This window comes from Oncorhynchus kisutch, linkage group LG17 (assembly GCF_002021735.2).
Source record: "Oncorhynchus kisutch isolate 150728-3 linkage group LG17, Okis_V2, whole genome shotgun sequence".
Lineage (NCBI taxonomy): Eukaryota > Metazoa > Chordata > Actinopteri > Salmoniformes > Salmonidae > Oncorhynchus > Oncorhynchus kisutch.
The window spans coordinates 21,667,256-21,738,929 of record NC_034190.2 but is presented as its reverse complement, the minus strand read 5'-3'; the positions used below and the strand labels follow the sequence as shown (position 1 = coordinate 21,738,929).

At 45.7% G+C, this 71,674-nt stretch overlaps 3 protein-coding genes and 1 long non-coding RNA gene across 10 annotated transcripts in view; 1 reads left to right on the top strand and 3 right to left on the bottom strand.

Annotated features, from left to right (window-relative positions):
• Positions 1-2,144, bottom strand: part of fabp3 (fatty acid binding protein 3, muscle and heart) — a 4,469-nt gene extending 2,325 nt beyond the window's left edge. Inside the window, exon 1 of the mRNA XM_020505235.2 lies at positions 1,640-2,144. Within this exon, the coding sequence (XP_020360824.2) occupies positions 1,640-1,712 (73 nt within the window). The 5' untranslated portion in view covers positions 1,713-2,144. The remainder of the gene's footprint in view (positions 1-1,639) is intronic.
• Positions 2,145-23,775: 21,631 nt separating this feature from the next.
• Positions 23,776-31,692, top strand: dclk3 (doublecortin-like kinase 3). Its single transcript, XM_031793248.1, has 7 exons — positions 23,776-24,296; positions 25,375-25,586; positions 25,814-25,945; positions 26,039-27,376; positions 27,533-27,665; positions 29,797-29,964; positions 30,154-31,692. The coding sequence occupies exons 1-7, from the start codon at positions 24,215-24,217 to the stop codon at positions 31,389-31,391; spliced, it is 3,303 nt and encodes a 1,100-aa protein (XP_031649108.1). The 5' UTR covers positions 23,776-24,214; the 3' UTR covers positions 31,392-31,692.
• Positions 31,693-31,738: 46 nt separating this feature from the next.
• Positions 31,739-67,942, bottom strand: arhgap4b (Rho GTPase activating protein 4b). Of its 7 annotated transcripts, none has more exons than XM_031793254.1 (23): positions 67,533-67,942; positions 66,130-66,263; positions 44,956-45,127; positions 44,410-44,572; positions 44,163-44,225; positions 43,815-43,988; positions 43,221-43,349; positions 42,815-43,036; positions 42,509-42,610; positions 42,224-42,409; positions 41,935-42,019; positions 38,703-38,730; positions 38,359-38,455; positions 37,627-37,765; positions 37,321-37,449; positions 36,673-36,778; positions 36,315-36,542; positions 35,707-35,762; positions 34,919-35,090; positions 33,459-33,545; positions 33,233-33,346; positions 32,707-32,797; positions 31,739-32,506 (listed from the first exon to the last, which is right to left on the bottom strand). In XM_031793254.1, exons 2-23 carry the CDS (start codon positions 66,197-66,199, stop codon positions 32,504-32,506), a joined length of 2,616 nt encoding a protein of 871 aa, XP_031649114.1. In that variant the 5' UTR covers positions 66,200-66,263; positions 67,533-67,942; the 3' UTR covers positions 31,739-32,503. The 7 variants fall into 7 exon arrangements, with proteins under 7 accessions (XP_031649114.1, XP_031649112.1, XP_031649115.1 ...); XM_031793252.1 differs by lacking the exon at positions 38,359-38,455 and adding an exon at positions 37,885-37,912 and having other exon boundaries at positions 31,739-32,514; XM_031793255.1 differs by lacking the exon at positions 38,359-38,455 and adding an exon at positions 37,885-37,912.
• Positions 53,528-56,113, bottom strand: LOC116354345 (uncharacterized). Its single transcript, XR_004203562.1, has 3 exons — positions 55,892-56,113; positions 54,147-54,287; positions 53,528-53,766 (listed from the first exon to the last, which is right to left on the bottom strand). It is a non-coding gene; the product is annotated as an uncharacterized LOC116354345 (long non-coding RNA).
• Positions 67,943-71,674: the final 3,732 nt, after the last annotated feature.

Here is a 71,674-nt window from a genome sequence, read left to right as displayed (position 1 = left end):
AACGAGTTTCTCACAGTAGGGGCATTTCCCCCCCTCCCCCATTCAAACGGAGAGAGCGAGAGAGACGGCAGCAAGGTTTGTGACCTGTTACCACAAGAAAAGGGCAACCAGTGAAGAACAAACACCATTGTAAATACATATACCTATATTTATGTTTATTTATTTTCCCTTTTGATTGAACTATTTGCACAGCGTTACAACACTGTATATATACATAATATGACATTTGAAATATTTATTCCTTTGGAACTTTTTTGAATGTTAGGCGGCAGGGTAGCCTAGTGGTTAGAGCGTTGGACTAGTAACCGAAAGGTTGCAAGTTCAAATCCCCGAGCTGACAAGGTACAAATCTGTCGTTCTTCCCCTGAACAGGCAGTTAACCCACTGTTCTTAGGCTGTCATTGAAAATAAGAATTTGTTCTTAACTGACTTGCCTAGTTAAATAAAGTTTTTTTTTTAAATGTAGTCTTTACTGTTTCATTTTTAGTTTATTTAACTTTTGTTTATTATCTATTTCACTTGCTTTGGCAATGTAAACATGTTTCCAATGTCCATAAAGCCCTTTGAATTAAATTGAATTAAATCTCTCCCTCACTCTCTCCCTCCTGATATCCCTCTCTCTCCCTCCTGATATCCCTCTCTCTCCCTCCTGATATCCCTCTCCCTCACTCTCTCCCTCCTGATATCCCTCTCTCTCCCTCACTCTCTCCCTCCTGATATCCCTCTCTCTCCCTCACTCTCTCCCTCCTGATATCCCTCTCTCTCCCTCACTCTCTCCCTCCTGATATCCCTCTCTCTCCCTCACTCTCTCCCTCCTGATATCCCTCTCTCTCCCTCACTCTCTCCCTCCTGATATCCCTCTCTCTCCCTCACTCTCTCCCTCCTGATATCCCTCTCTCTCCCTCCTGATATCCCTCTCTCCTTCTGTCCCTTTCCCTCTTCGTTCTCTATTTGTGTGTGTCCAACACACACCCTGTTCTCCCATGCTTAGCATTAACGGCTGCATTATCCATTTAAACACGCATGCTCTGCTACTTACACACACACACACACACACACACACACACACACACACACACACACACACACACACACACACACACACACACACACACACACATACACATACACATACACATACACATACACACACACACACATACACACACACACACACACACATACACACACACACACACACACACACATGCAGCGCTCACACACCAGTGGAGGCTGCTGAGGGGAGGACTGTTCATAATAATGGCTGTAATGGAATGGAATCAACCCATGTGGAAACCATGTGTTTGATTCCACACCATTCCGGCAATTATTATGAGCCATCCTCCCCTTAGCAGCCTCCACTGCCACACACATATATGAGGGCGCACACAGATACACACACCTGTATGTGTGTGTAGTTTTGGGCGTATATGTGTATTTGTGAGCTCATGTGTGTCACACACTCATGTTCACAAACACACATCAGTACAAAACACACACATGTGGGTGCACACAAGCACACACCTTTAAGTACTCATGAACACTCACACCCTTCTCACAAGTGCACACATGCACCCACAGGGAGGCACACCCCATCCTTTACCATTACCGTTACACTACAAACGCACACGCTGCTCACCCAGAGCCTTCATGTATTCGTCAAAGTTCTTGCTGTCCTTCAGGTTCCATGTGCCTGTGAATGCCTCAGCCATGTTGTTAGCAGTGGTGTGGAGGAATGAGAGAGGGAGTGAGAGAGCAGAAACAGAATGAGAGAGTGAGTGAGTGAGAGAGAGGGACAGAGAGACTGCTATGCTGCAATCCTACTGGTCGGTTTTATACCGGCTGTTCGTGATGTCATCACTCTGAGCGGGGAGAGGAGGGAAGGGGGAGGGAGGGGAGGTGAGAGGAGACAAAGACACAGACAGACAGACGGACGGACGGACGGACGGACGGAAAATGAAGGTGTCCAGCAGGAAGAATAAAAGACAGTCAAAGGGGAAAGAGGGAGGAAGCCAGAGAGTCAGGGGGAAAGAGAGAGGAAGCCAGAGAGGGAGGGGGAAAGAGGGAGGAAGCCAGAGAGGGAGGTGGAAAGAGGGAGGAAGCCAGAGAGGGAGGTGGAAAGAGGGAGGAAGCCAGAGAGGGAGGGGGAAAGAGGGAGGAAGCCAGAGAGGGAGGTGGAAAGAGGGAGGAAGCCAGAGAGGGAGGTGAAAAGAGGGAGGAAGCCAGAGAGGGAGGGGGAAAGAGGGAGGAAGCCAGAGAGGGAGGTGGAAAGAGGGAGGAAGCCAGAGAGGGAGGGGGAAAGAGGGAGGAAGCCAGAGAGGGAGGTGGAAAGAGGGAGGAAGCCAGAGAGGGAGGTGGAAAGAGGGAGGAAGCCAGAGAGGGAGGGGGAAAGAGGGAGGAAGCCAGAGAGGGAGGTGGAAAGAGGGAGGAAGCCAGAGAGGGAGGGGGAAAGAGGGAGGAAGCCAGAGAGGGAGGGGGAAAGAGGGAGGAGGACAGAGAGGCAGGGGGGAAAGAGGGAGGAAGCCAGAGAGGGAGGGGGGAAAGAGGGAGGAGGACAGAGAGGGAGGGGGGAAAGAGGGAGGAAGCGAGAGAGGGAGGTGGAAAGAGGGAGGAAGCGAGAGAGGGAGGGGGAAAGAGGGAGGAAGCCAGAGAGGGAGGGGGAAAGAGGGAGGAAGCTAGAGAGGGAGGGGTTGATGATTGATTTGGTGTGAAGGTCAGGGGGAACGACATGGACATTTTCTCTCTTTCTATTTCTCTCCTGTTTTCTACCTCTTTCTCTCTCCCCCATCTGACCAACGACCTCACTCTAATTATTCACTCAACAGATAAAGAGACAACGATAGAGAAAGAGTGTGTATGTGTGCGTGCACACGGGTGTATGTGTGTGGTTACCAGCAACAGAGTGACACACTGACCAGGAGTCAGGACTTACCTGCCTAACTCTGTAATGTTAATGACTCTGTAAGGATATACAGTGGATTACAGTTGATAGACAGTGGATGTACAAATGTACAGTATCAGTTTAAATATATCTAAATGCAGAGAGGTGGGGGTTCCTGGGATGGCAGAGGGGTAGAGGATATAGCAGCCTGGAGAGGAATGGGGAGGGGTGGGAGGTAGATGGCTGAGAGTGGATGTGGCAAGGGGGGTAGATCCTGGTGATTTATGGGCCTTTGTGAGTCAAACTGGTTTAGTTTATTCAGCAGTGAGGGGTTGTCTGCTACCCAGGAGGCTTTTGGTTTGAGTGGAGTCACTTCCTTTTTTTCTTTTTTCTTAATACAAAGTGTCTTGTTACTTTTTGGCTCTGTGATGCGAGCTAACTATTCAATTATATGAATTTGTTTATTGTGCAAAAAAGTGATTCCGATTGTGTTTATATTGTGTTTGGGAAATCTAAAAAGGTATTATCCCATTCAGTACAGACATATGTAGCGGCTTTACTTACCACAACATCAACATCCCACTGGTCACACACTGGCTGATTCAACATTGGTTCCACTTCATTTCAATGTGAAATAGACTTTGAATTTTGTGCTAAGTGGGATGTTTTAGAAACTGTGATGTTTACAGGAATTTTGATTATTTCCAGGGATACACAACATACTGAAATATATGTAGATACAGTATATTTGTTAGACATAATACTATATTTCCCTTGACGGAGTGATGCTGATTGTAAAAATGTCGCAACTTGCCCCCCTCTCCCCTACTGCTGGTGTTGGGCCAGTAACAGAATAAGTTGCTGGTTTTAACCATGAATAGGTGAAAAATCTGTTGATGTGCCCTTGACCAAGGCACTTAACCCTAATTGCTCCTATAAGTCACTCTTGAAAACAGTGTCTGGTAAATGTAAAATGCTGCCTTAATCCTGAGTGTAGCTTTTTCTTGGCCTCGCTATAGAGGTCCCTGTTCTTGCTCTTGTAGAACCATGGCTTGTCGTTTCTCTCTTTCTTACACACGCACGCGCACGCACACACAAGTCTCTCAGACTGTCTATGTGTCTTGTGAAATATTGTCTTTAGCCAATAATGAGACAACCAACTCCACTGGTTCTGTAAGGGACAGACAAATGGACAGACGAACACACTCACAGAGGCTCGCTCTGAAAAACCAAAAAGTTCATACCAATCCAGTCAGTTCCATTTCAATTCAGGAGATTCCTTTTTTTATTTTTTTTATTGAAGAACTGAATTTAAATTCCAATTCTAAAATTGAAAAAATCTATACAGTTCCTTCGGAAACTATTCAGACCCCTTGACTTTTTTCACATTTTGTTACGTTACAGCCTTATTCTAAAATTGATTAAATAATTTCCTCATCAATCTACACATAATACCCAATGAATACAAAGCAAAAACTGTTTTTTTGAAATGCCTTGTTGGGGCCTCCTGATTGGCGCAGCGGTCTAAGGCACTACACTGCAATGCTTGAGGAGTCATTAGAGACCCGGGTTCGATCCCAGGCTGTGTCACAACCAGTTGTGACCGGGAGTCCCATAGGACGGCACACAATTGGCCCAGACCATGAGAAACTAGATTCTCTGGTCTGATGAAACCAAGACTGATCGAACATCTCTGGAGAGACTGAAAATAGCTGTGCAGCGACACTTCCCATCCAACCTCACAAAGCTTGAGAGGATCTGCAGAGAAGAATGGGAGAAACTCCCCAAATACAGGTTTTGCCAAGCTTGTAGCATCATACCCAAGAAGACTTGTGGCTGTAATTGCTGCCAAAGGTGTTTCAACGAAGTACTGAGTAAAGGGTCTTAATACTTATATAAATGTGATATTTCAGTTGTTGTTTTTTAAATAAATTCTAAAAACCTGTTTTTGCTTTGTCATTATGGGGTACTGTGTGTGGATTGATGACGGGAAAAAACGATTTAATCAATTTTAGAATACGGCTGTAATGTAAGAAAATGTGCAAAAAAGGGAAGGGGTCTGAATACTTTCTGAATGCGCTGTGTGTTTTTGATGAGGATGCCTTGAACTAACTAAATTGAAATGGAATTGACCCTTACCCTGGTAAGAATGTTAAATCATTCTCACCCGGTCTCCCCCTCCCCTCCCCCTCTCTCACCACTCCCCACTCTCCCCCCTCTCACCCTTCACCCCTCCCTCACCCTATTCATCTCTCCCCCTCTCTCACTCCCTCACTCACAACTCCCCCTCACCAAATTATCTCTGTGCCTAAACTGACACGTGTGTGGCGAAATCGGTATGCTGTGTGCATATGTTCGACATTTGACACAAACAGGTGGCCAGAGAGTACAGAGAGGGAGGGTTAGAGAGGGAGGCTGAGAGAGAGAGAGAGAAATTAGGTGAAAGGTCAAACTTATCCAACTCTTTCCTTGGCAAACATCTATAGGTGTGTGTGATTGTTATATGATATACAGTATGATATGTGAGAGAGTACAATGGTTAGCACACGTAGTCATAAATAATTCAAACTGAATACCAAAAGGACTTGTTCAGGCAACTGCCAACAGGCGTACCCACCCCTGCTCAGAAAACACACAAGTGACACACACACACAACCATATGCCACATGTAGTCTAGAAACGAAAGTGATATGTTGACCAAATCAACAGACACGACCCTGTGAGGATAAGTGCAGTAATCCATATGTACTGATAACGAGTGTTGTCTTGCAGGAGTGTGTTTTGCTACTGTGTGGGTTCATAGGGGTCAGGATATATTGTATCTTGGGCGGCAGTAGCCTCAAGGTTAAATATTTAGAGAAGCAGGCCAGAGAAAAGAACTTAACCTTGAGCAGGAAACTTAAAAAACGCTCATAGGGCCCTGCACTGTTGGTGCAGCAGACAGATTTTCATCCCATATTGACTTACTTCTAAAGTATACAGTATTTTCTCTTATATTTTCATATATCTTGGTTCAGACCCAGGCCAGGGTCTGGGTCTGATTATATTGATTATATTGATTATATTGATCACCATGACTTGGTGAAAACAGTTCCTTACAGACTGGAGAATATATTCTGGGTCCTCTTTAAAATGGATATTTAACAAAACCAAAGGACCAAATGGCAAATCTGAGGTCTTGTTGATTAACATTGAATAGAATAGTATAGATCTATTACACAAAGAATCAGACATGGATTAATATTTGATTCTGATGGATTGAAGATTATCGGACAGTTACTAAACTTAAAGCAACCATTTGTATAGTTCTCGAGGGAACGGCCCCCACCGCTTCATGTGGCGTTGTTCATTGCTTACTTATACAACAGAAACAGTCTTTGTTGACACAGTAGTACCCAAACCCGGACACAGGATTAGTATCACCTGTAGGTCAGCAGAGCCTCTGGAGCACAGCAGTACTAGGACACATCTGAGATATTGATTCTTAGTCCTGCTATTAGATTTTTCCATTAGACCTGGATTTGAACCGGCAACCCTTCAGTTCAACCCTTCAATGTATATATCATTATTTTGGATGCACTGTCCCACTAAGGGTTATGAGTGGGACTTGAGTGCTTTCAAGGGATCAATTCTAGTGTGCTCTGTATACTCAGGTGCAGAAAGATTATGTCACACACACCCCATACTCTGAGGACACACCCTTAAAGTTAGCAGTTGTACTGTTAACGCTGTTTACATTTACACACACCACACACACATGCATGCACACACACACGCACGCAAGCACGCACACACACACACACACACACACCCACACCCACACATACCCACACCCACACGCACACACACACACACACACACACACTTCTGCTAAGCTCACCTGTATGCAGTGTTTGAGTGAGTGACTTGAGAGACAGGTACTCCTGGTTTTCTAATCTACAATTCAAATGTTCAGAAAGCAGCCCATTGGCTAAAGCACAAACCTAACCTGCTCCCATTGGCTAAAGATATTACCTAACCTGCTTCTATTGGCTAAATCAGTAGTTCTCAAACTTGTTAAGTATGCTGTCTAATCAAGCTCCTACTTGTTGCACTTTAATGCAACTGAACTGAACTAGATCAACACCACTCTACTTTACATTACTGTACTCTACTGTACTGTACTGTACTGTACTCTACTGGACTCTACCCGACTCTAATATATTCTACTCTACTGTACTCTACTGTACCGGACTCTACCGGACTCTACTCTACTCTACTGGACTCCACTCTACGGTACTCTACTATACTCTGCTATACTCAGCTGTATATCCCAGCCCTCTGTGTCTCAGGCTACTCTGTGTAAAGGAGAAAAACATCTGAACATTGACTCAATGATGACCGGACCCTGATTGCAGTGTTTCTACATCCATTCCTCTCACTTCGTCCCTTTTTATCCTCGCTCTTCCTCCCCCTTTCTCTCTGTCTCCAATCCCTCTTGTATTCATCATCCCACTCTTTCCCCATAGCCTCCCTTCCCTTCTCTTTCTCTCTCCCTCTTCCTCTAGTCTAGTTTTAGTTATAGATGACATAACACCTGTGATCTACATTACCTGAGTGCAAATAAAGTAGCTATCAGCAAAGTCAGTTCTAGTAATAAAAAATAAATGCGAGTATTAGAGCAACAAAGAGTGTTCGTTTTTAACATTTTTATTTATTTTTATTTTTTACATATTCACATTCCACCCATATCTTGATGTCCTAATCCTCTGAAGACTATCTCACACACACACACACACACACACACACACACACACACACACACACACACACACACACACACACACACACACACACACAAACAAACCATACTAACACACCATAGTTAGAGTTGAAACAATGTCCGCAGTGGAGAAGGTCAAAAGCTTCAAGTTCCTCGGCATGCACATCACTGACAAACTGAAATGGTCCACTCACAAAGACAGTGTGGTGAAGAAGGCGTAACAGTGCCTTTTCAACCTCAGGAGGTTGACCCTCACAAACTTCTACAGATGCACTATTGAGAGCATCCTATTGGGCTGTATAACCGCCTGGTACAACAATTGCTCTGTCCGCAACAGCAGGGCTCTCCAGAAGGTTGTGCGGTCAGCTCAATGCATCATTGGGAGCACACTGCCTGCCCTACAGGACATCTAGAGCACCTGGTGTCACAGGAAGGCCAAGAAGATCATCAAAGACCTCAGCCACCCGAGCCACGGCCTGTTCACCCAGCTACCATCTAGAGCAAGGAGACAGTACAGCTGCATCAAAGCTGGGACAGAGAGACAGCTTCTATCTCCAGGCCATCAGACTGTTAAATAGTCACAACTAGCCGGCCTCTGTCAAGTACCCTGCCCTGAACTTAGTCACTGTTACTAGCCGACTACCACCTGGTACTCTACCCATTAGAGACTTCTGCCCTGTGAACATAGTCATTGAACACGGGTCACTTTAATAATGTTTACATAACTGTTTTACCCACTTCATATGTATATACTGTATTCTAGTCAAGGCTCATCCTATGTAACTACTGCTGTACACACTTTTCTATTCATATACTGTCCATACTGTCTACACACCATTAAATACATTTACAGTTGAAGTCGGAAGTTACACCTTAGCTAAATACATTTAAACTCAGTTTCACAATTCCTGACATTCAATCCTAGTAAAAATTCCCTGTCTTAGGTCAGTTAGGATCACCACTTTATTAAGAATGTGAAATGTCTTAATAATAGTCACATTCCCAGTGGGTCAGAAGTTTACATACACTTAATTAGTATTTGGTAGTATTGCCTTTCAATTGTTTAACTCGTGTCAAACATTTCGGGTAGCCTTCCACAAGCTTCTCACAATAAGTTGGGTCAATTTTGGCCCATTCCACCTGACAGAGCTGGTGTAACTGAGTCAGGTTTGTAGGCCTCCTTGCTCGCACACACTTTTTCAGTTCTGCCCACAAATGTCTATAGCATTGAGGTCAGGGCTTTGTGATGGCCACTCCAATACCTTGACTTTGTTGTCCTTAAGCCATTATGACACAACTTTGGAAGTATGCTTGGGGTCATTGTCCATTTGGAAAACCCATTTGCGACCAAGCTTTAACATTAACTGATGTCTTGAGATGTTGCTTCAATATATCCACATATTTATCCTGCCCCATGATGCCATCTATTTTGTGAAGGGCACCAGTCCCTCCTGCAGCAAAGCACCCCACAGCATGATGCTACCACCCCCATGATGCACGGTTGGGATGGTGTTCTTCGCCTTGCAAGCGTCCGCATTTTTCCTCCAAACATAATGATGGTCATCATGGCCAAACGGTTCTATTTTTGTTTCATCAGACCAGAGGACATTTCTCCAAAAAGTACGATCTTTCTCCCCATGTACAGTAGTTGGAGTAGTGGCTTCTTCCTTGCTGAGCAGCCTTTCAGGTTATGTCGATATAGGACTTATTTTACTGTGGATATAGATACGTTGGTACCTGTTTCCTACAGCATCTTCACAAGGTCCTTTGTTGTTGTTCTGGGATTGATTTGCACTTTTCGCACCAAAGTACGTTCATCTCTAGGAGACAGAATGCATCTCCTTCCTGAGTGGTATGACGGCTGCGTGGTCCCATGGTGTTTATACTTGCATACTATTGTTTGTACAGATGAACATGGTAACTTCAGGCATTTGGAAATTGCTCCCAAGGATGAACCAGACTTGTGGAGGTCTACACTTTTTTTCTGAGGTCTTGGCTGATTTCTTTTGATTTTCCCATGATGCCAAGCAAAGAGGCACTGAGTTTGAAGGTAGGCCTTGAAATACATCCACAGGTACGCCTCCAATTGACTCAAATTATGTCAATTAGCCTATCAGAAGCTTCTAAAGCCATGACATCATTTTCTGGAATTTTCCAACCTGTTTAAAGGCACAGTCAACTTAGTGTATGTAAACTTCTGACCAACTGGAATTGTGATTATCAGTGAAATAATCTGTCTGTGAACAATTGTTGGTAAAATGACTTACTTGTGGAGTGGTTGAAAAACAAGTTTTATTGACTCCAACCTAAATGTATGTAAACTTCCGACTGTATATTTCGGACTCTGACATTGCTCGTTCTGATATTTCTTAATATTTCTTAATTTCTTATATTCCTAGCACTGTTGGTGCTAGGAATATAAGTATTACTGCACTGTTGGATCTAGGAATATAAGTATTACTGCACTGTTGGAGCTAGGAATATAAGTATTACTGCACTGTTGGAGCTAGGAATATAAATATTACTGCACTGTTTGAGCTAGGAATATAAGTATTACTGCACTGTTGGAGCTAGGAATATAAGTATTACTGCACTGTTGGAGCTAGGAATATAAGTATTACTGCACTGTTGGAGCTAGGAATATAAGTATTACTGCACTGTTGGAGCTAGGAATATAAGTATTACTGCACTGTTGGAGCTAGGAATATAAGTATTACTGCACTGTTGGAGCTAGGAATATAAGTATTACTGCACTGTTGGTGCTAGGAATACAAGTATTACTGCACTGTTGGAGCTAGGAATATAAATATTACTGCACTGTTGGAGCTAGGAATATAAGTATTACTGCACTGTTGGAGCTAGGAATATAAGTATTACTGCACTGTTGGAGCTAAGAATATAAGTATTACTGCACTGTTGGAGCTAGGAATATAAGTATTACTGCACTGTTGGAGCTAGGAATATAAGTATTACTGCACTGTTGGAGCTAGGAATATAAGTATTACTGCACTGTTGGTGCTAGGAATATAAGTATTACTGCACTGTTGGTGCTAGGAATATAAGTATTACTGCACTGTTGGTGCTAGGAATATAAGTATTACTGCACTGTTGGTGCTAGGAATATAAGTATTACTGCACTGTTGGTGCTAGGAATATAAGTATTTTGCTGCACCTGTGATGCCATCTGCAAAATATGTGTATGTGGCCAATAACATTTGATTTGATGTGCCTTTAGCCTCCACATTGGAGGAATCCTGGTTCTCTATCTGCTCAAAGCTACTACAGTGGTATGCTACAACAGTGGTATGCTACTACAGTGGTACTACAGTGGTATGCTACTACAGTGGTACTACAGTGGTATGCTACTACAGTGGTACTACAGTGGTATGCTACTACAGTGGTACTACAGTGGTATGCTACTACAGTGGTATGCTACTACAGTGGTATGCTACTACAGTGGTACTACAGTGGTATGCTACTACAGTGGTACTACAGTGGTATGCTGCTACAGTGATACTACAGTGGTATGCTATTACAGTGATACTACAGTTGTATGCTACTACAGTGATACTGCAGTGGTATGCTACTACAGTGGTACTACAGTGGTATGCTACTACAGTGGTACTACAGTGGTATGCTACTACAGTGGAATGCTGCTACAGTGGAATGCTACTACAGTGGAATGCTAGTGCAGTAGTATGTAGTAGCACTTCTACAGTGGTATGCTACTACAGTGGTACTACATTGGTATGCTACTACAGTGCTACTACAGTGGTATGCTTCTACAGTGCTACTACAGTGGTATGCTACTACAGTGCTACTACATTGGAATGCTACTACAGTGCTACTACAGTGGTATGCTACTACAGTGCTACTACATTGGTATGCTACTACAGTGCTACTACATTGGTATGCTACTACAGTGCTACTACAGTGGTATGCTACTACAGTGCTACTACATTGGTATGCTACTACAGTGCTACTACAGTGGCATGCTATTACAGTGCTACTACAGTGGTATGCTACTACAGTGCTACTACATTGGAATGCTACTACAGTGCTACTACAGTGGTATGCTTCTACAGTGCTTCTACAGTGGTACTAAAGTGGTATGCTACTACAGTGAGTGTCTTCTGCTCTCTGGTGGTGAGATAGACAATGTTTCATTCCTCTGATAGTTAACATGGACTCAGCATTATGACATCATCATACAGAACAGGTCAACTTCCTGCTTAGAGAAATCAACAACAGAATTCACATCTGGTCAGACTGCCCCTATTGGTGATTTCCAATGTAGGCAAGCTCCAAGACCCTCATATGCCCATACCCCTCCTGCAGCATGCACTACCTCGGTATTGACAAACACTAAAGGCATCCGGTGGCACCTTAATTGGGGAGGACAGGCTCATAGTAATGGCTGTAACGGAATTGATGGTATGGTATCGAACACATCAAATACATGGTTTCCACGTGTTTGATACCATTCCATTCCCTACATTTCAGACATTATTATGAGCCATCCTCCCCTCAGCAGCCTCCTGTGACACACACACACTAACACAAACCCACCTACCCACACATACATCCTGTTACCTGATGAGTAGATCCAGGATGAGTATCCGGAATGAGTCTCATCGCCGGGTACCCGGTGTTAGCAGTAACCGTGGTAACTGACCTGGTGTTAACAGTAACCATGGTGACAGACCCTTGGGGAGAGCAGGACAAAGAGACGGGCCAGACAGAGGTGGGATTCCACCTCAGCTATGCCTGAAACTAGAGAGACCACCATTCTCTCTTTCTCTTTTTCACCTCCCCCTCTCTCTCCTCTTGTCCATCTGTCTGTCCGTCTGTCTGTCTGTCTGTCTGTCTGTCTGTCTGTCTGTCTGTTTGTCTGTCCATCTGTCTGTCTGTCTGTCTGTCTGTCTGTCTGTCTGTCTGTTTCTTTCTCTGTTTTTGTTTCTTAATTTGTTTGTCAGTTTATTTTTCTTCCTCTCTCTGTTTCTCTCCCTCTCCCTCTCGCGCTCTCTCCATCTCTCTCTCCCTCCCTCTCCCTCTCGCGCTCTCTCCATCTCTCTCTCCCTCCCTCTCCCTCTCGCGCTCTCTCCATCTCTCTCTCCCTCCCTCTCCCTCTCGCGCTCTCTCCATCTCTCTCTCCCTCCCTCTCCCTCTCGCGCTCTCTCCATCTCTCTCTCCCTCCCTCTCCCTCTCCCTCTCCCTCTCGCGCTCTCTCCATCTCTCTCTCCCTCCCTCTCTCTCTCCGCTCAGCGAATCTCCACCATACACCTGAGGGACAGAAACACACACTTAACTCCAAAAGGCTGTGAAACTGGTGACAAACATAAATAGTGCTTTTAACACAATGTTTTCAACTTACATATTTGGCAAACAGTACATGATTACATTGTGCATGTTAATTTATACAGTAGTTATTATTCAACATGTCCTCACCTGGGATTTAAACTCACAATCTCTTGGTTCATGGCATTCTGATCTTCTTGATATGCCACCATGTCTGGCTCAATGATCTGTTTATCTGACTATTCTCTCATCACTGCTTTTAAATGTTTGTTTTGTTTGCTGTATAGCTGTCGAAGGTAGGTGGTGCAAACTACCTTGTTTAAATGGTACTCCATCATCACTAGGATAAATACACTTGTTTTCCTTGAATGTACTTTTAACAGAGCTGAGATTTACTTTGAAGTGCAAAGTGTAGCAATACAGGTGAAATCATTTATTGACACAGGCATGGTAGCTTAGCAGGAAGATTGGAATGCTGTGAACTAAGAGGTTGTGATTTCAAATCCCAGGTGAGGAAATGTTGAACATTAATTACTGTATAAATAAACATGTACAATATAATAAAGTATGTCAAATATGTAGAGTACCAGTCAAAAGTTTGGACACACCTACACATTCAAGGGTTTTTCTTATTTTTTACTATTTTCGACATTGTAGAATAATAGTGAAGACATCAACACTATAAAATAATACATATGGAATCATGTAGTAACCAAAAAAGTGTTAAACAAATCCAAATATATTTGATATTTTACAGCTTTGCACACTCTTGGCATTCTCTCAACCAGCTTCACCTGGAATGCTTTTCCAACAGTCTTGAAGGGGTTCCCATATATGCTGAGCATTTGTTGGCTGCTTTTCCTTCACTAAGTGGTCCAACTCATCCCAAACAATCTCAATTGGTTTGAGGTTGGGTGATTGTTGAGGTCAGGTCATCTGATGCAACACTCCATCACTCTCCTTCTTGGTCAAATAGCCCTTACACAGCCTGGAGGTGGGTTGGGTCATTGTCCTGTTGAAAAACAAATGATAGTCCCACTAAGCTCAAACCAGATGGAATGGCGTATCGCTGCAGAATGCTGTAGTAGCCATGCTGGTTAAGTGTGCCTTGAACTCTAAATAGATCACTGACAGTGTCACCAGCAAAGCACTGCCACACCATCATGCGTCGTCCTTCATGCTTCACGGTGGGAACCACAGTAATGTCCATTGCTCGTGGTTCTTGGCCCAAGCAAGTCTCTTCTTATTATTGGTGTCCTTTAGTAGTGGTTTCTTTGCAGCAATTCAACCATGAAGGCCTGACTCACAAAGTCTCCTCTGAACAGTTGATGTTGAGATGTGTCTGTTACTTGAACTCTGTGAGGCATTTATTTGTGCTGCAATTTCTGGGTCTTTCTGAACTCTGGGTCTTCCTTTCCCATGGTGGTCCTAATGAGAGCCAGTTTAATCATAGTGATTTTTTGCGACCGCACTTGAAGAAACTTTCAAAGTTTTTGAAATATAGAGGCACAAATTCATCCACCTGACAGGTGTGGCATATCAAAAAGCTGAATAAACAGCATGATCATTACACAGGTGCACCTTGTGTTGGGGACAATAAAAGACCACTCTAAATTGTAAAGTTTTGTCACACAACACAATGCCACAGATGTCTCAAGTGTTGAGGAAGCATGCAATTGGCATGCTGACGGCAGAAATGTCCACCAGAGCTGTTGCCAGAAAATTAAATGTTAATTTCTCTACCATAAGCCACCTCCAACATCCTGTTTAGAGAATTCAGCAGTACGTCCAACTGGCCTCACAAAACAAATGTATTTATAAAGCACTTTTTACATCAGCAGATGTCACAAATGGCTTATATAGAAACACAGACTAAAACCCCTAACAGAAAAAAATACAGATGTAGAAGCACGGACCAACTGCAGACCAGTGCAGGACCTCCACATCCGGCTTCTTCACCTATGGGATCGTCTCAGACCAGCCACCCGGACAGCTGATGAAACTGTGGGTTTGCACAACCAAAGAATTTCTGCACAAACTGTCAGAAACCGTCTCAGGGAAGCTCATCTGCGTGCTTGTCGTCCTCACCAGGGTCTTGACCTGACTGCAGTTCTGACTTCAGTGGACAAATGCTCACCTTCGATGGCCACTGGCACGCTGGAGAAGTGTGATCTTCACGGATGAATCCCGGTTTCAACTGTACCGGGCAGATGGCAAATGTTGGCGTTGTGTGGGTGAGCAGTTTGCTGATGTCAACATTGTGAACAGAGTGCCCCACGGTGGCAGTGGGGTCATGGTATGGGTAGGCATAAGCTACGGACAATGAACACATTTGCGTTTTATCGATGGCAATTTTAATGCAGAGATACTGTGATGAGATCCTGAGGCCCATTGTCATGCCATTCATCCACTGCCATCATCCACGCCCCTTTTTAAATGCTATTTTGTGACCAGCGGATGCATGTATGTATTCCCAGTCATGGTAAATCCATAGATTAGGGCCTAATGATTGTATTTCTATTGACTGATTTCTTTATATGGACTGTAACTCAGTAAAATCTTTTAAATTGTTGCCTTCTGCATTTATAGCTCCACAGCCTTTTTTTAGGTAAGATGCCCAAATAATCATTTCTAGTTGAAAGAGCATGAGACAATTTGAGCAAACACATCGTTTTAAATTGAGTAAATATTTGCCTACGTTTTGGCATCCAGTAAGGACATCTGGTCATGTGGTCATAAACCTTCCACCTCCACGCAGAGAAACACTCCTCTATGGGGTTTAGGAAGGGGGAGTATGGAGGCAGGAACAGTACTGACATCCTGGGATGGGCAGCAAACCAGTCTGTGACTGCAGCAGAGTGGTGGAATGCCACATTATCCCACACAACAACGAAGGTAGTGCAGCAGAGTGGTGGAATGCCACATTATCCCACACAACAACAAAGGTAGGGGAGTTTCTTGCCCCTCTCTCCTCTGCTGGTACAAGTTGATTATTCAGGTCATCCAGAAAATAAATGAGACTCTCTGTATTGTAGGGGCCAATGAGTGGTTTGTGTAACAGCAAACCATCATTGGACAGTGCTGCACACATTGTGATGTTAGCTCCTCTCTGGCCTGGGACATCCACAGTTGTTCTCTGTCCAATCACATTTCTTCCCCTGCTGAGTTTTTTTGCCAGGTTGAATCCAGTTTCATCCACAAAGATGAATATCTGTGCAGTTTGCCTTGCTTCCATCTCTATTACTCTCTAAAATACAGAAAATTCACAGTTTTACAGTACTTTACATTATGCATAGTTGTGTATGTGTGTTTGGTTATTGAACAGTGCCATCCGTTTTGTTACTAAAGCACCTTATACCACCCACCACTGCGACCTGTATGCTCTAGTCGGCTGGCCCTCGCTACATGTTCGTCGCCAGACCCACTGGCTCCAGGTCATCGACAAGTCTATGCTAGGTAAAGCTCCGCCTTTACTTTACTGGTCACGATGGCAACACCCACCAGTAGCACGCGCTCCAGCAGGTGTTTGGCCGCCTTTCCTTCCAGTTCTCTGCTGCCTGCGACTGGAACGAATTGCAAAAATCTCTGAAGTTAGAGACTTTTACCTCCCTCACCAACTTTAAACATCTGCTATCTGAGCAGCTAACCGATCACTGCAGCTGTACATAGTCCATCGGTATATAGCCCACCCAATTTACCTACCTCATCCCCATACTGTTTTTATTTTATTTACTTTTCTGCTCTTTTGCACACCAGTATCTCTACCTGCACATGTTCATCTGATCATTTATCACTCCAGTGTTAATCTGCCAAATTGTAATTATTCGCTCCTATGGCCTATTTATTGCCTACCTCCTCATGCCTTTTGCACACAATGTATATAGATTATTTTTTTCTACTATGTTATTGACTTGTTTATTGTTTATTGTTTACTCCATGTGTAACTCTGTGTTGTTGTCTGTTCACACTGCTATGCTTTATCTTGGCCAGGTCGCAGTTGTAAATGAGAACTTGTTTTCAACTAGCCTACCTGGTTAAATAAAGGTGAAATAAAAAATAAAAGAGACCTCTTACCTAGACATATTGATACCGGAGTTCTTCACACGTTCACCGTTTCTCTCAAAGGGTACAGTGTACAACTGCTTCATCCTTATTTAATGTTTCTCTAAGACTCTGGCAATTGTTGTTGTGCTGACCGTATTCACATTCCCTAAAGTGATATTGTCTGCCAGCACTCTGTCCCGTATCTCCCGCAGTTATAATGCATTGTTGCCAATTACCATGTCAACAATGGCAATTTCCTGCACATCTGATAATATTCTGCCTCTCCCTCCTGTGGGAGGCAACCTTTGGATCCTACTGAAAAACACAAAACAATCAATACATTCCAAAATGTCAGTACATGTAAAAATGTGACCATACTGTATTGTACTGTAATATGAAGTTCAACTATCATTGAAGGATGCACATCTCACCGGTTGTTTTGCCAGAAAATTCGTACTATTGATGCAACTGTTGAACGCTGCAGATTTGGTTGCACCCTTAAACCGGCCTCTCTCAAAGAGAGACCATGGTTTACAATGGTCAGTAATTGTGTCCCTTATCTCATCAGAGACCACTGCTCTTCGTCTTCGTCTCCTTTGTCCTCCACGCATTCTCCCTCTCCCTGCCACTCTTCTTCCCCCACCAACCTGTCTTCCTTGATCCATGTTTCCAAAATAAATCATTCCCGAAGCCGTCCTCTTTTGTCTGTTTGGTAAGGAGACTAAAAACAGGACACTTGGGTAGGCTTTCAGCTGTGTTTGGAATGATTTGTTTTTTAAAATCGCTAGGACCCATTTTGTAATACGTAATTCACTTTTCAAAACTCTTCACACAGTTCTCCTAACCAACTTTCAGCTTGGCACAGCAGTTCATTTCACATCCAAAATGCACTAAAACTACCAAAACTCTTCACACAGTTCTCCTAATCAACTTTCAGCTTGGCACAGCAGTTCATTTCACATCCAAAATGCACTAAAACTACCAAAACACTTCATACATGTCTCAAATCAACTCATTCTTCCATAACACTAGCAAAGGTTGTCACCCAACAAGCACACTTTGTCACTCATAAAACAATGACCTAAAAAACACTAACAACAGGTAGCATTACACAATGTTTTATTTTATCAAATGTTTTTACAGAACAAGAATGACACCTCTCTACTGTTTAGAATTCACTGCAGTATATGTTACAGGAATGAATCAGACATGATGCAATATGCTTCAATATGTTTTATGTCATTTTTGGCATTGAGTGATTCCAAAATACAAGACTTTGTATATACACCATCTACCAATACAGATACAGTAGCAATGCTAGTCAACCCTGTCTTCTGCATTTGGCCACAGGTTCTCATCCACATCACATCTTATGTCATCTTGGGCAATACACCTAGGAACTAATCTATTGGTCTGGTCCGTCCCTGGCAATCTTCTGCAGACATGTCCATGCATACAGCATTCATTACGTCCAGGAGGGACATTTGATCATGTGGATGGTGGTCATAAACCTTACACCTCCATGAGGAAAATACTTCCTCTATGGGGTCGAGGAATGGAGAGTAAGGTGGGAGGAAAATACTTCCTCTATGGGGTCGAGGAATGGAGAGTAAGGTGGGAGGAAAATAATTCCTCTATGGGGTCGAGGAATGGAGAGTAAGGTGGGAGGAACATAATTCCTCTATGGGGTCGAGGAATGGAGAGTAAGGTGGGAGGAACATAATTCCTCTATGGGGTCGAGGAATGGAGAGTAAGGTGGGAGGAACATAATTCCTCTATGGGGTCGAGGAATGGAGAGTAAGGTGGGAGGAACATAATTCCTCTATGGGGTCGAGGAATGGAGAGTAAGGTGGGAGGAACATAATTCCTCTATGGGGTCGAGGAATGGAGAGTAAGGTGGGAGGAACATAATTCCTCTATGGGGTCGAGGAATGGAGAGTAAGGTGGGAGGAACATAATTCCTGTTTTTATTTTGATTTATTTTACCTTTATTTTACTAGTCAGTTAAGAACACATTCTTATTTTCAATGACGGCCTGGGAACAGTGGGTTAACTGCCTGTTCACGGGCAGAACGACAGATTTGTACCTTGTCAGCTCAGGGGTTTGAACTCACAACCTTCCGGTTACTAGTCCAACGCTCTAACCACTAGGCTACCCTGCCACCTCTATGGGGTTGAGGAATGGAGAGTAAGGTGGGAGGAAAATAATTCCTCTATGGGGTTGAGGAATGGAGAGTAAGGTGGGAGGAAAAGTGACACCATCCTGGGATGGGCTGCAAACCACTGTGACTGCACAGGAGTGGTGAAATGCCACATTGTTCCATACAGTTACAAACATTGGCTGATTTCGCCTCACTGCAACCCTTTCCACACCTGGCACAACCCTTCCATAGAGGTCATCCAGGAATGAAATGAGACGCTCGGTGTTGTATGGCCCAATTAGCGGTTTGTGTAACAACAATCCATCAGAGAATATTACTGCACACATTGTGATGTTGTCACCCCTCTGGCCCGGGACATCCACTGTGGCTCTTTTCCCAGTCACATTCCTTCCTCTCCGCCGTGTTTTGGCCAAGTTAAAACCAGTGTCATCCACAAAGATGAATATGTGGGGTGTTTGCCTGGCTTCAATCTCCATGATTCTCTCAAATAAATCCACAAGGCAACATAAGAGTTAGGCTATTACGGTAGTTTACATTATACCTAAAAACATGCCATTGTGTGACTCTGCCCTGTTTGGTTTTGTTCAAAACCAGTATTTTATAGTCATCTTACCTGGACATATTGGTTCCTGATTTGCTTAACCCGTTCAGAGTTCCTCTCAAAGGGGACAGTGTACAGCTGCTTCATCCTGACTTGATGTTGTTTCAGGACTCTAGCAATAGTTGTTATGCTTACATTGTGAATATTTCCATATGCAATATTGTCTGTCACCACTCTGTCCCGAATCTCTGTGAGTTTTATGCCATTGTTTCTGATGACCATATCAACGATTGCAGTTTCCTGTACAGCAGTGAAAATCCTACCTCTCCCGCCTGTGGGAGGTAACCGTTGGGTCCTAAGCAGAAATACAAAAACAATTACACACAAGTGGGTTTGGAGGCTTTGCTCAATTAACTTCTGTAATGTGCAGTTCAGTCAGATGCAGAATGCACATCTCACCTGTTGTTTTGACGGACATTTCTCACAATAGATGCCACTGTTGAGCGTTGCAGATTTGGCTGCAATCTCAGACCAGCCTCTCTCATTGACAGATCATTAATTATTACATGATCAATTATAGTAGCCCTAATCTCATCTGAGACTACAGCTCTTGATCTTCCTCTCGGTCTTCTTCCACCATGCATACGTACTCCTCTTCCTCTCCCAGCCACTCTTCTTCCTCTGTCAGCCACTTCTCTATCTCTTTCTGGGTCCATGTTTACATTACAGTACCACATTATTCCTAAGATGTCCCCTTTGGTATAGATGGTAATGAAATTGAAAGACTAACACCTGGGTAGGTGTTCAGCTACAATGGGAATCAGCTGTGGTTGGTCTAATTGTTTTGATAGTATTTCATTTTTTAGATGTGGTATATATTTTAATACAGTATTACTGTAGAAATGTAGCAAATTGCTGTCTTATTCAATTTTGTGTTATTTTAGGTTTTGAACTGACGTTTAACAGTTTTGAAAAGAGTATGTAAACATGTGCAAATTGGCCTGTAGGTACATAGAGTTTTGGTGGTGGTTGTGTCTGAGTGAGAAAATAATTCATGAAATTTGAAAGATGTTGTCATTGAATGCATTTTGTGCCAAAGCAATGAAAAATGATTCACAGTTTAGCCCAGATAGACTGCTGTTGTGCTCACTGTGTGAAGAGTTTTGAAAAAGTGACATAAGTATTGAGAAATTAGTGCTATCGATTTCATTCTGTTTTGAATGTGTTTTTAAACAGTGTGTTGCATCTGAAAACATGCTGGAAATATATAGTTTTGCAGGTGCAGGAGTATGAATGGGAAAAGAGTTCATGGATTTCGTAGAATGTGGTTATTGAATGCATTTTCTGTGAAAGCAATGAAAAATGATTCACAGTTTGTTCCACATACACTTCTGTTTCGCTGACTGTGTGAAGTGTTTTGACAATGTGACTTCAGTTTTGACCAATGCATGTTAGCAATGTGACTTCAGTTTTGACCAATGCATGTTAGCAATGTGACTTCAGTTTTGACCAATGCATGTTAGCAATGTGACGTCAGTTTTGACCAATGCATGTTAGCAATGTGACTTCAGTTTTGACCAATGCATGTTAGCAATGTGACTTCAGTTTTGACCAATGCATGTTAGCAATGTGACTTCAGTTTTGACCAATGCATGTTAGCAATGTGACTTCAGTTTTGACCAATGCATGTTAGCAATGTGACTTCAGTTTTGACCAATGCATGTTAGCAATGTGACTTCAGTTTTGACCAATGCATGTTAGCAATGTGACTTCAGTTTTGACCAATGCATGTTAGCAATGTGACTTCAGTTTTGACCAATGCATGTTAGCAATGTGACTTCAGTTTTGACCAATGCATGTTAGCAATGTGACTTCAGTTTTGACCAATGCATGTTAGCAATGTGACGTCAGTTTTGACCAATGCATGTTAGCAATGTGACGTCAGTTTTGACCAATGCATGTTAGCAATGTGACTTCAGTTTTGACCAATGCATGTTAGCAATGTGACGTCAGTTTTGACCAATGCATGTTAGCAATGTGACGTCAGTTTTGACCAATGCATGTTAGCAATGTGACTTCAGTTTTGACCAATGCATGTTAGCAATGTGACGTCAGTTTTGACCAATGCATGTTAGCAATGTGACGTCAGTTTTGACCAATGCATGTTAGCAATGTGACGTCAGTTTTGACCAATGCATGTTAGCAATGTGACTTCAGTTTTGACCAATGCATGTTAGCAATGTGACGTCAGTTTTGACCAATGCATGTTAGCAATGTGACGTCAGTTTTGACCAATGCATGTTAGCAATGTGACGTCAGTTTTGACCAATGCATGTTAGCAATGTGACTTCAGTTTTGACCAATGCATGTTAGCAATGTGACGTCAGTTTTGACCAATGCATGTTAGCAATGTGACGTCAGTTTTGACCAATGCATGTTAGCAATGTGACGTCAGTTTTGACCAATGCATGTTAGCAATGTGACTTCAGTTTTGACCAATGCATGTTAGCAATGTGACGTCAGTTTTGACCAATGCATGTTAGCAATGTGACGTCAGTTTTGACCAATGCATGTTAGCAATGTGACGTCAGTTTTGACCAATGCATGTTAGCAATGTGACTTCAGTTTTGACCAATGCATGTTAGCAATGTGACTTCAGTTTTGACCAATGCATGTTAGCAATGTGACTTCAGTTTTGACCAATGCATGTTAGCAATGTGACTTCAGTTTTGACCAATGCATGTTAGCAATGTGACTTCAGTTTTGACCAATGCATGTTAGCAATGTGACTTCAGTTTTGACCAATGCATGTTAGCAATGTGACTTCAGTTTTGACCAATGCATGTTAGCAATGTGACTTCAGTTTTGACCAATGCATGTTAGCAATGTGACTTCAGTTTTGACCAATGCATGTTAGCAATGTGACGTCAGTTTTGACCAATGCATGTTAGCAATGTGACTTCAGTTTTGACCAATGCATGTTAGCAATGTGACTTCAGTTTTGACCAATGCATGTTAGCAATGTGACGTCAGTTTTGACCAATGCATGTTAGCAATGTGACGTCAGTTTTGACCAATGCATGTTAGCAATGTGACTTCAGTTTTGACCAATGCATGTTAGCAATGTGACTTCAGTTTTGACCAATGCATGTTAGCAATGTGACTTCAGTTTTGACCAATGCATGTTAGCAATGTGACGTCAGTTTTGACCAATGCATGTTAGCAATGTGACTTCAGTTTTGACCAATGCATGTTAGCAATGTGACGTCAGTTTTGACCAATGCATGTTAGCAATGTGACTTCAGTTTTGACCAATGCATGTTAGCAATGTGACGTCAGTTTTGACCAATGCATGTTAGCAATGTGACGTCAGTTTTGACCAATGCATGTTAGCAATGTGACTTCAGTTTTGACCAATGCATGTTAGCAATGTGACTTCAGTTTTGACCAATGCATGTTAGCAATGTGACGTCAGTTTTGACCAATGCATGTTAGCAATGTGACGTCAGTTTTGACCAATGCATGTTAGCAATGTGACTTCAGTTTTGACCAATGCATGTTAGCAATGTGACTTCAGTTTTGACCAATGCATGTTAGCAATTGAAAAAAAACGAATACATTTTTTTTTTTTTAAAGCTGCTGAAAATCCAGTGTTTCTATTTCAAACGGTTTTGTTATATTTCAGTCTTCTGTGATGTATATAAACTGTAATATTGGGATGCAAACTCAAAATATAATACATATCTGACATGGTATAGTTGTCTTCTTTTGTTTAACCCCATAACCATGTGTGTGAAGTGTATACTGTTGTTTCAAAGTAGATTTGTTTAAGACTACCAAGAAACACTCAGTGTGACCCTGATTTAGCCCACTGCAGGAAAAGGGATATATTAAAAAGTGTAGTAGATTGGTAATGAAGTACTGAAGTTGCCCTGCACAAAGCCAAGGGGAAAAGTTGTTTTTGTTGTCAATCGCATAGCCTACTGTGATTGTGTGTGTGTGTGTGTCTGTGATTGTGTGCGTGTGTGTGATTGTGTGTGTGTGTCGTGTGTGCGTGTGTGTGGGGGGGAGGCACCCGGGCTGTTTGGAAACGGGCTCGAGCTGTGCCAGAGCGGTGACGCATCTCTCCCGTTATTCCGGCAATGATCACCTGGACTCCCCTTGTTATTGTTACCGTCCCGGTTTGGCGGCAGTGTTGCTGTTATGTACGCTAACATCCCATTCGACGCACAGGTTTCGGTTGTCCCTGCCCGCCTTCCCTTTCTTATAACTTTCGAGAGAGCGTTTTAAATTGCACAACTGGACTCCTCCCACGCGCACCCGTAGCAACCCTGGTGTTCCTCCTATGTTCTGGTCAAAGCGGCTCAACGCGCGAATCCAGTCAACTACTGTAGCCCTATCCCTCATCTCTCTTCCAAAAACGGAAAAGGAAGACGATATTACATTGAAATAATGACCACCGCTGCCGGTAAAGAAATGTCCAACTGAAACTCCGAATGATTGTGCTAGAAGTGAACAGGTAGGCTATGACGCCCGTGTGGAAACAACGGTTCGGATGCGGTTACGCCGCGCCAGGCACGAGATGGAGAGCGGCATGTCAGTCAAGAGGTGAAAAAAATCTTCATGCTTTAAAAGTAAAAAGTATAATTTCTCTCAAATATATATATATTGCTTAGTCTTTATTTCAAATTTTTAGTCTTTAATTCTTATTTCTTATTTTAGAAAAAGATCTAGATTATTTTTATGTAAAAAAAAAGTAGCAATTTGTGAGGAATGAAGAATGAGCAAAATACAGATACAACTGTATCTTGTATTCTGGTCGCCGTTGTGGCTCCATCTGTGCATAAACCTCAGCGCTTTGGCCTTGTTCTTATTGTTGTGTTAGAGTTATTTTTATCAGGTGTTTGTTAATAGGAGGTTAGGATCTGCCTCAGTGAAAAGCTGACAGAACAAGTGTTTTGTAGCTTGGTGGGAGATGGTGAATTTTTGGGATAGCCTTGTTAAAGGGGTAAAATAGGTTCATGGCACATACTGGATGGGGTGTGTGTCAGGGAGGGATCCCATACCTCCTCTCCAACTCCATGGACAACACAGGTGTGTGTCTGAAAGTGAAACATCTTCAACTTTGACACTGTGTCTAATGCTTAATTAATCATGCAGCTTCAGGAAAGAACTAGGCCACGCTTTTGTTGTTATGGCTTGTGTGTGTGTGTGTGTGTGTGTGTGTGTGTGTGTGTGTGTGTGTGTGTGTGTGTGTGTGTGTGTGTGTGTAAACAAATCCGGCTGATCAGATTTGAGTCTTTTCCATGGACTGCATGAGATTCTTTGAGCGCCCCCGCTCTCCTGCCTAAATTATTAACGCTTCCTTAAGACACACACACACACACACACACACACACACACACATACACAATGAGGACCACGCATCATGTTACCTCCTTGTTTATCTAAGGAAAAGCAATAACCCAGTTAACCTATACAGACAGTTGATGATGACAAATTTAGAAAGTGGAAAGAAATCGTCTCAACTAACTTATCTAACTAACCCGTTGATTCTTTCATCTCTCTCTCTCTCAACCCTCTACCCCCTTTTCCGGCACCCTCTCTTTCTCACCCCTTTCCCCACATCTTTCATTTCTCTCTCTCCCTGCCTCCCCACCATCCTCTCTTCCCCCATCTCTCTCAGATTCCTCCCTCTCTAAACGTATGGGGGGTATTCCTCACCCTCAGGCCTGGCCCTCTCTCCCCCTCCCCCACCTTGAACCCCTCCCTCCAGCCACTAGGACACATCTCCCTAGTCCTTTTCCAGTCTTCCACACTCGTCATGCTGAGCAGAGTGCCGAGCGACCACGCTTGGTTACTGTGGTCCGACCATGCGGTCACAGCACCCTCAGGAAGGTAACGGTCCAGAATGAAATGATTAATGATTACAAAGAAGTAACCAACCCTCTTTCTGGAGAGCTACTGGATCTGCAGGATTTTGTTCCATTCCTGCACTGACACACATGATTCATAATGGAAGAAGTTGGCTTCAATTACATTTTATTCAATTATAATGATATGGTTGGCTTGGCTCCCACAGTTCTTTCTGGTTTCTTGATGACATCATCTTTATGCCTGGTCAGGTGACATTGCTGTTGAATCGTAGGAGCGTGGTCTCGTACGAGCAGCTTCTATTGGACGTCTCCGAGGCGCTGGGGTTCCCTCGCTGGCACAGGGCCAGAGTCACACGCCTCTACACACCACACGCACGAGAGGTAACCACACACACACACACACACACACACACACAACAACAACAACAACAACAACACACCTCTAATTCCAGGTGTTTGTGTCTAACCCTCCAGGTGCGAGGTGTGTGTGATTTCTTCCGTGGCGAAGCAGCGTTCCTGGCATTGGGAAAGTCTCGTCCAGAGCTCCAGAGTGTCGAGGAGGCCCTGGAGGAGCTGTTTCCACAACATACCTGCTACCGCAACGACGCACTCCGGGCCTGGGAGAGGAGGTTACAACCTTCACCTGATAAAGCTGCCAAGGCCGACAGCGGATATAGCGAGGGGACAGACATACACACACACCCTGACAAGGATACACACACAAGCCTCGACACGAACACACAGACATACAGTGTTACATACACACAGGGATGCAACCTGGACACACACACACATACGCACCAAGACACACTGACACAACCAAATACACACCGCATAACACTGACACACCACAATACATACCCAAAGAGGCACTCCACACACAAAAACAAACACCCAACTAGACAGCCCATACACCCTATTCACACACACCTCGACACGGATGCGCACACACATAGACACCCTAACACGCATTCTAACCAACACACCACACACCCCTCTCACCCCCCCAATCACCTTCAGAGGGTCAAAGTGAAAGTTGCAGCCAAAGAGATTCTCTCCTCACCGATAGGTCCCCCCACCCAGGAGGAGGAGCTAGGAGAGGAGCTAGACACGCCCCCTACTCCACTCTGCAGGAACTGTAAGCCTTCTGAAGGACCCAATCCGAGAGCAGGGAGGGCTCCACTTCCTCCCGTAACCAGGAAGCAAACAGGAAACGGACCAAACGACCAGGAAGTAGAGAAACCTCACGTCGGTCCCACCCCACTCCACACTGGACCAATCTGCAGGCTTGATGAGGAGTCCCTCAGCCAATCAGAACCTTCATCCTCAGAGTCTAAACAGGAAGAGGCGAGGACTAAACAGGAAGTGATATTTGACCTCCCATCTGATGGTAGTGATGTCACCCTGTCAGACATTGAGCGTTGCTATGACATTGGCCGCATGGTCGGAGACGGGAACTTTGCTGTTGTGCACGAGTGTCATCGGCGTGACAATGGGGAAGCCTTCGCTGTGAAGATTGTGGAGCACTCAAAGCTCATTGGCCGAGAGCACATGATGCAGAATGAGCTGAGCCTTCTGGGTAGCCTGTCACACCCCCGCGTGGTTCGCCTCTTCACACACCACCACACACACACACACTCCTATCTCGTCATGGAAATGGTTGCCGGGGGCGACCTGTTTGAGGCAATCGCGGTCTGTGGGAAGTTTCCAGAAGAGGAGGCAGGGCTGATGGTGTGTGATGTCAGCGAGGCTCTGAGATACATCCACAGCAAGACCATAGTACATAGAGATCTGAAACCTGAAAACCTACTGGTGAGGGAGAGGGTATGTGTGTGTGTCTGTGTGTCTATGCAGGTGCGTGTGTGTGTGTGAATACAAGCATTCCAAGCATCTCTCTCTGTAACCCACTCTCTCCCTGCTGCTCTCTCCCCCCCCCTCTCTCTCCCTGCCCCTCCCTCTCTCTTCTAGGTGGAATGCAGTAGTGATGGAGTCAGTAGGTTGAAGCTGGGTGATTTTGGTCTGGCCATGGTTGTAACAGAACCCATCTTCACTGTGTGTGGAACTCCCACCTATGTCGCCCCGGAGATCCTCTCAGAGACAGGTGACCATGTCCATCACTTTATTTCTACCTTCATCTATCACTCTACAGTAGCTGTGCCTGTGTTGTGACAATTGCGATGTTTGCTCTATAACCTATTAATTCATATGCCTTGCCACCGTGATATATAGGCCTAAGACTGAGACAATAAGAAGACACAGTGGCAGAATAAATTCAAGCACACCTCTGTTTCATCACAAAACCGGAGAGCAACATCTGCCTGGTGAAGTCCACAACCCCACCATTTTGCATGTAACACACAGTAACATGACCTACAGTCTGGTCAAGCAAGTTAATGAGTACGTTAACATGCACACTAATAATTCAATATTAAATTTATTATGGCAAAAGGCAGAGTATGGCATTAGTCATGTAAACACCTTACTCTGCTTATCTTAATCAGCGTAAGGTCATAATCGAAGTAAGCGTGTACCAATTAAAACACCTGGTTTTGTGTGCAATCTTTTGAATTATTAGGACACGTAAACAGCTTAATCGGCATCCCAGTGGTGTTTTTGATCTGCACATTTCCCAGCAAATGGTAGCGCAAGTTTCCCTAAAATGGATGAGTGAAGTGAGTTTGGAAAAACTGAAAGTATGCATCTTATAAATAGCTTTCACATACAAACTTTATATATCCGGACTAAGAATCGAATAGTCTTCGCAAAAATAACATGGTCACTGTGGTAGAACGTTTATTTTGATTGGCGATTTTCTGCATTTATCAAAAATCCCATCAGTAGCCTGATTTCAGATGTGTCCATGTAAACAGGAATATTAGAGAAATCGCTTTTCTTGCAAAGTATGTAAACGTTTTAAACAAACTATTATATTAACTTGTCCACAATAATCACACTATTGTGTGCATGTAGCTCAATGTTTACAACATTTTCAGACCACTAAACAACTAATGATTTAGAACCACAGAGAGTTGCCGCAACTCGCAAAGAAAACAGGAGCTGCCTCCACTATTCCAGCACCATTTCAATTTCAACATTTCAACATCATCATATCACCTCTGCATAGTTGCATACAGTGACAACTAAAAGATACCAAAAACAATGTAGTCCAGCTAAATACGATGTGGCTGTCCATGGTATTGATTTGTGTGTGTGTGTGTGTGTGTGTGTGTGTGTGTGTGTGTGTGTGTGTGTGTGTGTGTGTGTGTGTGTGTGTGTGTGTGTGTGTGTGTGTGTGTGTGTGTGCAAGTAGAAAAACATGTCGACTCACCCGACTGGTAGAGAAACACCAATGACATCCTCCTCTCTTTCATGTTGCGGAAACGGTCTATGACTGTCATACAGTACACTCTTTTAGTTTTTGTTATCCTAGGCTACCTGGCTAAAATGCTTGCTCGCTAGCCTAACTTCTTTTCATGGGCAATGATGCGCCAGGCTAGCTAGTTAACATCAGCCTTCTACATATAGCTACATATTGAACTTCCATCCTCTCAGGCCAGGGGCACAATGTATGAATTAATGGTTGGATCAGAATGAAGTAAAACCACAAATCTAAATCCCTATCTCCTTCCGTGGCTAGTTTAGGAAAGGGACGATTTTAGCTAGCTAGCCACCAGAAGACAATGAGAAGCAACAATTACATTTGTTTCTGTAAATGAGTTCTGCTTTTGATGTGATGTGATTTGTGTGAAGCCAAATCCAAACTGGCTTCCCTTGACACTTTGTTTTGGTGCTCCAGGACCATTCACAGTTGAGATCACTCAGTTTAGCGCAACACCGATTGGCTGTTATTTTTTTTTTATTTTTTTTATCAAAGGAGGCCAAACGCTCTCTGGCTTCCCTTCCTTTCAATGCTAGGGGTGGCAACAATGTTATACTCTTTCTGACCAGACAGTATCAGATAGATGGGCTTTGGCTACACATACTGAGACAGAGGGGCGCTGTTTCGCTCGTTCAGATACTTTCTCCGGTGAGATATGTTCAGCCTCTTGTGAATTGAAGAAAAATTATGAAACACAGACAGGAGAAGGATTAACTGTTTTATATGGGGGGGTTTTCTCTTTAAAAAAAAAAACATTTTTGGGGAAGCCTGGCTTCCCTTAGCACCCATGAATACACGCCACTGTCACTCTATCAATCACTTACCTCTACCTCTGTCTCTCCTCCCTCTACAGGGTATGGTCTGCCAGTAGACCTGTGGGCATTGGGAGTGATACTGTACGTCCTTCTTTGTGGGTTCCCTCCGTTCCGGAGCAGAGACCGAGACCAAGGGGAGCTGTTCCAGATGATCAGAGAGGCTCACCTCACCTTCCTGTCACCTTACTGGGATGACATCTCAGACGGTGAGACACACACATGGTTATAGACATAAGCAGGCACATACACCCATACAAACACACATACACATGCACGCGAGCACACACACACACATACATAAACAGACACACACACACACACACACACTTGTAGACATACATGTATACACACACATGCTCACACATATTGTACCCTGTGTGTGTGTGTGTGTGTAGGAGCGCGAGGCCTGGTGAGAGCCTTGCTGCAGGTGGATCCAACAGAAAGACTGACGGCAGCTCAGACTCTTATGCACCCCTGGATTCAGACCACTACTGACCAGTACAGACCAACACAGACCACTACTGACCAGTACAGACCAACACAGATCAGTACTGACCAGTACAGACCAACACAGATCAGTACTGACCAGTACAGACCAACACAGACCACTACTGACCAGTACAGACCAACACAGACCACTACTGACCAGTACAGACCAACACAGACCACTACTGACCAGTACAGACCAACACAGATCAGTACTGACCAGCAGAGCCCAGCACAGCCGAGCAAAGGCCAACACCGACATGAACCGATCAGTGCAAACCAGCAGAGCCCAGCAAAGACCAGCACAGAACACTACAGACCAGTACAGAGTCCAACCACAGACCAGTCCCGACCAGCACAGACCGCTACAGAACACCACAGACCAGTACCAACCCCAGACCAACAGCGACCACCACACCCAATCCCCCCAGCGCACCACCCACCCACCCAGCCAGCCTCATCTCCTCACTCCAGCACCCAGCCAGACCCATCTCCTCACTCCAGCACCCAGCCAGACCCATCTCCTCACTCCACCACCCAGCCAGCCCCATCTCCTCACTCCAGCACCCAGCCAGCCCCATCTCCTCACTCCAGCACCCAGCCAGCCCCATCTCCTCACTCCACCACCCAGCCAGCCCCATCTCTTCACTCCACCACCCAGCCAGCCCCATCTCCTCACTCCACCACCCAGCCAGCCCCATCTCCTCACTCCACCACCCAGCCAGCCCCATCTCCTCACTCCAGCACCCAGCCAGCCCCATCTCCTCACTCCACCACCCAGCCAGCCCCATCTCCTCACTCCAGCACCCAGCCAGCCCCATCTCCTCACTCCACCACCCAGCCAGCCCCATCTCTTCACTCCACCCCCCAGCAGGACCCATCAACTGCTCCCCAGCCCCCCGGCAGTAGCACCTCTCAACCGCCCCACCCAATTTCCCCACCCTCCATCCTATCCACAGCAACATCCAAACCCAGCTGCCACCCACCTGGCAGAACTCTCAATCTGCCCTCCCACTCCACCCAGCCTCCACCCCTCCACCCACCCACCCTGCCTCCCTCCCTCCCAACACCCACCCATTCCCAGCCGAATACCCACCCAGTCCCAGTCCCAGCACGCAGTGTCCCACCCCTCAACCCTTCCTCCTGAATGATGGGGTTCCTGAAACTTTAAACGCTTCTCCAGGAATTGAAAAGATCTGGTATTCTGCACAGACCCTGTTCAGGATTGTGTATCTGGAACTCACCAATTGTCATACACTGATGTTCAGTTCCATTCCAATAAAATAGTCATCAACAACTTTACCATTTAGGTTGTAGTATTTAGTTCAGTAAATTATCTAGCATAACAGATAACTCTAATAGTTTCAATACATGTTTTTTTCTGACAATGTGTGTATTACACACGCTTCCCCTTTGTACTGCACTAACAATAAATAACTTTCAACTGACTTTTACGTTGTGATGTATGACAACCGATAACAACAGACCAGCCAATCAGAATCTAATATTTATTATTTATTCCTTTTACCACAGAAGTATTTTAATACAGCTATTCCAGTGACATCATCAACAGTGGTCCAGGGAAGAGGGAGGAGGGTTGCATCCATAGAAATATAATGACTAGAGTGAACAAAGCCCCTCAGACCATAGAGTTAGAATTACTAGAGTGGTGGAAAGAATCATTTTCACAGTTTAACCAGCATCCCAGGATCTGGTGTGGAGGCCATCTTGGATATGCTATTGGACCCAGTTTTCAGTATTATAATTAAGAAGTAAGTTGTTATACTCTTACTAAGTGGTTTAAATGAGTGTTTATCAAGTTTAAAAACAATTTACCACAGAAATAGGTAAGTTACCCCAGCCCTGAGTTATTGGAAACCAAACCCATCCTTGTTCTAATAGAGAACGATAGACAGCACTGAGACAGGTGTAAAAGACTAGCAATATCACACACAAACATCATCACACACTAATATCATATCACACACAAACGTGTCAGAAAAATAAATCATCATTATTATCATTATCATAATTCTGCTTCAGTCCTCCTATTGGTCCGCTGGTCTGAAGAGAGCCCGCCCCCTGAGGCTGAACCCCACCTTCCTGCCTCCTGGGAGAGAGGAGGAGAGGGATGAAGAGGAAGAGGAGGAGGAAGGGAGGGAGGAGTGGGAGGAAGAAGAGGAGGGAGGTGCCTGGGTTGCAGCAGGATGTAGGGATGGCTGGCGAGAGAGAAGCTCCTTGAATACAGAGTTCATCTGTTTACTGATGTCCTGAAAGAGAGAGCGAGGGGGAGGGAGAGAGCGAGGAAGGAAGAGACGTTTCAGTGTCTTACACGTACAGTATCCAGCCACATTTACCTCAAAATTAAACATCTGCAATGCTTCAAATTGACTATTTGCACTAAATTCCTTTCAATGTATTTAATTTCAGCAGTCTCCAAAAATGACTTAATCTCCACCCACCGGTCTTTCAATAGATCCTCCATCTGTCTGTCTCTCTATGGCTCCTGCCCTCTGCCTCACACTGTCCAAGGTGTGCCTACGCTCCTGATTCCTAAGAGAGAGAGAGAGAGAGAGAGAGAGAGAGAGAAGAGAGACAGAGAAGCGAGAGAGAGAAGCGAGAGAGAGAAAGAGAGAGAGAGAGAGAGAGAGAGAGAGAAGAGAAGAGAAGAGAAGAGAAGAGAAGAGAAGAGAAGAGAAGAGAAGAGAAGAGAAGAGAAGAGAAGAGAAGAGAAGAGAAGAGAAGAGAAGAGAAGAGAAGAGAAGAGAAGAGAAGAGAAAAGAGAAGAGAAGAGAGAGAGTGAGAGAGGAGAGAGCGGAGGAGGGGAGAAAGAAGAGAGGGAGAGGGAAAGACAGAGGGGAGAGAAAGGGAGGGAGTAAGATTGCTGATGGAGTGTTTTTGGTACATTACAGGTGTGTGTGAGTGTGTTAGTTTGTTTGTGTGTGTGTGTTTATGTGTGTGTGTACGTGCATGCGTAGCATGTTGTACCCTGTGTTTTGACGTGTCACAGGGGATTGGGGGTTCTTTCGGACGGGACTGCCTCTGCCCTCCGCTGCCCTCTGCCGTCCAGGCAACGAAGCACTGTCACTGTTCACCCGCAGCCTGTCAAACACACACACACACAGAGACCTTGCTTTACTAGTTCTTGATATATACAGGTAGACCCCCTCAAGCATTTGCATGTCTATGTGTTTATGTGTGTGTGTGTGTGTACCGGGTCGTGTTCTCAGTCTGAAGCTCTTCTGAAGCCAGGTTTCCAGTGCTTCCTCCACTGACCTCATCCCTCCTCCCTCGCTCCGCTCTGAAGTAGGAGAAGAGAGGGAACATGGAAAGTAGGTAAAGAGAGGGGGAACAGGGAAAAGTAGGAGAAGAGAGAGGGAACAGGGAAAAGTAGGAGAAGAGAGGGGCAACAGGGAAAAGTAGGAGAAGAGAGGGGCAACAGGGAAAAGTAGGAGAAGAGCAAGGGAACAGGGAAAAGTAGGAGCAGAGAGGGGAACAGAGAAAAGTAGGAGAAGGGAGAGGGAACAGGGAAAAGTAGGAGAAGAGAGGGGAACAGGGAAAAGTAGGAGAAGAGAGGGGAACAGGGAAAAGTAGGAGAAGGGAGAGGGAACAGAGAAAAGTAGGAGAAGGGAGAGGGAACAGGGAAAAGTAGGAGAAGAGAGGGGAACAGGGAAAAGTAGGAGAAGGGAGAGGGAACAGAGAAAAGTAGGAGAAGGGAGAGGGAACAGGGACAAGTAGGAGAAGAGAGGGGAACAGTGAAAAGTAGGAGAAAAGGGGGAACAGAGAAAAGTAGGAGAAGGGAGGGGGAACAGGGAAAGGTAGGAGAAGAGAGGGGAACAGGGAAAAGTAGGAAGTATGGAGAAGGAACAGGGAAAAGTAGGAGAAGAGAGGGGGAACAGGGAAAAGTAGGAGAAGGGAGAGGGAACAGGGAAAAGTATGAGAAGGGAGAGGGAACAGGGAAAAGTAGGAGAAGAGAGGGGGAACAGAGAAAAGTAGGAAGTAGGGAGAAGGAACAGGGAAAAGTAGGAGAAGAGAGGGGGAACAGGGAAAAGTAGGAGAAGGGAGAGGGAACAGGGATAAGTAGGAGAAGGGAGAGGGAACAGGGACAAGTAGGAGAAGGGAGAGGGAACAGGGAAAAGTAGGAGAAGGGAGAGGGAACAGGGACAAGTAGGAGAAAGGAGAGGGAACAGGGAAAAGTAGGAGAAGGGAGAGGGAACAGGGAAAAGTAGGAGAAGAGAGGGGGAACAGAGAAAAGTAGGAGAAGGGAGAGGGAACAGGGAAAAGTAGGAGAAGAGAGGGGAACAGGGAAAAGTAGGAGAAGGAACAGAGAAAAGTAGGAGAAGGGAGAGGGAACAGGGAAAAGTAGGGAGAAGAGAGGGGGAACAGGGAAAAGTAGGAGAGGAGAGGGAACAAGGGAAAAGTAGGAGAGGAGAGGGAACAAGGGAAAAGTAGGAGAAGAGAGGGGAACAGAGAAAAGTAGTAGAAGAGAGAGGGAACAGGGAAAAGTAGGAGAAGAGAGGGGGAACAGGGAAAAGTAGGAGAAGAGAGGGGAACAGGGAAAAGTAGGAGAAGAGAGGGGGAACAGGGAAAAGTAGGAGAAGAGGGGGAACAGGGAAAAGTAGGAGAAGAGAGGGAAGAGGTATTTCTCTAGTCTCTTGTTTACATTTTACTCACCCTTCCAACACACTGATGTATTTATGCGGTATGAGACCCCTAACTCCTCCCGCTTCCCCTCTCCACCAATCAGAAGAGGCCTTGCTGTGCAGAAGGAGTGGATCCCCCTGCTTAAAGGACAGTTCAGTAGCAGACCGCGCGGTGTAATCAAACATGGCCACCGCCTCCCATTCTACAAGAAATACAACACTTTATTGTACATTTCTGAAGAAAGAGAGTGGTGTGAGCATGTGTTTGTGTGTTGTGGGGGTGAAGAATTTGTATTAGCATTACTTTAAATTATAGGTATGTACAATCCTGTATTCTGGTTGTGTAAATTGCTGTTTTCACCTAACTCTGTGCCTAATCCACCATCTTGTGTTCTTGCCCCCACCCTCTATACTCTGAAACTTGCATGTTCGGAACGAGGTATCTCTGTTCTGAACAAAAGTCTCTCCTTAACCTCTATTCTAAGAACAAACAGTTCTTAGTACTAACAAGAGAACACAGGGTACAGCATATTTGGACACATCTTGTAGATAGGGGTTGGTTCGACACATTGATACAGTTGTGGTGGGTTGTAGGAAATGTAGCAAGGTTGGGCTGTATAAGACAAGCCCCAACTCAGAAACATTGAGCTCTCACTTGATCCAATGTTGTGACAGCTCCCTTATTAATAAGTACAATAAAGGTTTTTTAACTAGTATAACCAGATTTGGTGATTGGTTCTTGCTCTCCTCATTTGTTAAATCAGAATATCTACCACAGTGTGTGTGTGTGTGTGTGTGTGTGTGTATGTGCGTGCTCACCATCCTCAATGTGGAATTGTTCAGTCTCCCCATCTCCCTCCTCTGTGATTGGTTCACTACAAACAGAGACGACATCAGTCTTTTTCTCTCTGTTCCACAAGTAAACAATATGGTCAGTACTGCATAAAAGCCCATTTATGCTTGATCCGATGTGGTCGGAGGCTCCGTATGGAGGATGTGATGCAATTGCGGAGCATCCGGAGGCATATTAGAGGCCAAATTGAGCTCCGTACCGCCTCACCGTGCACCTCCCAAATTTTGTAACAATGCAGAGTGCTCCGTAAGCTCCGTTTAGCTTCACATTGACATGATTGGTTGCCGGTCGGTGGGAAAGGGAGGTCCTGTATAAATACAAGCTACTTTCCTTGACAAGTTCCTTAACAACAGCTCTGTGCTGCTCCACGAAGCACAAGAAGTATGAATGCCCTGACTTCTGCAGAGGCTGAATCACTGTAAATGCTGCACAGCCAATGCAGACGTCAGATTGACCATTCAGCACCTTTAAGAGATGTTTAAATGTGACAAAATGATTGTGCTTTATGGTAACTGGTTTATAAATCAGGATAGTACAGTATCTGTTAGTATCTATCTATCTCTCTCTATCTTACCAGTACTCCTGCTCCAGAGTCATGTGCTTCTCGTACACGGGCCCGGGCAGCTCTGATTGGCACGGGAAGATGACATCATACTGGAGGATCATGGTCTTGACAAGGTCATTGACCTGTGGTTGCCTAGCGACAACATCACCAGAATCCGACCCTCTCAGGAGGCTCGGCCCGAAACACACAGCCAGGTTATAGGGCTGCATCATGTTCTCATCGCTGTACTGGGACACACTACACACACACCAGACACATACACAGCCATACGCACACACACCCACCCACCGCCAAGTTATACAGCTGTGTAAGGGAGTTGGCTCTGTGAAGACACACACAGGACATGAATGTGCAAACTGAAACGTACTGGTTGAGAAAAGCGAAGAGGTAACGTATGACGATAAGGAGAGGTCGAGGGAAGGAGGAGACAACTGACTTTATCTGAGCTGCTTTCTCTGCCAATCCCTCGTTTTCTGAGAGAGAGAGAGAGAGAAAGAGAGAGAGAGAGAGGAGAGAGAGAGAGAGAGAGAAGGGGAGGGAGAGAGACAGACGGACAGAGAGAGAGAGAGGGAGGGAGGGAGAGGGAGGGAGGGAAAAAGAGGGATGGAGAAAGAGAGAGAGCGAGAGAGAGACAGAGAGAGAGCGACAGAGAGAGAGAGGGGGGGGGGAGAAAGAGGGATGGAGAAAGAGAGAGAGAAAGAGAGAGAGAGAGGGGAGGGGGGGAGAGAGACAGACGGACAGAGAGAGAGAGAGGGAGGGAGGGAGAGGGAGGGAGGAAAAAAGATGGATGGAGAAAGAGAGAGAGCGAGAGAGAGACAGAGAGAGAGCGAGAGAGAGGGGGGGGGGGAGAGGGATGGAGAGAGAGAGAGAGAGAGAGAGAGAGACAGAGAAAGGGAGGAAGGGAGAAATAGGGAGGGAGGGAGAGGCATGATATCATACAGTACATGTGTTTAGTTACAGACACAAGTCAGTAGTGTCAGTAGTGTGTAGCATTGTGTGTGTGTGTTTGACTTACGGACACAGTCCAATAGTTCTGTGTAGTATTCATCAGGGAACAACGGTGGGTCCAGTCCTCTGAAGTACAGCTTCAACACACCAGCCACCGAATCAATGTCACAGTCACTGTCTGCTAGAGGGTCCTCTCCTACAAACACACACACGCACACACACACACACACACACACACACAAACATGTTGTTGACAACTCAGCTTCCATGCACACATACACACTGCATCCCCCAAATATAATCTTTGCATGGTCATATGATGCAACACTCCCCAGTACCTCTCTCAGACAACACCTATGTGTGTGCAGGCTACCTCGCTCAAAAGCGTCCCTGATGTGGTTGACCTCTCTCTGGGACCCTGGAACACGGAATATCCCCTCATGGTGCAGACCGTGAAGATTTATGAAGCGAATGCAGCTTTCAACCACCACAGGAATCTGCTGCCCTGAACTCTGAGAGAGAGAGAGAGAGAGAGAGAGAGAGAGAGAGAGAGAGAGAGAGAGAGTCAAATGGAAGTCAGAGCAACATACACCACACACACACACACACGACAGGAAAGAGTCAATAATACCTGTGTTCTAGACATTCTCCTCCTTCTTCTACACTCAGCCAAGCAGAAAGAGAGAGAGAGAGAGAGAGAGAGAGAGAGAGAGAGAGAGAGAGAGAGAGGGAAAGAGAAAGATTGAAGAGAAGATTATAAAAGTGAAAGAAAGCACAAGAGGGGAACAAGGCACACTCACAAGAGTAGAAGAGACACTACTGTTTAAGATCCCTCATAGGAGTAGAAGAGACACTACTGTTTAAGATCTCTCACCGGAGTAGGAGAGAGACTACTGTTTAAGCTCTCAGAAGAGGAGAATTTAGAGAGAGAAAGAAAGTTGACGAGAGAGAACAAAAGTGCCGAAGAGCTTCATGACACATTGTCAGTATTAGTGTTGGAGCGTGGAGATTGATTTCCTGAAGCTTCTGTCCACACACTGCATATCTCTCCTACACATGTTAGTGTTATGACATATTAGTGTGTATGTTTGTGTGTGTGTGTTACCTGTATGAAACCCAGCATATCAGAGGTGAAGAGAGTGTGGCTGTACATGGAACAGGGTCTGGACCTCCGCACACGCACTGACCTAGCACACTGCATTCTGGGAGATATACAGCATCACTCACCAGTCATACACTGATACACACACATCATGCTTTTCAACAGTAAAAGTGTAGTGTTGTTTTTGCTACAGTCTTGGATTTGTTGCTGCGTTGAAGATTGTACTCTCTCTTTCTCTCTTTCATCTTTTTTTCTTTCTCTCTCGTCTTTCTTTTTCTCTCTCATTTCTCTCTCTCTCCATGTCTCTCACCCTTTCTCTCTCTCGGAGAAATAACAGGAATGTTTACCTGGAGGGGTCGCTATCAACGGCCTTAGCTGGAAAACAAACAGATATTTGAAGATAGAGAGGGTGAGGGAGGGGGGAGATGGGGGTGTGGGGGGGGGGGAGAAGGAGAGCGAGAGGGAGAGAGTTAGGAATAGTGCAAGATTAGTTGTGTAGCAGTTGTGTGGTATTATACAGTTCTAGTAAAGTAGTAGTAGTACAGTAGAACAGTAGTAGTGCGGTAGCAGTATTGTCAGAGTATACTAGTAGTGCAGTAGTAGTAGTAGAGTAGTGTAGTATTAGTACAGTGGTAGTATAGTAGTAGTGCAGTAGTAGTAATGAAGTAATGTAGTAGCAGTATAGACATAGTACAGTGGTAGTATAGTAGTAGTATAGTAGTAGTATTGTAGTAGTGCAGTAGTGGTAGCAGAGTAGTGTAATAGTAGTACAGTGGTAGTGCTGTAGCATTATAGGCATAGTATAGAAGTAGTATAGTAGTAGTGCAGTGGTACTATAGTAGTAGTATAGTAGTAGTGCAGTGGTAGTATAGTAGTAGTATAGTAGTAGTATAGTAGTAGTATAGTAGTAGTGCAGTAGTGGTAGCAGAGTAGTGTAATAGTAGTACAGTGGTAGTGCTGTAGCATTATAGGCATAGTATAGTAGTAGTATAGTAGTATTGCAGTGGTAGTATAGTAGTAGTATAGTAGTAGTGTAGTTGTGCAGTAGTAGTATAGTAGTAGTATAGTAGTAGTGCAGTGGTAGTAGTAGAGTAGTGTAATAGTAGTACAGTGGTAGTGCTGTAGCATTATAGGCATAGTATAGTAGTAGTATAGTAGTAGTGCAGTGGTAGTATAGTAGTAGTATAGTAGTAGTGTAGTTGTGTAGTAGCAGTATAGTAGTAGAACAGTAGTAGTACAGTGGTAGTATAGTAGTAGTGCAGTAGCAGTATTGTAGTAGAAAAGTAGTAGTATAGTAGTAGTACAGTGGTAGTATAGTAGTAGTGCAGTAGCAGTATTGTAGTAGAAAAGTAGTAGTATATTAGTAGTACAGTAGTGGTACAGTAGTAGTGCAGCAGCAGTATAGTAGTAGTAGTATAGTAGTAGAGCAGCAGCAGTATAGTAGTAGTAGTATAGTAGTAGCAATATAGTAGCAGCATAGTATTAATACAGTAGCATTGCAGCAGTAGTATAGTAGTAGTATAGTATTAGTATATTAGTAGTATTGTAGTAGTATAGTAGTAGTATAGTAGTAGTGTAGTCATGCAGTATATATGTAAAAACTAAATTCCCTGTAAGTGTGGCAAAGTGTGAAACTATTTGTAAACAGTTGGAATTTCTTGCTTTGAATATTGAGGTTTCAAAGGGCCTCTCTAGAACTGTGATTGGCTGTTATAGACCCTCCTCTGCTCTCTAGAACTGTGATTGGCTGTTATAAACCCCCCTCTGCTCTCGGTGATGCATTTTCTTCTCTGATGAACCTTATGTCTAAACTTCTTTACAGTGACATGATCTTGATTGGTGATCTCAACTGGTGTTGGTTAAAGTCGGTGTCTGATGATTTAAACATGTTTTGTAATTCTATGAATCTTACCCAGTTGATTAACTCACCCACTCGCCCAAATCTTAAATGCCCAGATAAATCTACCCTGATTGATTTGATATTGACAAATGTTCCACATAAATATTCTGCGGTTGGTGTTTTTTGTAATGATTTAAGTGACCATTGTGCTGTTGTTGCTGTTAGAAATACTAAGGTTCCTAAGACAAACCCACGTTTTATTCGTAAGAGAAATTTGAAGCGTTTTAATGAGCAGGCTTTCTTTCCTGATTTGTTTTATTTTGACTGGAGCAGATTGAGTTTATCCCTGATGTGGAAACTGCCTGGAAATGATTTCATGATGTTTTTTTCCAAATAGTAAACAAACATGCCCCATTCCGCAGGTTCAGGGTTAAAGGGCAGGTTAATCCATGGTTTTCTTCTGAGCTGTCTTGTATAATTCACGACCATAATCTAGCCTGGGCTAAAGCAAGGAAATCATGTTCTGATGCTGATTGGCTTATTTTTAGGCAGTTACGAAACAAGTGTTCTTTTCTTCTCAGGAAGGCCAAGTCTGAATATTTTATGTCTGTTACCACTGATAACCTGAATGACCCTAGAAAGTTTTGGAAGGCTATTAAGTCTATGTCTGGTAACAACAATGTTAATGAATTGCCGTCATGTGTTTTGAAGGACTCTGTTGCTGTATATGACAACTGAAATGCTGAATTGTTTCAATGGGCTCTTTGTATCATCTGGTAGGCTGTTTGATTCAGTGTCCTCTGTCTCTGTACAACCCTGTGTGGATGAACCAGTGAGAGCTGGTCAAACTTTTAGCTTTTTGTCTTTCTAGTGCAGGTGGTACATAATGCCCTGAAATCCTTAGATCAAAGAAAGCCTGCAGATCCTGATCTTTTGGATCCCTGCTTTTTAAATCTGGCAGCTGATTTCATAGCTGAACCACTTACAGTATGTACTCTGCACCGTCGTCTTGGAAAGCATTACAAAATACTTTTAAACTGGAAGATCTTGTCCCGATTGGTATTTTTAAATCACTGATGAATGATCTTGAGACTGATTCCCTGACCTGTCAATGGTTTTAAATCACTGATGAATGATCTTGAGACTGATTCCCTGACCTGTCAATGGTTTTAAATCACTGATGAATGATCTTGAGACTGATTCCCTGACCTGTCAATGGTTTTAAATCACTGATGAATGATCTTGAGACTGATTCCCTGACCTGTCAATGGTTTTAAATCACTGATGAATGATCTTGAGACTGATTCCCTGACCTGTCAATGGTTTTAAATCACTGATGAATGATCTTGAGACTGATTCCCTGACCTGTCAATGTTTTTAATGAGCTGTTTTTGATTTTGTTTTATACTCTTGTGAATTCTATGGTTTTTAATAGAATACTTGTAGTTTTTCATGTTGTTTGTCTGTAATGTTTGTAATGACTTGGTGCTGCCTATCTTAGCCAGGACGCTCTTGAAAAAGAGATTTTAAATCTCAATGAGCCCTTCCTGGTTAAATAAAAATAAAAATAAAAATTGTAGTACGGTAGTAGAAGTATAGTAGTAGTACAGTTGTAGTATATAGTATTAGTATAGTAGTACAGTAGTGGTGCAGTAGTAGTATAGTATTAGTAAAGTAGTAGAATAGTAGTAGTACAGTAGTAGTGCAGTAGTAGTATAGTATTAGTATAGTAGAAGTACCTTTCTGTATGGCCTCCTGCAGCAGGTCATGTTTAGCCTGTAGTTTGGAGATCAGGGAGCTTCCAATCAGATACTCCTTAACTTTCTGACAAACGACAGAAACAGAGATACACACTTTAACCTTTGCAGCTTTAGCTTGTTTACACAGCTTTAGCTCAGTTGGCTAACACAGTCTTGTGTTTTTCAGATGTCCCGGGTTTCAAACCTAGTTGGTCACAAGGAGACGCAATCCATAATACTATCATTAGACTCCCCTCACACCTTCCCCTGACCAATGGGATGTCCTCACCGTAAAGTAGAATGTCTCTGTTTCTTGCTGATTGGCTCTCCGCTTGGCAAGGGCTAGCTTGGAGGCAGAGGCGGTTCCCATGGGGTCGTGTGATAGGCTGATGGGCAGGTCAGGGGGGGGGTTACTGTCACTGTCACACATATTGTCCAATAGCGCGGAGAGGGTAGCTTTCAGTGTCTTACTGACCTGGAAAATAGAGACATACAATAGATAGAAAATGGATCAATCAATTGATCGATGGTTCGATAAATCATGGATAGATTAAGAATAGAGCGAAAACCTCACCTCCTCTGTTTCCAAGGTTTCGGTGGAGAGGCGGGACTGGAGCTGTTGGAACCTGGTCTCTAACTCATACCTCACCTGGTTCTCCGCACTCACCTCACCCACCTGGAACACATTAGGGATGTGTATAGTATAACAGGTGTACTGGTGTGTGAACCAACAGCTCTTCCTGTGGGATCTCAACATATCATGTTCAGTGTGTCACAGAATATACATATATATATATATGTATGTCTTTGCACTCCATAATTCTGATAAAATGTGTCACGGTCATCATCCACTGATGGATGAACATGAATGTGTGTGTACCTGGTCTCCCTCATGAGGATGGTAACTGAAGCGGAAGGGCAGACAGAATGCTGTGTCGTGGTTCTGTAGGAGAGCGTCTCTGTCTCCGCCCTGATCCAGTGATGTCACTTCCTGTTCCAGCTGCTTCAGCCCAGCCTCCTCAGCCTTCAGGACACGCCCCCTGCTGGCTAGGTAGGACCTCATCACTCGCTCCAAGGAGAGATGGAACCCCAGGTCAGTACACTGAGAGGGAGAGAGTGTGTGTGTGAGAGAGAGAGAGAGAGAGAGAGAGAGAGAGAGAGATTAATACTTAGTTTGTCAGTTAAACATTTTATAATATAAGATTGCGTAACAGACACACACAAAGGCACCAGCTCGCACGAAAACACGCATACACACGCGCGCGCACACACACACAGTGACTCACGTCTATGAGTGTGCTGAGATCCTGTAGATAGTACTTGTTCATAGTTGCGTTGGCAGCTGCCAGATTCAGCAGATAGTCATTACGAGCCTTAGTGCACTTCAACTGGGTCTCCTGCACTCTGCCATGTCTCTATGGAGAGCACACACACACAATTTGGTTAAAAGAATAGCTAATGACAACGAAGGTCCGTTGATTCATACTGCCTTTGGTACAGGCTCAGGCCAGGGGTTAGAGGTTAGGGTTTAGGGTCAAGGGGTTTGACACTAGCTGTAGTTGGTTTGATTTGGCACTACAGAAGTAGCTCACATTATTGTTCCGTTGTGTGTGGTTTTCATGTGGCACAGGATGTCTGACTCAAAACTCTACAAAACTGTCTGTATCCTGTGCCACATGAAAACCACACACATCTCAACAACAACCTTGGCCACCCTCCAGGCTGACTTCATTGCAGACGTTGCATTGGATTAACAAATGGTTATGTGCCACATCATGGACTGTGCAGTCGCGCATCAGATTGTTATATCATACGATGTGGTTAGCTGTTATAGTAAATACATTGTGAGATCTGGCAGTGTAGTCAGACGCGACCCTTACCTTTTCCATCATTTTCTCCATCTTCTTCACAGAGCTCCGCCGCTGGCCTCCTGATTGGGTTATCCCCAGTTCAGCTGACTTCCCTGTCTGTCTCTCCTCCAATCGTGTGGCTTCCTTTAGTTTCCCCTCCGCTGTCAGACTCTCTGTATGGTACTGGTGGTATGTCCTCAGAGCCTACACACACACACACACGCACACACGCACACACGCACACGCACACACACACACACACACACACACACACACACACACACACACACACACACACACACACACACACACACTAGTGATACAATCTTCATCTTTTTACTTTTGTCCACATCGTTAGTGACTGAGGTATGTTCGTACCGTCTGCAGTTCAGTGGTGACCTTCAGTAGCTCATCTTGCATCTGAACTCCCACCTCCTTACTCTGATCAGAGACATATCAATCATCAGACAGTGTAACACGCTATCACATTTTCACTTTTAGATTTTGGAGTTGTGTAGATCAGTGAAAAATACGTATCATTTTATGTACAGACGATCTTGACTGGAAGCCAAAGGAAGTGGGTCGATCATTTGTTCAGGTACTGTAAATATGAATGTGTGTTTACCCGTTTTGCCAGGCGGTGTGTGTCCTCTGAGCAGTGTGTGAGTCGCTGTGTGAGTGTGTGTGAGCAGGAGTCACTCAGCGCTGCATGTTCCCTGCTCTCTGCACGTGTCTGAGTCAACAAAACTGACCAACACTGAGACACTGATTGACCACTCTGTTCCTTCCTACAGGGAGGGGGGGGGGGGGGGGGGGGGGTAGAGGAGAGAAAGACAGAGGGGGAAAGATATATAGGGAGAGACAGGGGGGAAGAGACAGAGGGGGAGAGACAGGGGGGGGGGAGACAGGGGGGGAGAGACAGGGTGAGGACAGAGAGGGCAAGACTTAAACCAATTTACGTAACATTATCATTGAGTTCCCTATACTAACATTCCACCAATAATAATGTCTGCCAGTCAGTATAAACAGATCAAGCAATAAAAGCAAAATAAACAATGCAGAATTTTATCTTTACACACACACACACACACACACACACACACACACACACACACACACACACACACACACACACACACACACACACACACACACACACACACACACACACCTCTTGGTCTTTAGGGTGAACCTCTCTGTAAGTTTGTCGAGGGCACGGGCATACTCCGCCTCAATGTCACCACGACGACGGAAGAACTCGGACATGTCAGACAGCTGTTGACCTTTGACCTCCACCTGACCGTCCAGAACCTTCATTTGGTCACACAGCTGGGCCCGCAGGTCTACACACACACACATACAGACACACGCACACACACAGATACACACAGACACACGTACGAAGTTCACAACAGAGGCGATCACGAACAGATCTGATCAAAAAACATCATTATTAATGGGCCGTCATTGTAAAAAAGAATTTGTTCTTAACTGACTTGCCTTAAATAAAGGTTACATAAAAAATGTAAATGTATGTCGAAAACACTCTAACGCCTGCCTCAACCACTCAGGCCACAGCTAAGTGCATTGTTAGATGCCTTTTTGCCATCCCGAGTCAATATATACATAGAAGAGCTCAGCTAAACATAGAATCACATGGTTTATCCATCTCTCTGACCTCAGAACAAAGGTGACTACAAATGCAAAGGTACCAATGTCTATTCAATTGATACAAACACACTACATATCAAAATAAGCTTCAAATGAAAACTGATGCATTATAATATAAACAGTAGGCTATAGGCCTATTTCAATCATATTGAAATACAGTGCCTTGCAAAAGTATTCATCTCCCTTGGCATTTTTCCTATTTTGTTGCATTGCAACCTGTAATTTAAATGGATTTTTATTTGGATTTCATGCAATGGATTTACACAAAATAGTCCAAATTGGTGAAGTGAAATGAAAAAAATGATTTGTCTCAAAACATTCAAAAAAAAATACAAACTGAAAAGTGGTGCGTGTAGACCAAGGAGCTCTCCAAACAGATCAGGGACAAAGTTGTGGAGAAGTACAGATCAGTGTTGGGTTATAAAAAAATATCAGAAACTTTGAACATCCCACGGAGCACCATTAAATCTATTATTAAACATTTTTAAGGATATGGCATCACAACAAACCTACCAAGAGAGGGCCGCCCACCAAAACTCACGGACCAGGCAAGGAGGGTATTAATCAGAGAGGCAACAAAGAGACCAAAGATAATCCTGAAGGAGCTGCAATGCTCCACTGCGGAGTATCTGCCCATAGGACCACTTTAAGCTGTATACTCCACAGAGCTGGGCTTTATGGAAGATTGGCCAGAATAAAGCCATTACTTAAAGAAAAAAAATAAGAAAAAATGTTTGGTGTTCACCAAATGGCATGTGGGAGACTCCCCAAACATATGGAAGAAGGTACACTGGTCAGATGAGACTGACATTTAGCTTTTTGGCCATCAAGGAACATGCTACGTCTGGTGCAAACCAAACACCTCACATTACCCTGAGAACACCATCCCCACAGTGAAGCATGGTGGTGGCAGCATCATGCTGTGGGGTTGTTTTTCAACTGGGAAACTGGTCAGAATTGAAGGAATGATGGATGGCGCTAAATACAGGGAAATTCTTGAGGGAAAACTCTTTGTCTTCCAGAGATTTGAGACTAGGACGGAGGTTCACCTTCCAGCAGGACAATGACCCTAAGCATACTGCTAAAGCAACACTCGAGTGGTTTAAGGGGAAACATTTAAATGTTTTGGAATGGCCTAGACAAAGCCCAGACCTGAATCCAATTGAGAATCTGTGGTATGACTTAAAGATTGCTGTACACCAGGGGAACCCATCCAACTTGAAGGAGCTGGAGCAGTTTTGCCTTGAAAAATGGCTAGATGTGCCAAGAGACTTGCAGCTGTATTCGCTGCAAAGGGTGGCTCTACAAAGGATTGACTTTGGGGGGGTGAATAGTTATGCACACTCAAGTTTTCTATTTTTTTGTCTTATTTCTTGTTTGTTTCACAATAAAAAAAATATTTTTCATCTTCAAAGTGGTAGGCATGTTGTCTAAATCAAATGATCCTAACCCCCCCCAAAAAATCTATTTTAATTACAGGTTTGAAAAATTATCGGCCTACATCGAATCTCCCATTCCTTTCAAAAATGTTAGAAAAAGCTGTTGCACAGCAACTCACTGCCTTCCTGAAGACAAATAATGCATATAAAACACTTCAGTCTGGTTTTAGACCACATCATAGCACTGAGACTGCACTCGTGAAGGTGGTAAATTTCCTTTTAATGGCGTCAGACCAAGGCTCTGCATCTGTCCTTGTGCTCCTAGACCTTAGTGCCGCCTTTAACACCATCGATCACCACATTCTTTTGGAAAGATTGGAAACCCTAATTGGTCTACACGGACAAGTTCTGGCCTGGTTTAGATCTTATCTGTCAGAAAGATATCAGTTCGTCTCTGTGGATGGTTTGTCCTCTGACAAATCAATTGATCACTATATATTCTATCTCTTGGTCATTCGGAAACACAATGTCAACTTTCACTGCTATGCGGACGACACACAGCTGTACATTTCGATGAAACATAGGGAAGCCCCAAAATTGCCTGCCCTGGAAGCCTGTGTTTCAGACATAAGGAAGAGGATGGTGGCAAATGTTTTACTTTTAAACTTGGACCAAGCAGAGATGCTAGTTCTGAGTCCCAAGAAACAAAGAGATCTGCTGTTGGATCTGAAAATGTATCTTAATGGTTGTACAGTTGTCTCAAATAAAACTGTGAAGGACCTCGGTGTTACTCTGGACCCTGATCTCCCTTTTGACGAACGTATCAAGAATATTTTTTACATCTTCGTAACATTGCAAAAATCTTCAACTTTTTGTCCAAAAATGATGCAGAAAAGCTAATCCATGCTTTTGTCACTTCTAGATTAGACTACCAGAATGTTCTGCTCTCTGGTTAACCGGATAAAGCACTAAATAAACTTCAGTTAGTGCTAAATACGGCTGCTAGAATCTTGACTAGAACCCCAAATGATCATATTCCTATTAAGGCTAGAGCTGATTTCAAGGATTTACTGCTAACCTACAAAGCATTACATGGACTTTCTCCTACCTATCTCTCCGATTTGGTCCTGCCGTACATACCTACACGTACGCTATGTTCACAAGACGCAGGCCTCCTTATTGTTCCTAGGCAGGGCTTTCTCCTATAGAGCTCCATTTTTATGGAATGGTCTGCCGATCCAAGTGAGAGACACAGACTCGGTCTCGAACTTTGTCTTTATTGAAGACTCATCTCTTTAGTAGGTCCTATTATTGAGTGTAGTCTGGCCCAGGGGTGCGAACGGCAAGGCACTGGAGTGACGAACCGCCCTTGCTGTCTCTGCCTGGCCGGCTCCCCTCTCTCCACTGGGATCTCTGCCTCTGACCCCATTACGGGGGTTGAGTCACTGGCTTACTTGTGCTCTTCCATGCTGTCCCTAGGAGGGGTGCGTCATGTCGTGCCAGGCTTTTTTTACTATACATGACTTGAGTGGGTTCAGTCACTGATGTGATTTTCCTGTCCAATTTTGCGCCCACTCGGGCTTGTGCAGTGGAGGAGATCTTCGTGGGCTATACTCAGCCTTGTCTCAGGGTAGTAAGTTGGTGGTCTGTTAATATCCCTTTAGTGTTGCGGGGGCTGTGCTTTGGAAAGTAGGTGGGGTTATATCCTGCCTGGTTGGCCCTGTCTGGGGGTATAGGTCGGACAGGGCCACAGTGTCTCCCGACCCCCCCTATCTCAGCCTCCAATATCTATGCTGCGATAGTCTATGTGTTGGGGGGCTAGGGTCAATCTGTCCAATCCAGTGAAATTCTCCTGTCTTATCTGGTGTTCTGTGTGAACTTAAGTATGCTCCCTCTAATTGTCCCATCTCTCTCTCTCTCTCTCTCTCTCTCTCTCGAGGGACCTAAGGCCTAGGATCATGCCTTGGGACTACCTGGCCTAATGACTCCCAATTGTCCCCAGTGCACCTGGTTGTGGTGCTGATCCAGTTTCTGTTGTTTTGCTTGTGGCTATGGAACCCTGACCTGATCACCAGATGTTCTACCTTGTCCAGGACCTGCTGTTTTCAACCCTCTCTCTCGTTCTCCATCTCTCGCTCTCTCTCTCTGTACCTCATCTGCTCTCTTGACCACTGAATGCTCAGCTATGAAAATCCAACTGACATTTACTCCTGAGGTGCTGACCTATTGCACCCTCTACAACCACTGTGATTATTATTTGACTCTGCTGGTCATCTATGAATGTTTGAAAATCTTGAAGAATAATCTGGCCTTAATGGCCATCTACTCTTATAATCTCCACCTGGCACAGCCAGAGGAGGACTGGCCACTCCTCATAGCCTGGTTCCTCACTAGGTTTCTTCCAAGTCACCGTGTTTCTACATCTGCATTGCTTGCTGTTGGGGTTTTAGGCTGGGTTTCTGTATAAGCACTTTGTGTCATGTTCCTGCTCCTCCCCTCCGGCATCGCCAAAATAATAACCACCGGTCCTGGGAATCATCATTGCGCACACCTGGCATTCATCATTACGCTCACCTGGCACTCATCATTACGATTCACACCTGGACCTCATTACCTCCCCTTCATAGGTCCCTTCCTTTTGTTCATTGCTCAGTTGGTCTTGCACCTGTGTTCATGTTACCGCGCTTCTGTTACGCTGTCTTGTTTTATGTTTGTTGTTTTCATTAAACGTTTGACCTGCACCTGCTTCTTGACTCACGGCGTCATCTTTACACTTTGACATCTGCTGATTTAAAAAGGGTTTCATAAACACATTTGATAGCCTAACATGTGCCAAATCTGATTTAGTGTATTTTCATTGGGTAAGCATTACAATAAGCTGCCTCAATATTTGCAGCCGTAGGTGGTAATATCTATCTAGGAGCTCTGAAATAATTCTAATGTTATGGGAAGATTTGAATGGAGAAAGCTGATCCGAGAACAGCGCTCCTTTCCTTTCATTCTTTTGGTTCTCTGTGTGGTGTCTTCTGCTGTTGTAGGAAAGATGGATTGTTAAAACACTTGTTAAAACATCCATCACTACTTTAAGTCATACCACAGGCCCTGGTACCTTTATACACATGGTTTGGGAATGCCCTTAGGTGTCTATATTCTGGGGTGAACAAGCATCAAACTTGTCCACTGTGTTAAATATTCCTGCATCTCCTTTTATTTGACTTTTTAAATGTTTTTCTGTACTTCATTTATCTTTGTCAGATGCACATTCTTCCATTCTGACCAATTGGAATCTATGCTTCAAGATTGTTTTGTTCACGCGGACATGGAAATGTTCCGGGTTGCCTCAGAATAGTATCAATGTACAATGAGTAAACAAAACATTAAGAACACCTGCTCTTTCCATGACATAGACTGACCAGGTGAAAGCTATGATCCCTTATTGATGTCACTTGTTAAATCCACTTCAGTCAGTGTAGATGAAGAGACTGGTTAAAGAAGGAGTTTAAAACCTTGAGACAATTGAGACATGGATTGTGTATGTGTGCCATTGAGGGTGAATGGGCAAGACATGGTATGGTAGCAGGTGCTAGGTTTCAAGAACTGCAAGGCTGCTGGGTTTTTCAAACAACAGTTTCCTGTGTGTATCAAGAATGGTCCACCACCCAAAGGACATCCAGCCAACGTGACACAACTGTGGGAAGCATTGGAGTCAACATGGGCCAGCATCCCTGTGGAATGCTTTTGACACCTTGTAGAGTCCATTCCCTGACAAATTGAGGGCAAAAGAGAAGGGGGGTGCGACTCAATATTAGGAAGATGCTCCTAATGTTTTGTATATTCAGTGTATACACTGACTGTGACTGGGTTAATCAGGGAATGCATAGAACACCACATTTAACCATAGCAAGGTGACTGGGCAAATGGACATGCACAAGCAGACCAGCTGCGACCTCTGTGAGGCAATCAAAGAGGCAAAACGAGAGTACAGGGACAAAGTGGAGTTGCAATTCGATGGTTCAGACATGAGACCTATGTGACAGGGACTCCAGACAATCATGGATTACAAAGGGAAAGCCAGCCACATCGCGGACACCAACGCCTCGCTCCTGGACGAGCTAAACACCTTCTTCGCCCGCTTTGAGGAAAACAAAATCGAGCCACTGACACGGGCCTCTAGCGGTCATGAGGACTGTGTGCTGTCGTTCTCCATGATTGACGTAAGTAAGTCATTTAAGCGTGTTAACCCTCGCAAGGCTGTTGGCTCAGATGGCATTCCAAGCTGCGTACTCAGAGCATGTGCAGATGTCTGGAGTGTTTACGGACATATTCAATCACTCCATATTCCAGTCAGTTGTCCCCACACCCAAGAAGGCGGAGGTAACTGAACTAAATGACTATCGCCCTGTAGCACTCTCTTTTGTAATCATGAAGTGCTTTGAGAGGCTAGTTAGTGACCGTATCAACTCCATCTTACCCGACACCCTAGACCAACTGCAATTCACTTATCGCCTCCATAGATGACGCAATCACCATTGCACTGTAGACTTCCCTATCACACCTGGACAAGAGAAATGCCTATAAGAATGCTGTTCATCGACTACAGCTCAGCCTTCAACACCATAGTGCCCTCCAAGCTCATCACTAAACTCAGCTCTCAGGGTCTGAACCCCTCCCTGATCAACTGGGTCTTGGGCTGACCCCAGGTGGTGAAGGTAGGCAACAACACCACCACGCTGACCCTCAAAACAGGGGCCCCACAGGGGTGCATGCTCAGCCCCCTCCTGTGCTCCCTGTTCACCCATGACTGTGTGGCCACGCACGTCTCCAACTCAATCGTCGAGTTTGCTGATGACACAACAGTGGTAGGCCTGATTACCAGAAATGATGAGATAGCCTACAGGGAGGAAGTGAGAGCTCTGCAGGAGAAGTTCCAAGAAAATAACTTCTCCCTCAACATGAACAAAACGAAGGAGCTGATCTTAGACTACAGGAGACAGCAGAAAGAGCACGCCCCCATCCATATCGACGGGCCGCAGTGGAAAGGCTAAAAAGCTTCAAGTTCCTTGGCATGCAGCAGGCTGAAAAAATGTGTCTTGGTCCCTAAGACCCTCACAAACATCTATAGATGCACCAATGAGAAAATCATGTCGGCTGTATGAACGCTTGGTACCGCAATTGCACTGCCCGCAACTGTAGGGCTCTCCAAAGTGTGTGGTCAACCCAACGTGTCACCGGGGGCACACTGCCTGCCCTCCAGGACATCTACAGCACCCAGTGTCACAGGAAGGACAAGAAGATCATCAAGGACCTCAACCACCCGAGCCACGGCCTGTTCATCCAGCTACCATCTAGAGCAAGGAGACAGTACAGGTGCATCAAAGCTGGGACAGAGAGACTGAGAAGTAGCTTCTATCTCCAAGCCATCACACTGTTAAATAGTCACCACTAACCAGCCTCTGACCAGTACCCTGCCCTGCACCTTAGTCACTGTTACTAGCCACCTATCACCTGGTACCCTGCACTGAACCTTAGTCACCGTTCTAGTTTACCTCCACCCGGTACCCTGCCCTGAACCTTAGTCACCGTTCTAGTTTACCTCCACCCGGTACCCTGCCCTGAACCTTAGTCACTTTTCTAGCTGACCTCCACACAGTACCCTGCCCTGCACCTTAGCCACTGTCCTAGTTTACCTCAACCCGGTACCATGCCCTGAACCTTAGTCACTGTTCTAGCTGATCTCCACCCAGTACCCTGCCCTAAACCTTAGTCACTGTTCTAGCTGACCTCCACCCAGTACCCTGCCCTGAACCTTAGTCACCATTCTAGTTTACCTCCACCCGGTACCCTGCCCTGAACCTTAGGCACTGTTCTAGTTGACCTCCACCCAGTACCCTGCCCTGAACCTTAATCACTGTTCTAGCTGACCTCCACCCAGTACCCTGCCCTGAACCTTAGTCACTGTTCTAGCTGACCTCCACCCAGTACCCTGCCCTGAACCTTAGGTCAGCTAGAACAGTGACTAAGGTTCAGTGCAGGGTACTGGGTGGAGGTAAACTAGAACGGTGACTAAGGTTAAGGGCGGGGTACCGGGTGGAGGTCAGCTAGAACAGTGACTCCACCCGGTACCCCGCCCTTAACCTTAGTCACCGTTCTAGTTTACCTCCACCCAGTACCCTGCACTGAACCTTAGTTACTGTTCTAGCTGACCTCCATCCAGTAACCTGCCCTGCACCTTAGTCACTGTCCTAGTTTACCTCAACCCGGTACGCTGCCCTGAACCTTAGTCACTGTTCTAGCTGATCTCCACCCAGTACCCTGCCCTAAACCTTAGTCACTGTTCTAGCTGACCTCCACCCAGTACTCTGCCCTTAACCTTAGTCACTGTTCTAGCTGACCTCCACCCAGTACCCTGCCCTAAACCTTAGTCACTGTTCTAGCTGACCTCCACCCAGTACCCTGCCCTGAACCTTAGTCACTGTTCTAGTTTACCTCAACCCGATACCCTGCCCTGAACCTTAGTCACCGTTCTAGTTTACCTCCACCCGGTACCCTGCCCTGAACCTAGTCACCGTTCTAGTTTACCTCCACCCAGTACCCTGCCCTGAACCTTAGTCACCGTTCTAGTTTACCTCCACCCAGTACCCTGCCCTGAACCTTAGTCACTGTTCTAGCTGACCTCCACCCACTATCCTGCCCTGAACCTTAGTCACCATTCTAGTTTACCTCCACCCGGTACCCTGCCCTGAACCTTAGTCACTATTCTAGCTGACCTCCACCCAGTACCCTGCCCTGAACCTAAGTCACTGTTCTAGTTTACCACAACCCGATACCCTGCCCTGAACCTTAGTCACCGTTCTAGTTTACCTCCACCCGGTACCCTGCCCTGAACCTAGTCACCGTTCTAGTTTATCTCCACCCGGTACCCTGCCCTGAACCTTAGTCACTGTTCTAGTTGACCTCCACCCAGTACCCTGCCCTGAACCTTAGTCACTGTTCTAGCTGACCTCCACCCAGTACCCTGCCCTGAACCTTAGTCACTGTTCTAGCTGACCTCCCTCCACCCAGTACCCTGCCCTGAACCTTAGGTCAGCTAGAACAGTGACTAAGGTTCAGTGCAGGGTACTGGGTGGAGGTAAACTAGAACGGTGACTAAGGTTAAGGGCGGGGTACCGGGTGGAGGTCAGCTAGAACAGTGACTCCACCCGGTACCCCGCCCTTAACCTTAGTCACCGTTCTAGTTTACCTCCATCCAGTACCCTGCACTGAACCTTAGTTACTGTTCTAGCTGACCTCCATGCAGTAACCTGCCCTGCACCTTAGTCACTGTCCTAGTTTACCTCAACACGGTACCCTGCCCTGAACCTTAGTCACTGTTCTAGCTGATCTCCACCCAGTACCCTGCCCTAAACCTTAGTCACTGTTCTAGCTGACCTCCACCCAGTACTCTGCCCTTAACCTTAGTCACTGTTCTAGCTGACCTCCACCCAGTACCCTGCCCTAAACCTTAGTCACTGTTCTAGCTGACCTCCACCCAGTACCCTGCCCTGAACCTTAGTCACTGTTCTAGTTTACCTCAACCCGATACCCTGCCCTGAACCTTAGTCACCGTTCTAGTTTACCTCCACCCGGTACCCTGCCCTGAACCTAGTCAGCGTTCTAGTTTACCTCCACCCGGTACCCTGCCCTGAACCTTAGTCACTGTTCTAGTTGACCTCCACCCAGTACCCTGCCCTGAACCTTAGTCACAGTTCTAGCTGACCTCCCTCCACCGAGTACCCTGCCCTGAACCTTAGTCACTGTTCTAGCTGACCTCCACCCAGTACCCCACCTTTAACCTTAGGTACCGTTCTAGTTTACCTCCACCCGGTACCCTGCACTGAACCTTAGTCACCGTTCTAGTTTACCTCCACCCGGTACCCTGCCCTGAACCTTAGTCACCGTTCTAGTTGACCTCCACCCGGTACCCTGCCCTGAACCTTAGTCACTGTTCTAGCTGACCTCCACCCAGTACCCTGCCCTGCACCTTAGCCACTGTCCTAGTTTACCTCAACCCGGTACCATGCCCTGAACCTTAGTCACTGTCCTAGTTTACCTCAACCCGGTACCCTGCCCTGAACCTTAGTCCCTGTTCTAGCTGATCTCCACCCAGTACCCTGCCCTAAACCTTAGTCACTGTTCTAGCTGACCTCCACCCAGTACCCTGCCCTGCACCTTAGTCACTGTCCTAGTTTACCTCAACCCGGTACCCTGCCCTGAACCTTAGTCACTGTTCTAGCTGATCTCCACCCAGTACCCTGCCCTAAACCTTAGTCACCGTTCTAGTTTACCTCCACCCGGTACCCTGCCCTGAACCTTAGTCACTGTTCTAGCTGATCTCCACCCAGTACCCTGCCCTGAACCTTAGTCACCGTTCTAGTTTACCTCCACCCGGTACCCTGCCCTGAACCTTAGTTACTGTTCTAGTTTACCTCCACCCAGTACCCTGCCCTAAACCTTAGTCACCATTCTAGTTAACTCCACCCGGTACCCTGCCCTGAACCTTAGTCACCATTCTAGTTTACCTCCACCCAGTACCCTGCCCTGAACCTTAGTCACCGTTCTAGTTTACCTCCACCCAGTACCCTGCCCTGAACCTTAGTCACCGTTCTAGCTGACCTCCACCCAGTACCCTGCCCTGAACCTTAGTCACCATTCTAGTTTACCTCCACCCGGTACCCTGCCCTGAACCTTAGTCACTATTCTAGCTGACCTCCACCCAGTACCCTGCCCTGAACCTTAGTCACTGTTCTAGTTTACCTCAACCCGATACCCTGCCCTGAACCTTAGTCACTGTTCTAGTTGACCTCCACCCAGTACCCTGCCCTGAACCTTAGTCACTGTTCTAGCTGACCTCCACCCAGTACCCTGCCCTGAACCTTAGTCACTGTTCTAGCTGACCTCCCTCCACCCAGTACCCTGCCCTGAACCTTAGGTCAGCTAGAACAGTGACTAAGGTTAAGGGCGGGGTACCGGGTGGAGGTCATCTAGAACAGTGACTCCACCCGGTACCCCGCCCTTAACCTTAGTCACCGTTCTAGTTTACCTCCACCCAGTACCCTGCACTGAACCTTAGTTACTGTTCTAGTTTACCTCCACCCAGTACCCTGCCCTAAACCTTAGTCACCATTCTAGTTAACTCCACCCGGTACCCTGCCCTGAACCTTAGTCACCATTCTAGTTTACCTCCACCCAGTACCCTGCCCTGAACCTTAGTCACCGTTCTAGTTTACCTCCACCCAGTACCCTGCCCTGAACCTTAGTCACCGTTCTAGCTGACCTCCACCCAGTACCCTGCCCTGAACCTTAGTCACCATTCTAGTTTACCTCCACCCGGTACCCTGCCCTGAACCTTAGTCACTATTCTAGCTGACCTCCACCCAGTACCCTGCCCTGAACCTTAGTCACTGTTCTAGCTGACCTCCACCCAGTACCCTGCCCTGAACCTTAGTCACTGTTCTAGCTGACCTCCCTCCACCCAGTACCCTGCCCTGAACCTTAGGTCAGCTAGAACAGTGACTAAGGTTCAGTGCAGGGTACTGGGTGGAGGTAAACTAGAACGGTGACTAAGGTTAAGGGCGGGGGTACCGGGTGGAGGTCAGCTAGAACAGTGACTCCACCCGGTACCCCGCCCTTAACCTTAGTCACCGTTCTAGTTTACCTCCACCCAGTACCCTGCACTGAACCTTAGTTACTGTTCTAGCTGACCTCCATCCAGTAACCTGCCCTAAACCTTAGTCACTGTTCTAGCTGACCTCCACCCAGTACTCTGCCCTTAACCTTAGTCACCGTTCTAGTTTACCTCCACCCAGTACCCTGCACTGAACCTTAGTTACTGTTCTAGTTTACCTCCACCCAGTACCCTGCCCTAAACCTTAGTCACCATTCTAGTTAACTCCACCCGGTACCCTGCCCTGAACCTTAGTCACCATTCTAGTTTACCTCCACCCAGTACCCTGCCCTGAACCTTAGTCACCGTTCTAGTTTACCTCCACCCAGTACCCTGCCCTGAACCTTAGTCACCGTTCTAGCTGACCTCCACCCAGTACCCTGCCCTGAACCTTAGTCACCATTCTAGTTTACCTCCACCCGGTACCCTGCCCTGAACCTTAGTCACTATTCTAGCTGACCTCCACCCAGTACCCTGCCCTGAACCTTAGTCACTGTTCTAGCTGACCTCCACCCAGTACCCTGCCCTGAACCTTAGTCACTGTTCTAGCTGACCTCCACCCAGTACCCTGCCCTGAACCTTAGTCACTGTTCTAGCTGACCTCCCTCCACCCAGTACCCTGCCCTGAACCTTAGGTCAGCTAGAACAGTGACTAAGGTTCAGTGCAGGGTACTGGGTGGAGGTAAACTAGAACGGTGACTAAGGTTAAGGGCGGGGTACCGGGTGGAGGTCAGCTAGAACAGTGACTCCACCCGGTACCCCGCCCTTAACCTTAGTCACCGTTCTAGTTTACCTCCATCCAGTACCCTGCACTGAACCTTAGTTACTGTTCTAGCTGACCTCCATGCAGTAACCTGCCCTGCACCTTAGTCACTGTCCTAGTTTACCTCAACACGGTACCCTGCCCTGAACCTTAGTCACTGTTCTAGCTGATCTCCACCCAGTACCCTGCCCTAAACCTTAGTCACTGTTCTAGCTGACCTCCACCCAGTACTCTGCCCTTAACCTTAGTCACTGTTCTAGCTGACCTCCACCCAGTACCCTGCCCTAAACCTTAGTCACTGTTCTAGCTGACCTCCACCCAGTACCCTGCCCTGAACCTTAGTCACTGTTCTAGTTTACCTCAACCCGATACCCTGCCCTGAACCTTAGTCACCGTTCTAGTTTACCTCCACCCGGTACCCTGCCCTGAACCTAGTCAGCGTTCTAGTTTACCTCCACCCGGTACCCTGCCCTGAACCTTAGTCACTGTTCTAGTTGACCTCCACCCAGTACCCTGCCCTGAACCTTAGTCACAGTTCTAGCTGACCTCCCTCCACCGAGTACCCTGCCCTGAACCTTAGTCACTGTTCTAGCTGACCTCCACCCAGTACCCCACCTTTAACCTTAGGTACCGTTCTAGTTTACCTCCACCCGGTACCCTGCACTGAACCTTAGTCACCGTTCTAGTTTACCTCCACCCGGTACCCTGCCCTGAACCTTAGTCACCGTTCTAGTTGACCTCCACCCGGTACCCTGCCCTGAACCTTAGTCACTGTTCTAGCTGACCTCCACCCAGTACCCTGCCCTGCACCTTAGCCACTGTCCTAGTTTACCTCAACCCGGTACCATGCCCTGAACCTTAGTCACTGTCCTAGTTTACCTCAACCCGGTACCCTGCCCTGAACCTTAGTCCCTGTTCTAGCTGATCTCCACCCAGTACCCTGCCCTAAACCTTAGTCACTGTTCTAGCTGACCTCCACCCAGTACCCTGCCCTGCACCTTAGTCACTGTCCTAGTTTACCTCAACCCGGTACCCTGCCCTGAACCTTAGTCACTGTTCTAGCTGATCTCCACCCAGTACCCTGCCCTAAACCTTAGTCACCGTTCTAGTTTACCTCCACCCGGTACCCTGCCCTGAACCTTAGTCACTGTTCTAGCTGATCTCCACCCAGTACCCTGCCCTGAACCTTAGTCACCGTTCTAGTTTACCTCCACCCGGTACCCTGCCCTGAACCTTAGTTACTGTTCTAGTTTACCTCCACCCAGTACCCTGCCCTAAACCTTAGTCACCATTCTAGTTAACTCCACCCGGTACCCTGCCCTGAACCTTAGTCACCATTCTAGTTTACCTCCACCCAGTACCCTGCCCTGAACCTTAGTCACCGTTCTAGTTTACCTCCACCCAGTACCCTGCCCTGAACCTTAGTCACCGTTCTAGCTGACCTCCACCCAGTACCCTGCCCTGAACCTTAGTCACCATTCTAGTTTACCTCCACCCGGTACCCTGCCCTGAACCTTAGTCACTATTCTAGCTGACCTCCACCCAGTACCCTGCCCTGAACCTTAGTCACTGTTCTAGTTTACCTCAACCCGATACCCTGCCCTGAACCTTAGTCACTGTTCTAGTTGACCTCCACCCAGTACCCTGCCCTGAACCTTAGTCACTGTTCTAGCTGACCTCCACCCAGTACCCTGCCCTGAACCTTAGTCACTGTTCTAGCTGACCTCCCTCCACCCAGTACCCTGCCCTGAACCTTAGGTCAGCTAGAACAGTGACTAAGGTTAAGGGCGGGGTACCGGGTGGAGGTCATCTAGAACAGTGACTCCACCCGGTACCCCGCCCTTAACCTTAGTCACCGTTCTAGTTTACCTCCACCCAGTACCCTGCACTGAACCTTAGTTACTGTTCTAGTTTACCTCCACCCAGTACCCTGCCCTAAACCTTAGTCACCATTCTAGTTAACTCCACCCGGTACCCTGCCCTGAACCTTAGTCACCATTCTAGTTTACCTCCACCCAGTACCCTGCCCTGAACCTTAGTCACCGTTCTAGTTTACCTCCACCCAGTACCCTGCCCTGAACCTTAGTCACCGTTCTAGCTGACCTCCACCCAGTACCCTGCCCTGAACCTTAGTCACCATTCTAGTTTACCTCCACCCGGTACCCTGCCCTGAACCTTAGTCACTATTCTAGCTGACCTCCACCCAGTACCCTGCCCTGAACCTTAGTCACTGTTCTAGCTGACCTCCACCCAGTACCCTGCCCTGAACCTTAGTCACTGTTCTAGCTGACCTCCCTCCACCCAGTACCCTGCCCTGAACCTTAGGTCAGCTAGAACAGTGACTAAGGTTCAGTGCAGGGTACTGGGTGGAGGTAAACTAGAACGGTGACTAAGGTTAAGGGCGGGGTACCGGGTGGAGGTCAGCTAGAACAGTGACTCCACCCGGTACCCCGCCCTTAACCTTAGTCACCGTTCTAGTTTACCTCCACCCAGTACCCTGCACTGAACCTTAGTTACTGTTCTAGCTGACCTCCATCCAGTAACCTGCCCTAAACCTTAGTCACTGTTCTAGCTGACCTCCACCCAGTACTCTGCCCTTAACCTTAGTCACCGTTCTAGTTTACCTCCACCCAGTACCCTGCACTGAACCTTAGTTACTGTTCTAGTTTACCTCCACCCAGTACCCTGCCCTAAACCTTAGTCACCATTCTAGTTAACTCCACCCGGTACCCTGCCCTGAACCTTAGTCACCATTCTAGTTTACCTCCACCCAGTACCCTGCCCTGAACCTTAGTCACCGTTCTAGTTTACCTCCACCCAGTACCCTGCCCTGAACCTTAGTCACCGTTCTAGCTGACCTCCACCCAGTACCCTGCCCTGAACCTTAGTCACCATTCTAGTTTACCTCCACCCGGTACCCTGCCCTGAACCTTAGTCACTATTCTAGCTGACCTCCACCCAGTACCCTGCCCTGAACCTTAGTCACTGTTCTAGCTGACCTCCACCCAGTACCCTGCCCTGAACCTTAGTCACTGTTCTAGCTGACCTCCACCCAGTACCCTGCCCTGAACCTTAGTCACTGTTCTAGCTGACCTCCCTCCACCCAGTACCCTGCCCTGAACCTTAGGTCAGCTAGAACAGTGACTAAGGTTCAGTGCAGGGTACTGGGTGGAGGTAAACTAGAACGGTGACTAAGGTTAAGGGCGGGGTACCGGGTGGAGGTCAGCTAGAACAGTGACTCCACCCGGTACCCCGCCCTTAACCTTAGTCACCGTTCTAGTTTACCTCCACCCAGTACCCTGCACTGAACCTTAGTTACTGTTCTAGCTGACCTCCATCCAGTAACCTGCCCTGCACCTTAGTCACTGTCCTAGTTTACCTCAACCCGGTACCCTGCCCTGAACCTTAGTCACTGTTCTAGCTGATCTCCACCCAGTACCCTGCCCTAAACCTTAGTCACTGTTCTAGCTGACCTCCACCCAGTACTCTGCCCTTAACCTTAGTCACTGTTCTAGCTGACCTCCACCCAGTACCCTGCCCTAAACCTTAGTCACTGTTCTAGCTGACCTCCACCCAGTACCCTGCCCTGAACATTAGTCACTGTTCTAGTTTACCTCAACCCGATACCCTGCCCTGAACCTTAGTCACCGTTCTAGTTTACCTCCACCCGGTACCCTGCCCTGAACCTAGTCACCGTTCTAGTTTACCTCCACCTGGTACCCTGCCCTGAACCTTAGTCACTGTTCTAGTTGAACTCCACCCAGTACCCTGCCCTGAACCTTAGTCACAGTTCTAGCTGACCTCCCTCCACCCAGTACCCTGCCCTGAACCTTAGTCACTGTTCTAGCTGACCTCCACCCGGTACCCTGCACTGAACCTTAGTCACCGTTCTAGTTTACCTCCACCCGGTACCCTGCCCTGAACCTTAGTCACCATTCTAGTTGACCTCCACCCGGTACCCTGCCCTGAACCTTAGTCACCATTCTAGTTTACCTCCACCCAGTCCCCTGCCCTGAACCTTAGTCACTGTTCTAGCTGACCTCCACCCAGTACCCTGCCCTGAACCTTAGTCACCGTTCTAGTTTACCTCCACCCGGTACCCTGCCCTGAACCTTAGTCACTATTCTAGCTGACCTCCACCCAGTACCCTGCCCTGAACCTTAGTCACTGTTCTAGTTTACCTCAACCCGATACCCTGCCCTGAACCTTAGTCACCGTTCTAGTTTACCTCCACCCGGTACCCTGCCCTGAACCTAGTCACTGTTCTAGTTTACCTCCACCCGGTACCCTGCCCTGAACCTTAGTCACTGTTCTAGTTTACCTCCACCCGGTACCCTGCCCTGAACCTTAGTCACTTTTCTAGCTGACCTCCACCCAGTACCCTGCCCTGCACCTTAGCCACTGTCCTAGTTTACCTCAACCCAGTACCCTGCCCTGAACCTTAGTCACTGTTCTAGCTGATCTCCACCCAGTACCCTGCCCTAAATCAAATCAAATCTGTTTGATTTGATTTGATTTGATTTACCCTGCCCTAAACCTTAGTCACTGTTCTAGCTGACCTCCACCCAGTACCCTGCCCTGCACCTTAGTCACTGTCCTAGTTTACCTCAACCCGGTACCCTGCCCTGAACCTTAGTCACTGTTCTAGCTGATCTCCACCCAGTACCCTGCCCTAAACCTTAGTCACCGTTCTAGTTTACCTCCACCCGGTACCCTGCCCTGAACCTTAGTCACCATTCTAGTTTACCTCCACCCAGTACCCTGCCCTGAACCTTAGTCACCGTTCTAGTTTACCTCCACCCAGTACCCTGCCCTGAACCTTAGTCACTGTTCTAGCTGACCTCCACCCACTACCCTGCCCTGAACCTTAGTCACCATTCTAGTTTACCTCCACCCGGTACCCTGCCCTGAACCTTAGTCACTATTCTAGTTTACCTCCACCCAGTACCCTGCCCTGAACCTTAGTCACTGTTCTAGTTTACCTCAACCCGATACCCTGCCCTGAACCTTAGTCACCGTTCTAGTTTACCTCCACCCGGTACCCTGCCCTGAACCTAGTCACCGTTCTAGTTTACCTCCACCCGGTACCCTGCCCTGAACCTTAGTCACTGTTCTAGTTGACCTCCACCCAGTACCCTGCCCTGAACCTTAGTCACTGTTCTAGCTGACCTCCCTCCACCCAGTACCCTGCCCTGAACCTTAGGTCAGCTAGAACAGTGACTAAGTTTCAGTGCAGGGTACTGGGTGGAGGTAAACTAGAACGGTGACTAAGGTTAAGGGCGGGGTACCGGGTGGAGGTCAGCTAGAGCAGTGACTCCACCCGGTACCCCGCCCTTAACCTTAGTCACCGTTCTAGTTTACCTCCACCCAGTACCCTGCACTGAACCTTAGTTACTGTTCTAGCTGACCTCCATCCAGTACCCTGCCCTGCACATTAGTCACTGTCCTAGTTTACCTCAACCCGGTACCCTGCCCTGAACCTTAGTCACTGTTCTAGCTGATCTCCACCCAGTACCCTGCCCTAAACCTTAGTCACTGTTCTAGCTGACCTCCACCCGGTACCCTGCCCTTAACCTTAGTCACTGTTCTAGCTGACCTCCACCCAGTACCCTGCCCTGAACCTTAGTCACTGTTCTAGCTGACCTCCACCCAGTACCCTGCCCTGCACCTTAGCCACTGTCCTAGTTTACCTCAACCCGGTACCCTGCCCTGAACCTTAGTCACTGTCCTAGTTTACCTCAACCCGGTACCCTGCCCTGAACCTTAGTCACTGTTCTAGCTGATCTCCACCCAGTACCCTGCCCTAAACCTTAGTCACTGTTCTAGCTGACCTCCACCCAGTACCCTGCCCTGAACCTTAGTCACTGTTCTAGCTGACCTTCACCCAGTACCCTGCCCTGAACCTTAGTCACTGTTCTAGCTGATCTCCACCCAGTACCCTGCCCTGAACCTTAGTCACCGTTCTAGTTTACCTCCACCCGGTACCCTGCACTGAACCTTAGTCACTATTCTAGCTGACCTCCACCCAGTACCCTGCACTGAACCTTAGTCACCGTTCTAGTTTACCTCCACCCGGTACCCTGCCCTGAACCTTAGTCACTTTTTTAGCTGACCTCCAACCAGTACCCTGCCCTGCACCTTAGCCACTGTCCTAGTTTACCTCAACCCGGTACCCTGCCCTGAACCTTAGTCACTGTCCTAGTTTACCTCAACCTGGTACCCTGCCCTGAACCTTAGTCACTGTTCTAGCTGATCTCCACCCAGTACCCTGCCCTAAACCTTAGTCACCGTTCTAGTTTACCTCCACCCGGTACCCTGCCCTGAACCTTAGTCACTGTTCTAGCTGATCTCCACCCAGTACCCTGCCCTGAACCTTAGTCACCGTTCTAGTTTACCTCAACCCGGTACCCTGCCCTGAACCTTAGTTACTGTTCTAGTTGACCTCCACCCAGTACCCTGCCCTGAACCTTAGTCACTGTTCTAGCTGACCTCCCTCCACCCAGTACCCTGCCCTGAACCTTAGTCACTGTTCTAGCTGACCTCCACCCGGTACCCCGCCCTTAACCTTAGTCACCGTTCTAGTTTACCTCCACCCGGTACCCTGCACTGAACCTTAGTCACCGTTCTAGCTTACCTCCACCCGGTACCCTGCCCTGAACCTTAGTCACCGTTCTAGTTTACCTCCACCCGGTACCCTGCCCTGAACCTTAGTCACTTTTCTAGCTGACCTCCACCCAGTACCCTGCCCTGCACCTTAGCCACTGTCCTAGTTTACCTCAACCCGGTACCCTGCCCTGAACCTTAGTCACTGTCCTAGTTTACCTCAACCCGGTACCCTGCCCTGAACCTTAGTCACTGTTCTAGCTGACCTCCACCCAGTACCCTGCCCTGAACCTTAGTCACTGTTCTAGCTGACCTCCCTCAACCCAGTACCCTGCCCTGAACCTTAGTCACTGTTCTAGTTTACCTCCACCCGGTACCCTGCCCTGAACCTTAGTCACCGTTCTAGTTTACCTCCACCCGGTACCCTGCCCTGAACCTTAGTCACTTTTCTAGCTGACCTCCACCCAGTACCCTGCCCTGCACCTTTGCCACTGTCCTAGTTTACCTCAACCCGGTACCCTGCCCTGAACCTTAGTCACTGTCCTAGTTTACCTCAACCCAGTACCCTGCCCTGAACCTTAGTCACTGTTCTAGCTGACCTCCACCCAGTACCCTGCCCTGAACCTTAGTCACTGTTCTAGCCGGCTTCCATCTGGTATTCTACCCTGCTGCACCTAAGAGACTGCTGCCCTATGTACATAGTCATTGAACACTGGTCACTTTAATAATGTTTACATATTGTTTCACCCACTTTATATGTATAACTGTATTCTAGTCATGGCTTTTTGTATTTTGCTGGATTATGTGAGTAATAATTGTTTTAATGCTAGGTATTGCACTGTTCGCTGAACCTGTCATAACATCTGCTAATCTGTGTACACGATCAATACACTTTGATTTGATTTGTTGGTGGCCTAAAGGCTGCCAAGAAAATGATTGTAGTACGATGGAAGCCTCAACACTCACTCTTTATCCATCAATGTATACTCACTTTTTTGGTGTACAAAACATTAGGAAGACAAAGGAGAGGAGACAGCCCATTACAACATTGTTTCCCAAAGACCCATAAAAGAATGCACAACTTGTTGTATCTTGAGACGAATGGGGTATGGCAGCCGATGACCTTACAGAGTTCCACTTATTTCAGCAAAAAACATCAATCTGCAGATGGAGTGGGCTAAGGAATGAAAACACTGGACACTGGAGTATTGGGAAAACATTGCCTGGTCTGATGAATCCCGGTTCCTGCTGTTTCACACTGATGGGAGGACCACGGTATCGAGACCACACGAGTACATGCATCCATCATGCCATGTGTCAACATTGCAGGCTGGTGATGGTGGTGTGATGGTGTGGAGTGTGTTTTTATGCCACACATTGGGCCCCTTGATAAAAGTGGAGCAATGTTTGAATACCACAGGATAGCTGAACATCATTGCCAATCAGGTGCATCCCTTCATGGCAGCAGTGTATCCATCTGAAAAGACATTTCTTTCAGCAGGATAATGCCCAATGCCACAAGGCTAGGATTGTCCAGGAATGGTTCCACGAACATGACAGTGAATTCAGCTTACTGCAGTGGGCTGCTCAGTCACCAGATCTCAATCCAATTGAGCATCTGAGGGATGAGATGGAACAAGCTATTTTCGCAGTAGAGATCCACGACCAGCCAACTCGACACAACTGTGGGAAGCATTGGAGTCAACATAGGCCAGCATCACTGTGGAATGTTTTTGACACCTTGTAGAGTCCATGCCCCAACAAATTGAGGCTGTTCTGAGAGCAAAAGGAGGTGTAACGCAATATTTGGAAGGGGTTCCTAATATTTTGTACAGTCAGTGTCTGTGGTGCGTTCACGGAGCTACAGAAGGTACTTTGAATGTGCTGCTTTAAGTTTTTATTTGTTATTTTTCTGGTCAATGTGTGTTGATTTAATTTGATCCCTAAAGTCCTCGGGTGGGCTGGGATGGGGGAGGGGAGTTGTAACCTAATTGTGCTTGTATGTATTCATGTTTGCTGACAGTTATTAATACTAAATAAAAAAACATTTGATCACAAAAGAAGTTCACACAGTACATGCATGAACACACACACGAACACACATGTACACACATACACACGTATGAACTCACATGAACATACACACGACAACACAAGTTAGACAGTACATGCAGTATACTGTATGTATGAACACACACACACACACAGAAAAGTATGTGTTCTCACCTTTGATCTGGGAGTCATACTCATATAGACTCCCTCTCTGCATCCTCAGCTTTCCATGTGATGTCATCATGTCTGCCTAGTCCCTGACCTCTAACCCTGTCAATAGATCCTCCAGGTCTCCAATATGAATCTGTCTAAGCAGATGAACATGAGTGAGAGAGAGAGAGAGAGAGAGGGGGGGGATGAATAGAGTGGAAGAGAAAGAGCGATACAGAGAGAAAGAGAGAGATGAAAAGAGAGACAGAAAAAGAGAGAGAGAGAAAGAGAGAGATGAAAAGAGAGACAGAAAAAGAGAGAGAGAGAAAGAGAGAGATGAAAAGAGAGAAAGAAAAAGAGAGAGAGAGAAAGACAGAGAAAGAGGAAGCGAGAGAGAGAGAGATAAGGAGATTTCATCTCCTTTTATCTCCTTTAGTCCTCATTTGGACTAATCGTCAAAGAGTCCTTAAATATTCAAATACAATTTATAATGCAATCACATTTTCACATATAACACACTGTTACAAACAACAGACATAACACACTGCCATATTGACCAGATAAATACTCTGGCAGTCTGAAAAGGTAGATTGGTTCCTTCATCCACCATAGTCCTGCGCATCCGCATCGGGAGACGATGAGTAATCTGAATAATGAAGGTTATGAAGTGCTGTAGGGTTAGGGTTCACACACAAACACACGCACACCCTGCCACATCCTGTACTGCTAACAGACAGCTTCACCTTGCCTTTTAGAACCTCTTCCATGTTGCTTCCTGTTATAACTAACTGGCTAGCACATGCTAATCCACTGATAGCTGGCTGGAACATCAGTGGATAGACTATAGATACTGTATATCATATGAAGAGTCTCAGATACATCTGCTCCAATAGAAATCCCTGATCACGCTGTTAAGTAGTGTGACACACACACACATTATGAAGCAGTGTCATGGCGTTGTTGGCTAGCTGAGCTCATGCGCAGAAACATTTGATCATGTCAAATTGCCCAACTGTGCATGTGCACACACAATATATGAAACGAATGAACACACACACACCTAAACACATTCATTGACACGATTTATATGCACATCCACAAACACACCATTAAGATATAGACAAACACACACACACACACAGACACACGGACACACTGAAAATTCTGCACTAACATTACATCATTAATAGTCTAACCATCATATTCCATCTATCATACATCAGCAAACGCAGGGTCAATGCAGTCATATACACACACACACACACACACACACACACACACAGACACACACACACACACACACACACACACACATGCATGCACACAAACAGTGTAATACATAATTGTTCATACATACATACACACACACAAACTCATACACACGCCTCTGTCATAGCTATGAATAACGCAACCCATGACAGCAGTACCTCCCTGTGCAGTCCTGTGTTCTCTCGCTTCTTCTTCCTATCCTCTCTTCTCTTCCGCCTCTCTTCTCCTCCTCCCTCTCTCCTCTATCGCAGAGACCAGTGTGCGGATCAGACAGATTTTTCTCAGCTCAGTTCTCTCCTTTGCCTCCTCCCTCCTCCGTTTTCAAGCACATCCTCAAAACAGCCCTCCCTCAATCTCTTTTTTTCTCCTTCCCTCTATCAAACACAGCTCTCTTATATTTCCCTCTTTTTCTCCCTCTCTTTTACACACACAGCCCTCTTCTCTGTCCCCATCTCATTTTCATCCTCTCTGTCACATACATACTTAGCCCTCCTCCCTGTCTCCCTATCTCTCCCTCTCTCTCTCTCACACACACACACAGAACTCTCTCTCTCTCTCAGTGAATGTCATAACCTAAGCCACACCCCCATCCTCTCCTCTTTCCTCCTCGAGGCCTACTAGAAATACCAGATACTGTCTTCCCCTCTCAGCCTCTCTCTCTCTCCCTTTCCCTCACACCCTCCCTCCCTGTCTATATCGCCCCCTCCCTCTCCCTCCCTCCATCTCTCCCTCCCATTCTCTCGAACTCCCCCTCCCTCTCCCTCACACCCTCCCTCCCTGTCTATATCGCCCCCTCCCTCTCCCTCCATCTCTCCCTCCCATTCTCTCGAACTCTCCCTCCATCTCCCTTTCTCTTTCTCAGCCATTAAATGTTTTTCTGACGACCTTGTATTGTTTAGCTTAATACAATCACCATCGAACAGCCCCTTGTCTCTCAACACACATGCATGCACGCGCACACACACACACATACACTCACATACATATATACACACAGATACACACAGTGTTGCTCACTGTCTCCTCTGCATCCTTCATCTCTGCTCAGTCACAGCGGATGTGGTGAGGAGAGAAAACGCTAGTTATAACACATATTTGATACAGTCATTTTCAACATATGTAGCCAACAATGGTTAATTGGCTGATTCAGATTCTCTATTGGCCCATTGCAGAGCAATTTGGTTTCAGCATAATAAAAACAGCAGGCATTTATATTCAGAGAAAAAAAATATACATAGTTTGCTATACCCCCCCAAAAACGTTATACTTATAGAGAAAATAAGTATGACATTTTCAATAATAAGGTTCATTAGTGAAAAGAACAGTGGCAGCAGTATCAAAAAACAGGTCACGACATAGAGGAACAGTGTATAGATGTGATATGCTTTTGATTCAATTCCAGAACAATAGCATTTTTTGGCGTATTGGCACCACCTGGTGTATACAGAGGGAAACGCTAGCTATAGTGGTATCTGAGGAAACTACAAATCACTATTGCAATGTGGAGAATGTAGTTATGTGATGTCGATGATAAACCCTCAATAAAACCACAACCGAATCCCCGAGACAGTTTAAGGCAGAGGAGGCTGGTGGGGGGAGTTAAGTTAAATCTAGAATTGGCTTCCTATTTCGCAAAACAAAGCATCCTTCACTCATGCTGCCAAACATACCCTTGTAAAACTGACCATCCTACCAATCCTCGACATTGGCGATGTCATTTACAAAATAGCCTCCAATACCCTACTCAACAAATTGGATGCAGTCTATCACAGTGCAATCCGTTTTATCACCAAAGCCCCATATACTACCCACCATTGCGACCTGTACGCTCTCGTTGGCTGGCCCTCGCTTCATACTCGTCGCCAAACCCACTGGCTCCATGTCATCTACAAGACCCTGCTAGGTAAAGTCCCCCCTTATCTCAGCTCGCTGGTCACCATAGCATCTCCCACCTGTAGCACACGCTCCAGCAGGTATATCTCTCTAGTCACCCCCAAAACCAATTCTTTCTTTGGCCGCCTCTCCTTCCAGTTCTCTGCTGCCAATGACTGGAACGAACTACAAAAATCTCTGAAACTGGAAACACTTATCTCCCTCACTAGCTTTAAGCACCAACTGTCAGAGCAGCTCACAGATTACTGCACCTGTACATAGCCCACCTATAATTTAGCCCAAACAACTACCTCTTTCCCAACTGTATTTAATTTTAATTTATTTATTTATTTTGCTCCTTTGCACCCCATTATTTTTTATTTCTACTTTGCACATTCTTCCATTGCAAAACTACCATTCCAGTATTTTACTTGCTATATTGTATTTACTTTGCCATCATGGCCTTTTTTGCCTTTACCTCCCTTCTCACCTCATTTGCTCACATTGTATATAGACTTGTTTATACTGCATTATTGACTGTATGTTTGTTTTTACTCCATGTGTAACTCTGTGTCGTTTTATCTGTCGAACTGCTTTGCTTTATCTTGGCCAGGTCGCAATTGTAAATGAGAACTTGTTCTCAACTTGCCTACCTGGTTAAATAAAGGTAAAATAAAATAAATAAATAAATAAATTGGAGGAGGGGCTCATTATAATGACTGGAAGAGAATGAATGGAACAGAGTCAAACGTGGTTTCCTTATGTTTGATACTATTCAATTGATTAAAGTCCAGCCATTACAATGAGTTTGTCCTCCTATATCTTCTCCCACCAGCCTCCTCTGGTTTGTGATATGTAGTCTTGTGGATTTGACTATAGCCAGGGTAAGTTAAAGAGATTCTCTGGTACTTTTGTATACTTTTTAGCCAGTAGTTCTGAAAGCAACGCTCATGAGGCAAAAGTGTTCCCTGAAAATTGCTTACTACTACACGTCATTGCTCTCTCTCTCTCTTTGTGTGCATGATGTGCCTCTTGCTAGCTGTCACTCAAATGACAAGGGGCTGAAGCTCATTGGCTGAACTCGAATATCTAGGGTGCTGGCCCATGTGGGGGGAAATGTAGAGAAAATGGCGCAGCACAGCTTCCAGAAAAACAGTTGCTTTCAAACTAGGGATTTTGTGGCTAATTGAGGTAAAACAGTAATTCTGCTCATAGATTATGCATGTATGAACTACACATTGACCTATCCAGCTCAAAGCAGGAGGTTTCAAAAATACTTACTAGTCGCCAAAGATCCGGAGCATGTCTTTAAGTTAAGTTGTTAAGTAAGTTAAATTGTTAAGTTAAGTTGTTAAGTAAGAGTTGAGTTGTATTTGGAGTGGTTCAGTGTGAGAGGGAGGTGATGATGATGGGTGTCACCAATGGCAGTGTGACTTTTGTGGCACAGGTTCACTTCCTGTCTCCTCCTGGGTGTAAAGGGGAAAGGGAACTGTTTTGTGTACATATGCTACATATTAATCTTGTTTGACGATTGATGGTAGGGTAGTGACTGCTGAGTAACCTGTGTGTGAGTGTGTTTGTGTGTGTGCTCGCACGCACGCGAATAGCAGATATTGGTCTCTGACCATGTCATTTAGCTAATTTAAGGCATGTCCCTTTGGCCAAAGACATGCTACAACCCTACGATGCCTGATCAGACAACTGATACCATGAGATCCTGCCCCTGCACACACACACGCACACGTCTAACAACCCCACCCACCCACGCCGACATACACACACAAAACTGCAATCTCAAGTCAAACCCCTCCACACACTATTCAGACTAGCTCCGCTGAGGATATCCTGGGTTGCTCAGCCATTTTGATTGACAGCTGTCACCCCCCATAAACACCTCACAGCAACCGGATTGGCACAACTGGAAGATGGGGGAAGGGACTGAAGGTTTCACTCTTGTGAATGAATATAGTAAAATACAGTAAAACAACATAAAGCAGTCAAATACAATAAAGAAAATGTATACAGTCAAATACAGTAAATAAATGAATACAGTCAAATACAATAAATAAATGAATACAGTCAAATACAATAAATAAATGAATACAGTCAAATACAGTAAATAAATGAATACAGTCAAATACAGTAAATAAATGAATACAGTCAAATACAGTAAATAAATGAATACAGTCAAATACAGTAAATAAATGAATACAGTCAAATACAGTAAATAAATGAATACAGTCAAATACAATAAATAAATGAATACAGTCAAATACAATAAATAAATGAATACAGTCAAATACAGTAAATAAATGAATACAGTCAAATACAGTAAATAAATGAATACAGTCAAATACAGTAAAGAAAAAAACAGCAACAAAAGAGTCCCATGATTGAAACTAAAGGAAGCCATAGATTTCACACACAC

What these genes read in the sequence shown, in the direction of transcription:
- dclk3 (XM_031793248.1), top strand. Translation starts at nt 24,215, where the DNA reads ATGACGCCCGTGTGGAAACAACGGTTCGGATGCGGTTACGCCGCGCCA. An exon ending in ACACACCACACGCACGAGAG is followed by an intron (nt 25,946 to 26,038) that starts GTAACCACACAC and finishes CTAACCCTCCAG; the next exon opens with GTGCGAGGTGTGTGTGATTT. An exon ending in CTGGGATGACATCTCAGACG is followed by an intron (nt 29,965 to 30,153) that starts GTGAGACACACA and finishes GTGTGTGTGTAG; the next exon opens with GAGCGCGAGGCCTGGTGAGA.
- arhgap4b (XM_031793249.1), bottom strand. Translation starts at nt 66,199, where the DNA reads ATGATGACATCACATGGAAAGCTGAGGATGCAGAGAGGGAGTCTATAT. An exon ending in GTGACACGTCAAAACACAGG is followed by an intron (nt 32,798 to 33,232) that starts GTACAACATGCT and finishes TCTCTCTCTTAG; the next exon opens with GAATCAGGAGCGTAGGCACA. An exon ending in GAGGATCTATTGAAAGACCG is followed by an intron (nt 32,515 to 32,706) that starts GTGGGTGGAGAT and finishes TCTCTCTTTCAG; the next exon opens with GACATCAGTAAACAGATGAA.